Raw genomic sequence first — 60,948 nt, forward strand, 5'->3', positions numbered from 1 at the left:
GAATTTTTTAGGTGAGTAACCGGTCCTTATATTGCAATTTGACTCCAAGTATCAATATGCATTTGCTTTATTATACTTTTTTAAAATGTAGTTTCTTCTTATCATTCCCTTGGAGGAAAAGAGGAAACATACCATATTTCATAAAATTTGACAGTGAGGCAGTCCATATAATTTCTTACAGGTCGTTATATGGGCCAATAGATATAGCGGAAAATGTATGCTTATATAATTGTGCTCTAAAATCCTAAATTATTCAAATATTGTACGCATTATATCATTGAGTTTCCCTGACAAACGACGTAACGACCTAGTGATTAACAAAGACATTTTTTATTTTGTCAGGAAATTGCACTTCAATACCTAATCCTCGAGACCTAATCACGAATCATTCATATCAAATGAATTCATGTCGTAGTTATTTTTAAATTCTAAACAAAGACTAAATGGTCCTTATTGTATCGAAAACGAAGTTCCTAAAATTTCGATGCACTTTATAATCACTCATCATTTTTGTAGGGGGGAAATTTCGACGCTTTACTTGTAATTTCTGCAACAACGTTGGTTTTGAACTGATGAAATACTTCTTAAGCATTAACAATTGTTTTGAGTCTTGCTTATGGCATAAGCTTTGCATTGATTGCAATTATGTACAAATTATATAACCTCTTGTGTAAAGCAAATGACTAGTTCCCATCTAAATTATTTTATAAATTGGAATTTACAGAATGAACACATTAAACTGGTTAGCATATTTTAAGGTTTTTGTTAAAGAAAAAGGAAATCCTTTTAAAAATATGTTAAAGAGTTTGGATTATGTATTTTGTATGGAATATGTAAAGGATAAATTACAATAAAAAGACATATGATGAATTGTAGTAATCAATTAAGTACTAAAATTTGTCTAAATAAAATAGCGACATTGTTACCAATGAGTCCATTTCATTTGTATCTTGGACGAGTGTTGGCAAAATTTAAGTTTAGAAACTAAAGGTACTTAGATGTGGACATATGAATAAATGTCTATTTCTTTGTTTCCTCAATGCTAAACAGATATATTATTAAATGTATTATTAAACTGGAGTCATGAACGGATTTTTTCTTGGTGTAAAGAGTGAAAAACTCGTGTCAATTCCATAATTAGAATTTATTGCTTGTAAAGTTAGTTTCTTTTTTATTTCTAACGAAATTTTGGTAGAAGATCGTATACAAATTGTGAATAATAATGCCACATTCTGTTTATCATTTGGGCATTAAGTATCAGTCCCTGTAAGAATCAGGCAATAGGTGAAACATGGTATTAAAAAAAACCATCATTTTAATAGTGTAATTTGAAAATTTGCACCATCCGAAAAAAGTAAATATTTTCCATATCATGTTCGACCATTGATTTACAATTTCATTAAAATGCACTGACAATGGACATTTCAAGGACAGATAACTGTCGAAAACCTCATTTTTCTCATATTTTATCGGAAAATTCCTGAGCAAATGTAATGATGCAAAGATCAAATATTGGTCTTTTCAAATAGCACCCTAGAGTGACATTTTATTGTCAGATCGGTGGTGTTTTGACATGCATTTTTCTGCTTTTTCCTGATTCTTACAAACACGTTAATATCATCATATCAATTTACAAGATATTTTAATGGAAAACTCTGACTCCTTGTCTTTGCAGTACATTACCTGCGAATACTAAAAAAAAACTGTCTTCGACAGCAGAAATAAATATACAACATTTGATTACGGTGAAAAACTCACTACTTCGGTTGACAAAAATCAGAGAAATTATAATTTTTAAAAACAGTTAAACGTACATATATATGTGTTTGATCGAACATATACCATGTTAATACCTAAATAATGCTTCTGTCTAAAGAGTGACAACAGAGAGTACATGTATATACTGATAATCTGCATCGATCAAATAAGTGATTATATATTCGTTCGATAATATTTGTAGTATCTAATTTGCTTGTACAATTAATTAATTAATGAAAGACACACCAACTTCTACATACAATTAATTATTCCCTGGCCACATAACTAGTCATATATTTGATACTGCCGTAGAGATGTCTGTTAAATGCATGAATCTTTTCTTTTCTTTTCTACGGTTTAATCAAATATTTAACCTAATTTTGTTTTTATAACGAATCAAAACGTACAACAGGTATACAAAATGTTATATGATATAAAAATATGGCTTTGAATGTAAATAAATAAGACAACTTACCTGTAGCTTGTTCAAATGTTAGTATCATTGATGCAACCAAAATAATAACTATGTTCTCGCAGATCTGTAGAGTGTTCATTTTTGTTTTCTGTTTAATGTCCAAATATTTAATTTTAAGCTACACAACTCTCTCTGTATTATTTATTATGCAAAATTAACAATGGAATGTAAGAATTTATAGGAAAATCAAGAATTTCACAAATGTACAGTAACCACGGCTCCTTCCTTGATTCTGACTGGTTGTTCCAAATATGGTCATGTAGAAACTTCCATTCATAAAGCAGCTTACGCCGAGCCTTGTAAATTCCTATTGTTGATGTGATCTATGTAAATTTACACAATTTCATCACTATTGAGCGATCATGTTCATTATTCCAGGTCGTTTTAAAAGATTTTCTGTCCCAGCAACTGCGGTCAATGTGTAAAATCGATGTCCATTCCAAATATACGAGCTCCACATGAATTATCTTGGTAATTGAAATAACAAGGGAAATAATAATATAATCTAGACTTATTATCAGCAAAGCTTTTGGGAATGTGTAGTAAGATTTGAAATAACAAGACCTACTAAGTTAACAAAATACAGTTCTCAGCATCTGTACCAAGGTCAGTGTTCTGGTTTTTCTTAGTGATAACCACATCTGTAAGCTATATTCCAGACATTGACAATCAACAAAATCTAAAAATAATAGTTAATAGTTTTTTTGTTTTTTGTTTTTTTTTTTTTTGTTTGTTTTGTTTTTTGTTTTTTGTTTTTTTGTTTTTTGTTTTTTTTGTCGTTATGATGTCGTTTACATTCCATAACAAATAAAAAATCTCTTTCTAGTTGACTGAATATATATGTTAACAACTCTTCATTTAAATAATAATTTCGTATTGCTTTGAATCTGAGAAAACATTTCCTGTAAATGTACTACATGTAATATTACCAATCTTATAAAATAAAAAAATTCAAAAGGAAACATTTGTTGTTTTTTTTTTCAAAAAATAATTCTCTTTAGCTTTACGTTCTAAGGAAAATGAGATTAAACAGATATTGGCAACTTCCATTTCTAACAAAACCCTTGAAATAATCCAATGAGCATGCAAACTTAATCGGCTTACATTGCAGCTTCCGTGATGTCATTACATGTTCGTCAAGTGCTGTCCCAAAAAATGTGTAAAAAGTGAAAAGGGAATGTCGACAAATGTCGATCTCAAATTTAAAGTTTAATTGTTAAAAAGGAACATAGTTTACAAAATAAACATCCTGTTTCCGAGTCCGAGTTGTTACTTTACTTGTGTTTCCTTATATGTACTATTTTGGTTATTTTGTGTTCTTTGCTGTGTATGTCTGTTTTCCACGTCCTGGCTTTGCCCCTGGATTACATTTCTTTGATATCTTTTAGAATCTTGGTTCCCTTGATTACTCTTTTAAACTAAACATTAACTTCGTCTTTACCATCTGAACTTCCGGCTGGTAATAGTTGATACTGTAGTATGCCTTTAATTCAGACCAGTATATTACAAATTACAAAATAAAACTCACAAAACAAAACAAAAAAACAAAAACAGATGAACAAGACCTATATCATTTCATTATTTGTTTATATAATTATTTAAACTAAACCTGGATAATATTGAGGTAATGTGCTCATTTCCTGCATAAGTATTACTACAGAGTTGATGTTATGTTAGATTTGACTGAATGTAATACATGTATTTCTTTGAAATAAGATATTAATGATTGTGATTGTTAACGTATCATTTTATGAAAATCATTTCACACACCCACAGTAACATCTCAATTACCCGTGTCTCATTAGTTTAGAGATATATGATATCACCTTAATTATAGATTAGAGTAAATGGATACATTTATCACATCACGAAAGACACAGATCGCAAAGATTCAACGAATTCGCGTTTTCGTAACATTTCATTCGTTCGCATAATATTTCTCGATATTTTTAACTGCTTACAATTATCTATTTTTTTTATTAAATCGGTTTTGTAACGGTGTGTGCGTGCTTATGGAATAGTAATAAATGTTTGTTTTAATTTAAGATATTAAAATAACCTTCAATTTGAAAGTTATATATTCATGTAACTTGTTTAAATGGTGTTCTCCGGATACCTTTCACATATCTCCTGTTTTAAACATCACCAATGATTAAATATGTTAAAAATTTTCATGTATTGCCTCTATACAGTTTTTAATTGTTTTCAATAAAACGTCTGTTCAATGTAACAAAAAATCGATCAATATATTCACAACTGTCCAGAAGTGTGCAGCCATTGTTTTTTCAATAAAAAGAAAAACAAACAAAAAACTGTAGTGAACTCCTAACTTGTATGTAGTTTCTTAATCTATTCCCTTTTATAATTACTACTTTGTTATATATTCAGATGCGCCCTTTTGCGTTGTATCATTTCACCCTTTTGTTTGTAAACTGCTTAAACAATTTACCTTGCATTTTTTTTTATGATAAGTAGACATAAAAATACAAATTTGCTGCACTTTTTTACAAACATTATCTAACAAATAACGTGGTCGAAGGTTCTGACCAAGGTAAATATGCACTTATAATACGTTTCTGAAAGAGTAATCAAGGGAACCAAAGTTATAGCGGTAATCAAAAGAATGTAATCCATGGACAAAGACTAGACATGGAAAACAGATATACACAACAAAGAATAAAATCATACATACAAAGTAACAAAAACTAAAACCTGCGAGCATGGACCAGGCGCACCGGCAGGGTAAGCGTCTTCTTCCCTTCTAGAAATACCCGCCGTGTTGCTCACAAAATGTCAAGTCAGGAGCAGTCGAAAGAGGAAACGAAAACTATGACTAAAGTTTTATCATCTATATTTCTACACAACATAAATAAGTAAGACACTTACTGTTATGGACAATAATCTCACTAAAACCTCTTCATACTTGTCCCAAAATCATCGGGATCAATTTGCTAAAAAAACATAGATGCACATATTATCGTTCATAATATGTAACCAAGATATTTCAAAAACGATGTCACTCGACGCACAATACTCACACGTTCAAGTTGAACCAAGTATATGGAGACATTCTGCATAACATTTGGTTGCCTTTATGGTTTTTATTACAAAAACAAAACCAACACAAAACAACTCCGTATATTTATTAAATACACAGTAAGTCATATTAATAAAGATCAAAGATAGTGAATTGTTAGATGATTTATATCTTGGATCGTTTAAGTCGCTAAATGACTGCATTTATTACTTGTTTTAATCATTTAGACATTCTGTTTTATCTGATTTGTTTTCATTCAAAAGCTTAATATGAAAATTAAAAATTAATTTGTATTTGTATGACACAAGTTCTTACGATATACAGTGATTGACGCAATGAATGTTAAGATCATACAATGTTATTCTGGTGACTTGGTTAATTTCCCTGAAAGCTACGAGGAACAAACAGACACATATTTTAATTTCAAACGTCATTATACAATCTGCTACAACAGTGAACCTGTCTAAACCAACCTCTTTTAGTCTTCAAATTTGGTTCAGTTTAGGCAGACGTCGAGTTTACAAAGTATCAATGTAAATTTAAAATGATACAAAAAGTTTGGGAAGTGCCTGGTTTGACGCTTACCCTACCGGTGCATCTGGTCCATGCTCCCAGTTTTTAGTGGAGTCCGAGTTGCTCATTTGCTTTTCTTACTTTGTATGTATGATTTTAGTTATTATATGTTCTTTGTTGTGTATATCTGTTTCCCATGTCTGGTCTTTGTCCCTGGATTACATTCTTTTGATTACCGCTATAACATTGGTTCCCTTGATTACTCTTTGATAGATGTACGGTGAAGACAGGTTTTTTTCTCTACTACTACATGTACTATTAGGAAGTTACCGACCTTGACTACCTTTCACGTTTCGCATCGGCGGCCCTGGAACAAATTACATTTGTAGCATTTTTAATATTGTTGGTGATGTTGACTGATATACATGTACAAAACAAAGTAAAGAAACCTCAAACCCAACCTGTCTCAGGCGTTTGTGGTAAATTGCTATTTTGTGTAGAATATGATATCAATAATCATATTTCTAATATTGAACAGAATACATATTGCTTCCTCTTAAGTGAAGTGACGATATGTTTAATTGAAATCTCAATTTTTACGTCTGCAAAAAGGAATATTTTTACCTGAAAGATAAATTTATGAACAAGCATTAAAGAAAAATAACAATGCATATACTGTAAAAAAAAGAGCATTTCTTAATCATTCTTCATTGGAGATCGCTATTACGCAGCTGATGCTTTTTATAACATTTCATACTATCATCGACACATCATGTTAAAAATAAAAATTCTTTGGAGCTGTAGCAATTATTAACTAACATTATAAAAAGAACATTAAGTGTAGGACATGTTAGCCCGTAAAGGGACACTTTGTTACATTAAAATTATGTTTATTCCTTCACATAACACTGCGGACATCGCATATATATTTTACATCTTATAAGAAAATAAAATTGTCATAATAATAAAACATGATATGAAACGTTCTACCAGAAAAAACATAAATATAGTGAAGTGTCAGTCCTTGTAAGAATCAGGCAGTAGACGAAACATCGTATGAAAAACTTCATCATTGTAATAGTGTAATTGACTATTTGCACCATCAGAATCAAGGAAAACAAACAAGATTTTCCATTTCATGCCGGACGATTGAGTTACAATTTCATTCATATTGATAACTCTGTCAAAAACCTTATTTTCAAAGATTCTATCGAAATATTCCTAAGTAAATCCAATGATACAGAGATCAAATAATGGTCTTTTTAAATAGAGGAAACATCCTTGTGCGATATTTTATTGTCAGGTCAGTTGGATTTTGACATGCATGTTTCTTATTTTCCCATTTAGCCTGAGTCTTACAAACACTTGTTTGATTAGGTGGTCATATTACTGACTCTTTCGAGCTGAAAAACACAAAACAAAAGGTATCACAAAAACACTCAATTACGCCTCCACAGTTTACTTTGTACTAGTGTATACAGTTTACTAAAATTTATTTTATTATTGCTTTTCTGTATGCTTTGTTTTGTAAGCGTTTGTAATTTCTAAAATGATTGTACAGATGATAGCTCCTTTCAAAATTCTGCTACATGTATGAGTATTTGTTAAACAAATTATCGTGATGAAGTCGTTAAATATACTAAATAGTAAAATAAACAATACTTATTTCAATTTGTTTAACCTAATTGAGATGAGCGTTTTAGAATCCTTGTTTTTTCATTTCATTTTTTCCCAGTGACGCTTTCACAATCATGAAAGATGAAATATTATTGTATTACAAAAGTCATGTACATAGACAGTAGAATTGCGCATTTATAGATCCTAGGTGCAGTGGTGAGTAAGTGGAACAGTAATTCCTATTTTAGTTAGTTAGGTAGTATATATATATATCATATCGAAACTGTTCATTTTCTCCAGTAACTCTATTTGAATTTAATTTTTAAAAATACATTCTAGTGCATTACGATATAAATATATTTTTTTACAAATGACAGTCCAGACATTCTACGAATTCTATGAGAGTGGAATGCAATATTAGCTGATTTTAGAAGTATTTATATTTATTGGTGAACGATTTCATGAATTCTAAAGACTACTTCCTGAGAGACCGAACCGTTCTTGATCACCTTGGTTTGTTGAGTATACATTGATTGAATTTCAGCTATCTGTGTGTTGCTTGTTATTTGTTTTTTATTCTCATTGTTTCATAAGTTTATTCCTTTGCTTTTAAATTCGGATTTCACTATTTACGTTAGTCACAATTGATTTCATGACTATCAATTATTAATTTCAATTTAAAACAGTACTTATGTCTGTATACACACAATTTAAAACGGGAGGACGACCTTCTAGTATTTGTAATTTAGATCTTTTGAAGCCTGAGTTAATTTCTGTATAGCATCATTAAGGGACACTGCTAGAAAATTGAAGCTCTTGTTTTGTTCGGTTGTTCATGGATAACGAATCTAAAAATGTTTAGTCATGTTCTATCATTGAAGACTTTAGGAGAGAAAAATAACTTTAAATTATATAACGTTAGACGTGTGTTTTATTATAAATTCCATTATTCCAAGTAGCATTGCAAATTTATTGCTGAACGTAAAGAAGCTTTTTTGTTATACAAGAAAATTTAACAATGTTAATCTGCTAACCACAATTGTTTTTTTTTTTCTTTTTATCAATTCATATCAGCAATAGATTATTTCAGAAAAAAAAGGAGGATATCCTTGACCAATTCGTATAAACCTATTTTTTTTCAGCGATAGAAAACCAACCACAAGGAAGTTTTTATCTGAAATGTGTAATTAATTTCGTAGAGAGGAAGAAATTATGACATAATTAGGATTATAACCTTGATCTTAATCCATAAGATAAAGGTTATAACCTTAATTGTGCCAATAATCAACGACCGACAACATGTAACGTCAAATGTAATTGATCGAACCTTCGACAAAACATATTTTTTCTTCCGCATCATATTTATTAGGACCACATTACCGCGGGTGTCTCATTGTGATAACAAAATCTATGTGTAGCACAGACTAATTTGACATGATCCTCCAATAGTTTAAGCAATTTCTAGTAGAGTTTTTTTTACTAATATGAACGTCCAGAACTATTACGAATTTAATTGTATGTGAAACTTCAATTCACGTATCTTAAGAGCAGCTCTGCCTTAAAACCAGATACTTATGATTAATGATTCGTGCTTTTCTTAATCCCTAATTTGTTTTGATTGGAAATCCATCAATAGACCTCATAGAAACTGTATTCAAAAATAAAAGTGCAAATGAAAGCTTCCCATTGGAGATATTAAGACAAAATTTTGAAAAGTACAGGAAAATTTTAACACAATAACTAAACAAAACATATTTCACAATGTTTAACAGATCCCATGAATATGCAAAGTTGTTTTGAGGATGTAATAAATATTTTGAACAGTTTCATAGATTATTTTGGGATATGATGAATCACCCCTCTGCTTGTTTTTAAGACAAAATCATACTTCATTGGTGTCTTATTTTTTTCAGTTGTTGAGTCTGAGAAGATCACGGCTATTCTAATGGTATTTCAAGTTAAAGACCAGTGAGTGACTAACACTTTTGGAGACAGGACTATTTTCTTTAAAAAAAAACATCTTGACGCTTACTTTCCCTGTATGGTTAATTAGTTACCCAAGTTTTTCTCTTACATACATCACACAATTTAAAAGGCATTTTGTACATGTAAAGCATGAAGACGGGTTCTTCCACAAGCATCATTATTTATGGAGGTAGACCTAAGGTATGGGACACAACTAAAATCATTAGCCATGGAATGTTTGTATTCAGACTCTTTATATCAATCTCATGTAAGCATCAAAGAACGTGGATTGATTTCATTCTGTTTAAAATGGAAGCTTGAAAGGCTTTGGTGAAATTGAATATGATACAAATATATCACTGATTTCAAGAGTTACAGTCCTTGAATCGATCCGCGCAACGATTTGATGTATCGATGACAGTTGACTGATCTGATCGCAGTTTTGTTATTTAAAATGACGTAAGATCTGTTTGAAATAAAAGAAATGTAAAATAAAAGTTTAAATTGATGTTTAAATCTATTACATTATGTACATATTTGTAAAATTGACAAAGAGAACAACAAAAACCGGAAAATACAGTGACCGTTCTGTGCGATCACCGGTATAATGGATTGGTTTGACGGATCGATGACTGACTGGTAACTGATCGGTGATCGATGACCGATCGCAATTTTTGATGCACTGATCGGCTCAGGGACTGTTTGTCCCTTACCCTAGGTCTACCTCCTTACGGAGTGTAATACATAACTTAATGTATTATCTTTATACACGATAATTTATTCCGACATTAGTTACTTTCCTTATAATTTAATATTTTGGCAAAACCCATGATAAATTCATACTAATTTATTCAAATACACACATTTTTCGTCAGACAGGATAATTTCATTGGTAAAAGTAGTCCGGTTAAAAGGGGGCATGGTTTAAAGTTCATGACCTTGTTTATTGATCATGTAATAGGAAAATTTTGATAAAATGAAAACAACGACATCTATTTTTAACAATACAATTAGTAGTATTAAATTATGTGATGCAATGGTTATGTGGTATTTAAGTATTGTCTTTGTTTCATTGTATAAGTTAATTCTTAAAAATAGCTTTCTAATTATTATAAAGGAGTGATTAATGGAACCAAGATTCTATCGGAAATAAAAAAAAATGCAATCCAAGACAAAGACCAGACATGGAAAACAGGCACACACAACAAAAAAACACGAGATAACAAACACGTACGTACAAAGAGATAAAAGTAAATGAGCAACTCGGTCTCCACTAAAAACTAGGAACATGGACCAGATCCGTCCGAAGTGTACCTACCGTTGTGTTGAATTGAGCCCTAGTGTAAAAATCTAAGATGCATTTTATTTCGAATGAAATATTAATGACAACCAACATTTAATTCACCGCAATACCTAATTTACTTATAAAAGATGTACCATTTTTAATTTAAGCTAAAATGTCAAGTCTTAACAAACATAAAATTTGATAAACTGTTTTCTATTTTCGTTGTCAAAAATGAAATTATTTTTTCCATGTGTATGAAGGGATTATTTCTTTTTTTTTACAGTTTTGAATAAATGACACAAGCTATTTTCGTGTGATTCATTTAATACATAATTGGCGAATTAGATTCATTCATGAAAAAGCATGATTTTGATAGAGAAACTAGAGAAGCGATATATTTAATGAAAGAACCTTATAGTAATTCCATAATATGTGCTCAATGTTACTTTACTCTAGGCAATGAAGTTATCAAGTTTGAAACCTTACTGCAGTGCTTTGCTTATTCATTACAGCTATCTAACATAAACGTAGTTGAAACTACTAATAGGCATAGAACGGTGATTTAAATTTCATCATCATGACGGTTTGCGCTCTCTTTGCCATTATCGTTTTATTTTGTTGGAGAACATTAACTGGGTATACAATATGTGTAAGGTTAAAACTTCCGATTATATCATGTATTTGGGGGTGGGAATAGCGTATGTGAGATGAAGATTAGAAGGGGAGAATTGGGGAAATTGTTAAAAAAAATTGTATGTACAAATAAATTATATTCAATTTCATTTAAAATGACAGTTTGAATGTTAAATATTTTGTTCGATATAAAATTTAAGCTGGTAATGTAAGAATATAATAAAGAGAAAGGGGGTTCTATGATGAACGAGGAATACTCTAGGAAATTGGGATGAAAAAATGCGAAATGGGGAATGCGTGTATGATATATAGTGTATATAGGAAGTTTATACCATTGAAGGGTTGTATTTTTACTGCTGTAAAAATAAATTTGTTCCAGCTTTTAAGAATGTTATTTGCAAATTTGAATAACGAACTTCACATATCCTTGATCTGTTTATAGCTTATTGCTGATTGGCATTAGATAAAGTAGCTTCTAAAATTATTATGATCTGATCAGCATATCTAATACTAAAATAGATCGATCAAAGAATCGACCACTTCACTAAAAATAAATAAGGGTTGGGTCCTCTTGTAATGTGGTTAAATTCCCCTTGAGGTTATGCTGTCTTATTTCTTAATTGGTAGTTTTATCAATCAATAATCTATTAAATACCACAAAATATTTTACAATCCATAAAAATCATATTAGTCACCCATTATATATTTATTGAGATGCTCTAAAAATAAGAAATATTTTCCATGCAAATAATTTATATAATGATTTAAAGCAAAACAGGTGTCAAAAATGTGTGGTTATTAGCTGTATGCTTTACTTGTGCATTCTTCATTATGACCTTTTCTTATTTTTCTATCAAGAATGATTAAGTTAAAAAGGTAATACAAGTACAAAAAGTTCAGTGCTATTCTGTCACAAAATATGTATTTATATATGTTGTTGATTTACATATTTCAAATGAAATATACATTGACTTTAATAATAAAAAAACACATCCATGCATACATAGTTTTTTTTTTTAAATCATTTAAACATTTAAAATGGGCTTTTCGTTTGTTTCTTTTTTTTTTCTGTAGTTCTGTACCAGACTTTGCCTTCATGAGATCAAATAGATGCTTCCTAATTTATACAAGAATATTGTGAGCATTGTGCTGCCCCTATATGGTAATTAGTCGATTAAGAAATACATTAGCTTATTTTTTTAATATAAAGTAAAGCTACACCGCATTTTAATTTACAATATAAGAAGTAAAGCTATAAGTCCATTTTTTTTTTGGTATTATTTTTGTTCTTTTGGTTAAGGCAACAAACCACTAATTCAGATTCCCATTACTCTCTATGTTAATTTGTGTTCATTTTCGGAGGATACTCAGATGCGATGTATGAAATCCCCGAAACTACCCCAAAGAGCTTGAGATAAAGGATACTACAGACATTGTGAAGTCAGCCTCATAACTTGACCTATACTTAATGTAGCTCGGTGGTAAAAGAAAACAATTGACCAAACTATACGACAAACTTTTTTTACGATGACTTTTCATTCCGTATTGTCAATTTTCCTTTTATCTGTGGCAACTTCCCTTTAGCACCTGCGTATGGAGTTGATATATCACAACTCATAAGCTGTAGCAGAGCTTGCCGTAACTATGCTGACTTTTTGTATCGTGCTAGACTCCTTACAATTTGGCTTCTGGAACAGGGTTATGTAGCTACAAGATTGAAATCATCACTACAAAAGTTTTATGAAGTCGTCATGCATCGTAATGGTGTATCCATCTACACCATGAAATCTAATTTGTTCAACATGTCAATTTTTTCTTTTCCTTTTTAACTACTTTAATAGATTGTATTCTTTGTTGTGTTTGTCTGTTTTCATGTCTGGTCTTTGTCTTTTTGATTTCCGCCAGAATCTTAGGTCCTTTGATTACTCTTGTTATTGTAGGTTTAGTTATAATAATAATATCTTTATTACTTGAATAAAATGTTCTTAAATTATTCTTCAGGGGTTGTTTAACAGAAAATTGTTCTGAATTACATTGATGATGTCTTTCATAAACGAAGTCATGCTTTCATATCTTATAACGAATTCGATGTTACAGTTGTATAAAGAACACTTGATTTCGAACATCCAAGCTAGGTAAACCACGATTTCTCACCGTTAGTTCTATAGGACTTGCTTCGTCATTAAATATACTAAAGTGGCAACATAAAACTTATTAGTTCTCGCTAATGAAAAACCTGTAAAACCGTCAAAAAAAAATAAGACAATGTGTCAAAATTAATCAAACGAAATCGAAAACTACTCCAAACATGCAATAAATAGCTCGGGTTACTCTGAACTAGTTTATGGAAACGGACATATGTGTTGGGGTTTTTTTATTTGTTCTTGACGCTGGGTCGTACAATTCAGATATTGTTACCTAAATATAAGAAATAGTATAATGTAAAGATTAAATGTTGATTAAGTAAGACGGCTGAAAGAGGGCTTCAGAAATAATGATATATTCACATCGTGAATATAATCGATCGAACTTATAAGTAAAACTAGAATACATATTGGATTTTTAAGTGTCAGTTTCTGTAAGAATCAGGCAGTGGGTAAAACATGTTATAAAAAAATCCACCATGTTGAAAGTTTAATTTGGCTATATGCATCATCAGAATCAAAGAAAAAAGACAAGGCATTCCATATTTCTTTGGTAAATTGGATTATATTCTCATTGAAATGCACTGAAAATGAACATTTCAAGGACATATAATAAAAAAAATCTCATTTTTCTAACATTCCGTTGAAAAATTTCTTAGCAAATCCAATGATGCAGAGATCGAATAATGGTCATTTCAAATGCAGAAAGCATCTTTTGGAAAAATTATAACGTCAGATTGCTTGGTTTTTGACATGCATATATGTTTCTGATTTTCCCATGGACTTTTCACATAGTATTCGAAATAACAGATAGCCAACAGATGTGAACGACACTTTTCATAATTCTCAGAATCGTACATCTTTGATGTCACCTTGATTATAGATGATTTACAGACATTGTTGTTGCCATGAAGCATGAAATATTGAATATACTGAAAAGTTGATTAAAACACTGAAGAGTTCGAACGAGAAGTGATGAAAGGAGATTGATAATTGTGTCATATACGACAATCCCTATTTGTCTAGACAAAAATCTTTTGATGGTCAACAACCTGAAAACTAAATAGAATGTACGAGAACATTTTAATATACACCTCTCAAAAGCAGGAGCATTGTCCGATACTTTTTTCACGTATAGAACCAAATAAAACAGGCAATGAGATTTGGACATTTCGTGATATCACACTACCAAAACGGCGTAAACAGCAATACTGGTTGTTAACTTTTAAAGTTTCTACATTTTGTATTTTTCATAATACATTGTAAATAATTGTAGCTTTATTAATGTTTATTTGTACAATTGAATAGATCAACACGTGCGTAATAGCATTCAGGGGGGTATATGAAAAAAAGTTGAAGTTTGGAAAAAACGAAAGTTCACTAAACTACTAGTATAAAAAAATTGGATGTACCTGTACTTTTACAAATAAAGAACGATATGTAAAATGAATAGGAACATTCTCACATTATAATTAATTTCAGAAATATTATGATTCTAACACAAAATTTATTTTTGTGCTTAGATGGATGCCAATACCAGTTTATTTTTTTAGGTTTTTTAGTTTATAAAGTTTTTTACATTTTTTTCTTTTTCTTTTTCTTTCTTTTTTTTTAGTTTATAAAGCACTTCACAATTTAACACCTACATATAAGAATATATTTAAAGAGTAATCAAGGGAACCAAGGTTATAGCGGTAGTCAAAAGAATGTAATCCAGGGACAAAGACCAGACATGGAAAACAGACATACACAACAAAGAACATAAAGTAACTAAAATCATACATACAAAGTAACAAAAGTAAATGAGCAACTCGGACTCCACTAAAAACTGGGAGCATGGACCAGGTGCAACGGTAGGGTAAGCGTCCTCTGCTTTTCTAGAAACACCCGCCGAGTTGCTCATAAAAAGTCAAGTCCGGGGTAGACAAGCAAGTATATGAAATAAACTCTAGAAGAAGTAGACAGGGTGTTAATAACTTGTTATATACTCCACGATCTCGTATTGAATATTATAAACGTTCGCTAACATCGTCTGGTATCAGTCGATGGAACAATTTACCTGAAAAGTCAGACATTGTAATACATTAGCGTCTTTTAAAAAATCTTACTTATTGATGTCTGTTTATATGATTATATGAAAACCAATGATATTGTTGTTTTATTGTATTTGTATGATGTATATATATGTTTTACAATACAGAACCACTGTATGAAATTGTATAAGGTACAATGTACTGTGTTTATCCTTTTTAAACAAAGTCTATTATTAATATTTTTATTAAGTATCCACCTCTTACGTGTATTCTTGTATCATTTACCGACATTTAAACATGCAATATTTTTAAAAAAAACTTTCTCATGTGAGCATCTAACTATTCGACTCTACGACTTTACATTATTTAATCAAAAGTTAAAAAAAAATCATATGAAATACAACTTCGCTAAATAAAATGTCACGGTTTATGTCGGCTCTCTGATAAGACATAATTTAAAATTATAATTAAACATTTATAAATGGATTTTTATAATTTGAATATGCATTTTATATGACATCCATAATAGTCACGTATAAATCAAAAGCAAAAGTTTAAGTCTTTTCCTCTCGACGAAAGTTACCCACGAGGAAATTAAATGACTTTGTATAATATTCTATTTGCCAACTTTTTGTCCAGTGTTCCCTGTACCTAGTAATGCAGACAATTCGTGTAAATACAAAGTTGCTTGAAGCGATTCACACGTTCATTATAGTGCAGTACAAAACAAATCACGTGATTAAAATTGCACAACCCAAAAATGTTACTCTGATATAAAGATATTTAAGTACAGAATGTATTAAGAATCAAGCAGGGTGTACAGTAACATTGAAACCTTGTACAAATTTAAACGTGTATTTCTAAAGTACAATTATATTTCTTATCGATCTCCTTTACGCACGGCGGGTGTTTCTAGAAAAGCAGATGACACTTAACATACCAGTGCATCTGATCTATGCGCCCAGTATTTAGTGGATTCCGAGCAGCTCACTTACTTTTGTTGCTTTGTACGTATATATCATTGTGGTTATTTTATGTTCTTTGTTGTGTGTGTCTGTTTTACATGTCTGGTCTATGTCCCTGTATTAAATTCTTTTCATTTCCGCTAGAATCTTAGTTCCCTTGATTATTTTTATACCCGCTTCTTGGTTCACTTCGCTAGCTTATAGGCTCTGCTGCACAGGATGTGATAGGTTTCTGAAGGCATGAGCACTAATCACTTATAATCCGAGAAGTCATTTACTATTTAATGTAATACTAATTTGCAAAAAGAAGCCTGGCCCAAGTACTGAGGGTAGCAGAGAAGCACAAACTATTGCATACATCCGCTTTCAATCGCAAGATATTTTTCCTACACAACAAATCATAAACTGCATTTTTAACACACTCTCTCAGCACTATGCCAACATTATTCAGTTTTTAATGTTTTGACATCAGTTTTCATGTAAAAATTTTAAAAATCTACTTAAAATATTTTGCATGTAGGTGAATTATCACCTGCAAGATTCTTACATAGACATACCGTAACCGAGCCGGTATAATTTTTTGCTTTATAACTTACATTGTATTACGTTACTTAAATGTTTTAGTTACTGCTTGTATCTGCCATGCAAAAGCATGATGCCCACCATGGAAACTTTAAATAAAGCATATTGTGGTTTGATATGTATCATTTTTTTTGAAAATGTATTTTATGTAACTTGATTAACAATGGCAATAATTTTATAAAACATTTGTTTTATAAGATGAATTTATATCACTAAAGAAAACGATGCATTCAAGTATAAGTTCAGTTGTAGTTCACGCAGGAAGCGATAAGTCCTTTTTGTCAACATTTTGATTGAGTTCTGAAAATGATTCAAAAGATTCAAAACTCATAAAAAAAAAATAAAGTAAGCTGGGAAGGTGAAAAAAAAGTATTGACAATTCATCCTTTCTACAATACAAATAAAGGGTTTCGAATAACGTAAAGCTTTAGTCCTCCACTTCATAATATCGTCTCCTGGTTATCCTTTCAGTTATGAGCAACGTCAAAAACAGGAAGCAGGTAACTAGTTTAAAGGTGTCCTCGCCGACCCCGCTCTCAAAAGATTGCTGAAAAAGTGACTATTTTGGACAAATTTCAAATGTTTTATTTAGAAAATGTGGTTGCAGAATAAAACAATACATGAATATTACCGGAAATGTCAATATATTTATTTGTACTCGGCTCGAAAGAGTCAGATTAGCACGGGGATCCGACTGCTCCAAAAGCTCTTCAAATTTTGATATACATGTATTATATATTTACACGGCGAACTATAGTAAAAAAATTCAGATTTTATATTTGAATTTCCAGTAGAATTTAGTTGATCTGTTATGCGTAACTCCAGCACTTTCCTTTCCTTAAATAATAAAAATAGTGTCTATCGAGATATGAATGTGAGGTTGTGGGGAATGTTGACGAAATTTCTCTACTGATAACCACTTGTTTTCTTTATTTGCATGATTTTTATATTAGTCTGTACTTAAATATTATGTAACCAGATTAACAATTCATAAATTTACAAATTGTTTGTTTTATAAGCAGATTTCAAAATCACTAAACGAAAGCCATATTTAATCGAAAGATCAAAAGTAGATTTGTCTTATGGATTCATATTTGGACAACTATAAAACTAGTATCTATATTGTTCATTATAACAGTAAGACATTTTCGCTTGAATTTTATGATTATTTTATATTTGTAACATAATTGACGCTCGCATTCTGATTTTGTTCTAATTATTTTATCTAGACGAAGTGTAAAAGTCTAAATCTGACATTTTATTATCTTAAACGATTATTTGACAAGATAAATTGTCTTCCTTGAAATGCAAGTCTGTATTTTACTCAGTATTTGTAGGGGTTTCTCGTTTGTCTTTCCGTGTATACATTAATGTTCTTTTGGGTGGTTGGATTAGTTCTTCGTCTGAGGTAATTTTGATGTTCCTAGCGGCATAGATTTTCCTTGACTGTACCTCCGATTGACATTAATTTCAACATGATATTAAGTAGAAGCTGTCTAACTTTAAAGTAACATTACTACATTGGAAAAAAGAACGTCATTGATATTAAAAGGGTACCAATCATTGGATCAATTAAGTTCCTTTCAACTCGGTCTTTTTATACATCACATTGAGACTACTCATAGTTGATTGACAAGCGGAGTTCCTTTCACTTTTTAAAAATAATGCAGTACTCAAATTAAGTTATTTTTTATTACCGATCATTCAAATACATCAATCATAAGATTCATATCATAAAAAGCATTCAAAAGAGGTTTTTGATAAATAATTTTGATGGATAAAGATATCATTGATATGTTCTTCTTGAAAGGTACACGTTTTAGGTAAAATAAAGTTTTATTATCAATTTTCACTGACAAAATGTTAATTCAATAAGCATACAAATAAGAGATGGACTTATTGATAAATTAAAACTAATTAAATACAAAGACTAATCATACATTTGGTGACAATGTTTACATTTGTCGATTAAATTCCTCCAAAATACTCGACTCCCCGACAAGACTTTATACACCTACTCCTATGTATATTTGTACTGACAATAGTAAACACATTAGCCAAGCTTAGACCATGTTTCGCTAGATTAAGCCTCTATTTATTGGTGTAAACAGATGTGCTTGCTCATAATTTTGTGGTAAATTAAGCTCTTTCCATTTTGCTGTATTAAAACTAAAGTTGTGTCTCCCACTTGTCAGATTCTGTTCGTCGGTACACCTGAAAAGGTAAGGTCATATATGTAAGTTTTTTTTTCATTTCATCTACATGGTCTATCGTGAGCTAGAAGAAGAGCTATATGGTATATGCAGCAGTATGTGTATGATTATATACCTAACCGGTTATGTTTGCTTTGTAGCAATCTACTGCTGAAATTTGTTTCAGAGATTTTTATACTCTCTTGGGACAAAATAACTATTTTTAAAAGAACTCTTCAGAAATATGTTGCAAAAAGAGGCACACTGCATGTAAACTGTTGGCACTGTTTCAAATACTCTTGTTGAGCTGAATTATCAAAAAAAAAATGTTGCGGAGAACATGAATAAGATTTTAGTAAGTACACCAAGGGAAAGATTTTGAATCACAAAATTTATGGAAAAGTTTACTATACTGTATTTATAAAGACTCTTCGCCGATTTATTTTTTTTATTGCTCTGGTTTTTAAATCAATATGAACATATTTCGAAGCTACCTTTTAAAACAACCCGTTAGCGTAATCCAGTGCCTTTCTATCACTTATCTTATCAAAAAACGTTACAATGTAAACTGTGATTGTCCAAAAAAAGGTACTAACACATGTAGGTCTTACATTTTCCCGTTTTAAATTTAATTGAAACTGTTCCAGAAAATATGAATAAATATAACAGGCAAACGCATAGAAATTCTTTAAAAACAAATACAGATAACACATGCGTAGGAAAAATACCTTTGGAAGACACGGAACCGAAATAAGTATGCCGGATAAAAACTTTCTACACCGTGACCCATTCGTACTGAAAGTGTTGTGAGGTTTGTGCTGTGTTCTTTATAAACAAGAGACGGAAGAAAACTAACTTTCCACTTTCAATATATTTTAACTTTGACTATTTGACAAGCTTTAATTTCTCCATACTCTGATACTTTTAAGAGTTAACGAAGTCGTCTATAATAGATCATACACAATGCACCCACATTGTCAAATTCGCGTATTTTCATTCGGAGCATGATTTTTGTTTGTTTAAATTTGCCTGATGCTTACAGATGCTACATATTTAGCACTTAACTCAAAGTGCATTTAAATGTGGTTTTATAGACTTCCGAGTCTTCTGGATGAGGCAGGTTTTTTTTGTTTATTAACGGTCAGTTTAAACCGGGCTCGTTATATTTGTAAAAACTTTGACGTACCGGCCGCGACACTCTTAGAACAGAAAGGCAGTATTCGCCCTTTGATTTTCTGAAAATATTGCAATAATGCACGATGTCAATATCGATTTAAAAACGATTACGATGAAAACAACTGAAACCAAATACGTTGTAACCACATAGTGAGGACAAAGATACCAGCAGTTCATTAGCATTAATGTAAAAAATGACCAGAAAATGAAAAAAAAATATTTTCACAGTTTGGACGCAGCTACCATAATTATTATTATACAGTCACTTAAAACGAAATTGCAATATACTTATCATTCTATTTTCATTTCCTTGGTGCGTTCACTCAAAACGAATAATATTTTGAGAAATTTCAATACCGTTCCCATAAAGTTAATATCAATAATAAGAGAATCTATTATGTATGCAATATATGTGTGATATATATATTTTCTGCCTGCTTTACCCTATTGTGTGATAATTCAAAACTAAATGAAGTGAAAGTTTGTTCTTTCATGACCATTCCTAGTGCATTATATAAAGAAGAAGTAACTATGAGTGGTGATTGAATTCCCATTTTACCCTTTCTTACGGATAAATAATCAAAGGATTTGGATTTTTAGCACTTACACAGTGAATCATGGGGCGGCTATGAAACTTCGGGTTATTTTTATTTTAGGTTAAAATATAACATTTCTTTTCAATTTTGAAGGTAAAATATTGAACAATACTTTACTATAATCAATGTAATACGAATCCGTGATTATCAAAATGTGTATTTTTCCGATTTAACAATTTATTCAGAGGCCCCTAAGGGTGGGGGAGTTTAAATTTTTGACTTTTAAATCAATTCTTACCTATTTATTAATACAAAATTATAGTCAATTATTTCTTATCTTGAAACCCTATCAGTTCTGTTATAATATTGACATTTAAGACCTATATGAACATCCTTCAGCGCTGACAGACACTTATTGAACCCCAACTTTCCTTAATTAAACAACACATTTCTTTAAATTTTTGTTACAATTTAAACTCAAGTGCTAGTTACTTAGATTGACATAGACAGTTGAAACCAAACATTTAAAATTAAACAAAATGAGCTGAAAAGTTTAAATCAGTCGTAAAATGACTACTGGAATGCCGGATAATTTTACGGTTGCTGTGGCAGCTTCGAAATTTAGAAGACTGTCGAGCACAAGTGTAAGGGATTCACACTGGCGCACCTCTTTAATATCAAAAACTTTTAATTGTAATAGAAAAAGTGCCGGGGATGCTACGGATATCGTACGAAATTCTAAACAAGTTGTTCTGGAAAATGAAGGTGTCGTTGGATTTAAACGGTTTCGAGCTGCGGTTCAGGCAACAATGTTACTTTCTAACCGGCGTATTTCAGATCCTTCGGTTCCATCCGGTCACTCCATGGCCGATGTTTTGAAGAGAAGAGGGACTATCCAGGCAGTCAATATGCTCCAAGGGAAACGGAGGAGTGGTGGGGACTTCGTTGTCAAAGATCAACGTTTGGTAAATGCAATTCACCGAGCTGCGGACGAAAGGAAGGTAAGACTTTCCTATACAGATTATTGGTTTAGTAATTTACATTCTCCCAAGCCAGGGTTGTGAGTCAACTCAAAGATGGGGGTATTTGAAGAGTTTTTATTTTACTCTTTGGTTTATTTCACATCATGAATAAAAATAACTGAAGTCCCTTGATGTGGCGATTTGTTAGAAGTTTTTTTTTTTTTTTTTTTTTTGAATTTGTGGATCCAAAATTGCTAGACATTTCTGTTAAAATTGAATGAATTTCTACAATGAATACAAGCAGAAAAATTCAAAGCATATTCAAATTAAAGTGTATCTAAGTTTTTATCAGTGTAATACTCAAAGGGAATGTGGATAAAATTGATTCATTTGATTGGTTAATTAAGGTTGACTTAATTGTCTCACTTTTCCTCCATTTTAGTACTAACATTTTCAAACATATCAAGTTTTGTTAAGGAGGAAGACCTAGGGTAAGGGAAACAACTCTTAAAAATCACTGGAACGTTTGTATTCAACATTTTACATCAATCTTATGTAAGCATCTAATTAACTTGGATTCATTTTATTCTGCTTCAAATGAAAGCTTTTGAGGCTTAGGTGAAATTGTGTATGATGCAAACATATCATTGATTTTATGAGATGTCTACATCCTTAAGCAAAATCAAAACATTATTGTGTCTTAATTTTGAAAAATTGTCATCGTTCTATTACCGTGGTTTTTTTATTACTTTTGTGTCGGGGCCCTTCAGAGCAAACATAAAGATGCGTTTACATTTGTTAAAGACCTTTTGGTCATCTCTGAAAGTATTTAAGTGTAAGTGTTTGTAAGAATCGGAAAAAATCGGAAAAAATCAGAAACATGCATGTCAAAAACCCTCCGACCTGACAATGTAATATCACTCAAGGATACTTTCTCTATTTGAAAAGACCATTATTTGATGTCTCCATCACTGGCTTTGCGCAGAAACTGTTCAATAGAATTTTAGTAAAAATGAGGTTCATTTTCAGTGCATTTCAATGAAGTTGTAACTCAAATGATATGGAAAATCTTGTCTGTTTCCCTTGATTCTGATGCAAATAGTCAAATTACACTATCAAAATGATGTTTTTTTTTTTCAAACCATGTATCACCTACTGCCTGATTCTTACAGGGACTGACACTTAATATTTTGTGATAAGGTAATTCGCATTCGCTGATGTATTTGTTGCGTTTCGTCATATCCGTAAACCCGGTGATTTTTTTCTGAAACAAGCACATCGCATTATCCTTTTTATAATGTGTCTTATATATGCCACGTGTAGGCGCTTAGGTGAGTACTATCTAGTTATTACTACGAATATTCAATTTGACTAACAATAGGATATCAGCTTAAATAGAATGAACAATTACAATACAATACAACAAGTAAAAGTATGCCGATATAACAAATACCCGTCTAATATCGGTGAAGTATGCCGATATAACAAATACCCGTCTAATATCGGTGAAGTATGCCGATATAACAAATACCCGTCTAATATCGGTGCTGGTACTGTTCTGACCAGTCGTATAATGGAAATCCGTATTGAGACTATTTACTTTGATAAAACGAACTAGGCAAAGTTGGAAATTGGACTGGTAGCCAATAAAGGTATATAAGCATAAATTAGTATATTCTTTATACTGACCGAGTAACTGGTCCCTGGTTCGCAAAGATACTACAGTTGTAAAGTCCCTTTGTAATGCTTCTGTCGGATGTTGAACCCTGGGCCCTCTGAACATCTTTTGTATCAAAAAATAAATCTCTTTTATCTGTCACTAATGTGTAAATAAGCATGGTCTAAAAAATAATAATTTTTAATAATTTGAAGAAATATTATTTTGGTTAGGTAAATGTGTTCTAGATTTTTTACAAATCACGCACGTATATAGGTTGCTGCTTTTTAAAGTTTATTTTACACCAGCTGAAAATGTGGTTTGAATAAACAAACATTACCGATCATCCACAAGACCGGTACACGACCATTTTAATTTTTTGAAGGGATTTAAGTAATTAACTTGTCAACGGTCAACACATTACAAGCAAGTGCTTTTACAGTTAACAAAATGATAAATCCAAATGAAAATATTTATTGAATTCTGTGTTTTGTCGTTGCCAAATGTAAAAATCACAGTTACGCGGATTAAATTTAAATCTAGGCTAATTGTTAACTACTTATCTCAAGCAATAGCCTGTCAGAACAGACCTTTGAAAACAGACTATAACCGTTGGCGGGTCCAGTGGGTTCCATAAGCTGGATTTCTCCTTTATATGTAAAACAAATTCTATTCATATTATTCGAGCAATATTGATAAAAAATTAGCATGGATCCCCCTCTTTTAATAAATTTTTGGATTCGTCCCGGATAGCCCCAGAGGAACGAGTTTTTCATTGTATTTTTTCCTGGTAATTCAAATGTAACTGAAAAAGTGGTCAGTGTGGCACCAAAACTAAGCTGTGCATATATCTACAGAAACCTAGCGTGTCGTACGCTTGCACCTCATCATTACATGTGTATACAAACATTGCCTTGGTGTTGAATCCTTCCCCTTGAGTGCGGATTTAGTGTCTTCCTTCCCCGAACGGAATTCGAATTAGAAGTGATTGTTTAACTCCGCAAAGCATACATGAGATAGCTGATTTCTACGCTTTGGTGACATAATTGTCAAGATTGGTGACATGACTTGCTCTGGGGTATTTGTATTGTCAGCTAGCACAAACCCGGGTGTTGGTGTTCGTTTTAATGGTCAGCTCGTTCTCTTTTTTTAAATACATACATACCCAAAATGGACATTAACCTAAAATCAATCAATCAATTAATCAGATATCAAGTCCCTTCGATCTTTGTTGTATTTCGTTGACTGTTTGTATTAAGTATCACTCCAGCTAAGGATCATGCAAAATGTGATTCATGGGTAAAAAGCCGACATATTTTTATTTTTTATATTTTGTTTGAATTGCAGAGTAAAAAGAAAATAACATTCTGTTTTTCATATAACCTGTGTTCTTAGGAGATAAACATTATATAGAATGCAGTGTAGATTTTATAATTAAAGGAGATAACTGTAAATGGCACTCAAATTCAATAGAATCTACTGGATTTTCAATGTTGATTATCTCCTACGAGCAGGCAGATTTGAATGAATAATTACACATTTCATAGTATAGACCCATAAAACAACTTAATAACAAAAATAAAAATATGTAGCCTTTTTGGGGTGTATCACATTTTTCAGATTTTGCATGATTCTTACAAAGACAGCTACTTAAATATACTTAGAGCGAAGTTAGAAAATCTCCTGAATACTCTTGTTGATATATCAATATTTTGATAAGTAGAGAAGTTTGTTCAATCGTGTTAATAATAAAAGAAAACAGCGAGAGGATTATACACTTTGCTTTACCTACAAAAATAGTGGTTGGAGTTAACTTATTTTAATTTCAAAATGTTTGGCTGATTTAATTAATTATGTCCGATTTGGGAAAATTTGTTCACTAAGTAAACATCTTTCGCAGGTTTCTTTTGGAAGATTTAAACTTTAGATTAAGTTATTAAGTTACGTCAATGGTAAGTGGAATCTTCAAGAGTATAGGAGCGATAATAAAGGGAAGGTAGTACAGGGTGACAGTTGGAAAACTTAGAACGTGTATGGTGACAAATAAACATACGGATTTCGTATAGAAAATATTAAACGATTTTCAAGTGTTGTTATTATTCTTCGTGCTTTCACTAATAGCCTGTTGAACTAATACATGTTTGCTGTCGAGATATGATAGTCCTGTAACCTAAGAGTTTGTAGTTATGTGAAGTTTTGAGCATCTTAACGAAATCCAAATAAAAAACGTCGACCAACTACGAAGCATTTTTGTTATAAATAGGTTTCATTGATCAAAATATCTACTTGAGGTTTCATAACTTTTTTCGGACTAAGCACCCCCATCCCTTTTTGCCTTTTGATTCTAGTGTATCACTTTGTGTCTTTATCTGGTCCTCTTATGTTGGGTTCAACTTCAGCTTTTGTGCTACATGTACATTTTATATTGTAGTTTAGTAAGTGTCTTTTGGGTGTTTGGTATATAAACTTTAAGCTAGAGGGCTTAGTGTTCTTATATTTTATTTCTACTAGATTCGGTGTATATGAAGAATGTAAAAGTCGTCTATACGTTACCGTTCTGGAGTGTTTGTTTTTAAATATAATAATTTGCAGCTCGGTCGTTGCCCTTTGAACATTTCTGGATTTTTATCAAAATTTTTTTTCTAATATTTCATTCATTAAGCGTTAAAAAATGTGATTTTCTTTTTTTCAGAAAAGGCTACTTAGGAAATTTCGGGTCATCGCAAAGTCGATTGGATACATGATACATCTATCTCAGAGAGTGAGAATGGACAAGTAAGTTGAAAATCTATATGCATCTACAACTCCAGAAATGAATCGGGTAAAATCAATGAAAAGACTGAGATATACAAAAGTTTACCACATGATTGCACAGACTGATGCGGTGAACGGACAATAACTTTATGGATTAAGGTGAATTGTGCACGAAAATGTCGAAGTTTTCAGCCATTTCGTTTACATTTATTATAGTTTAGACAGTCAAATATTTTCTCTAAAATACACGTACTTGTAAAACAGATGTATCGTTTTAATATCATATATCAGTGGAGGATCCGAGAAGGGACCCAATATTTGTCAGACAATTTTGTTAATTTTGTACCAAATTTACGCATAAATGAGGAAATTGTCGTCCACAAACCCCCCTTTTATAAATTTCCTAATCAGGCCCAGCCATACATGTATACCTGAATCTTATAATGGTGTATAAAAGTTACGTACACAGAAATCGTGATTTTCGGATTGTAGATTTGTCTCGCTTTTCCTATTTGATTGACAGTAACATAAGAATGATTCCATAATCGTCAATTCCAACTCAGTATTACAATTATAGTTGTCAAATAATTGAAGATATTTATCAACTTAAATAAACGAAGTCAATTCGTATATGGAACAATTAAAGTACTATCGGTCGAGGTGAAAGTTGAAACGAGGCCAATTCGTATAAGGAACAAGTAGAGTATGGATTGAGGGCAAAGTTTGGAGTTGGCATAGAGTACATGATGAATCACTCAGATTATATATACGCTGTATTGGGGATGAAAAGTTTAAGTATAGTTATACAACGCAAACATTTTGCTGAATTATGAGGATGTTGTACCATAAATTCATTTTTATAAAACAAAAACAAAACAAAAACAACACAAAAACAAAAACGCACACACACACACATATACACAAAACAGATTAATTGATCAACACTCAATCTTTTTGTTTTTTACTTTTAGATTAGACAAACTATCTCACTTTTCTTAGGTTTGCAAGTTATTTACGTCTAATTAACTTTGATTTAAATTCCAGTGAAGATTCAAATGTGGCCTTCCGAGCTGAGATGAACAGATTGAGTGAAATCCTATCTTTGAATGACAGTGGGCAGGTTCCCCTAATTAATAGAATAGATACCTCATACTACAAAGCAAACACACAGGTATACTGACTGAATATGTTTTCTTACATGTATAGTGTAAATGTAAAAAAAAATGTAACTGGTATGGTGAATGATTACAGATGTTGTAACATAATCCAGGGATAACAAGTAAACGAAGAAAATGGACACGCATAACGAATATAATGAAACAAACACATACATGCAGAAAACCAAAACACCTGAAAACATCCTCTGCTTTCTAGATACACCAGCGAGTTGCTCATAAAATGTCACACCCGGTGTTTCCAGTTGTAACACAAATTACCTAGTATTCTAATTTGTCATCACGTAATATTGTACATGACAATATTTCAAAAAAAAATTAATTGCTTTATATTAAAGTTTTCTTGTATAATTTATCAAAAATTGAGAGCAAATATTACGTTACTATAACTCTTTCCTGCAACATAAATTTTTGGACTTAAATATTCTTTAAGTGGTTCTTCGAAAGTAAATCACTGTGTTAAAATAATAATGAAGTGCTTGTTATACCCATTAAATACAATTTGAGCGCACTTAGTTGTTAATAAATTGAGTGCTTAGAGCTCCTTTTGTGATGATGTTTTAATGCGCAGCAATTTGCTTCCGTCGTTAGAAATAATATGAGAAGAATTGATTGAAAGTTTAAAAATAACAAATCGATTGGAAGTTGAATAAAAATACAGCTTAGGCATCCATGTTATCCCAGGTTGTTAAAGGAACTATTGTAAGCAATTAATTCTAGAGACATCATTGGAACGTTCGTTTTCACCATTTTACATTAATCACATGTAAGCATCAGATTAACTTGGACTGATTTCATTCTGATTCAAACGAAAGCTTGAAAGGCTTTGGTGAAATTGACTATGATACAAATATATCACTGATTTCAAAAGTTATGTCCCTTACTCTGGGTCTACCTCCTTAAGATATTGTTTTCCTAGACACGTCACATTGACATATTTATCTTTGTATCTATAACGAATCCCTTTAGTCAGACGAACTTTGTTATTTGTTTATGCAAGTCTTGTTCTTTGCTTTATTTCTAAACCTTTCAATCTACCAAAGTATGGGGTAAAAAGAACCACTTTGCCCGTCCGTGCGTTCGTCTATCTTTGTGTTTGCCTGCTCCAACATTCAGTGGTACAATGTATCTCAAGAAACTGCATGTATAAAGATATGCATGAATCTCAAGATAGTTATTGTAACGTGCTTAAGATTGGATATATTCAAACTTCATTGAGGTTCTTCATGCTTTAAAGCTTGTATGCTCAACTCCTCCTAAACAGTTTAACGGAATTTCATGAAATTTATATGGCTGGACATCAAATGTAGAGAGATAATTTTTAGCATACTAATATGCATTTAATAGGGGGAATATTACCCAGCGAACTGGGCCGATATTTTTCAATGCTTACCATTAACTTATTACTTTAGATGAGAATGTCGCATGAAGGAAAACGGATACTTTCGAAGCAATCGCGTGACAGAACAGAGAAGGAGATTCAATACGTAAGTTTTATATACAGTAAAGCCTCAACTGAACCCTTATTAACCCGAATACCTTTAGTAGTTGTCCAAGAGCTCTACTAAATACCAGCCTTGACAGACGAATATCTAGTTCTACAGAAGTTCGCGTCAGACAAGTTTCATTTTACAGATAATTTACCCTCTTTATTTTGACGTACTATGTGATATGGATACCACGATTGAATTAAGGGGAAATCTAGAGAAATGGAAAAATAAATTATCAATCAACTTATTTGTCATCGTCTTTGATGTCTGGTCACCTAGAAGTGTTCTAAATAATGAGACGCTACTCAAATTTTAAGTGCATACTTTATTTCGAACAAAAGTACATGGTATTTCACAATTTTACAATTTCACAATATCAATATGAATAATGTATCAAAATAGTTTACAAATATGTATCGATGATTAATTACTTTAATATCTGACAAAAGTCATTGCTTATCAGTAATATAAATTTTGAAAATTACGAACAACGCTGTTGATTTCATGACGTTCCCATGACGTTGGCGGTGCAAAAACACGGCGTCTTATCGCACTAATTATTTTGTATTCAAGCGGTCAGTTATACCCACCGGTAAAATTTGTAAATTGATAGTGATAGAAATTATGAATATGTTTGCAAAACATAACAATGAACATATGATAGACTTGTTTTGTCAATGACCGCAAAATGGATTTTTAATAACCAAAGTTGATAGTTGATTAGACGATAAATCAACACATTTGCATAAAATTTCAAGATTACAAAAAGAGCATCATTTTAGAAATCCGTAACCATTCATCAACCGCACGCCCTAAAACAATCAATCATGATTAAAATCAATTGAATTTTCTGTCAGTTTTTTTTCTTTGTAGGCCACCATTGCTCTGCGCAATGTGAAGACCATCGCTGATTATCCTCTACATATTCAACAGCAATTAGCCAAATATGGTTTCTTTGAAAGGTTGGATTATAAATAGAATTTAATTTCTTTGTTGTTTATACATACATGTATTTTAAAACGCCTACCGCATAAGCAATTAATTTGATAGAGATTTGTTTTATCTTGGTATTATTAATGAAGAACGAATTGAGAGAAGTACATGCATGACACTGTTAAACATATAGTGGAACTGTTGTGATTGAATGTACTGTAAAAATGCAGTAGTTGACCTGGCGCGACATCACCGTGAAAAAAAAATCATGACGCGCATAACACAACCTCATAATGACCTATAAAACTGTGAGATCGTGGTGAGTTCCTCTTGATTGTTGTGTGAGGAGGCCTTATCAAGTTTGGTGAATTTAAAAGTACCTCATCACAAATGACGTACTGGTCGTCAGTTAAACTGGATAATAGGAATTCTATTTGATATTATGCAGATATTTTGCAGAATTATTATAATCACATTCTCTTGTTCCCTTTGATGTAATATGTATATTTTTTTGTCGACACTTTGTTTTGAATTACAGCCATTGTTTAAATAAAAAAAACTTTTAAAACTAAAATCGAACGTTTAAACATACACAAAACATGGAACCCTTGAAAATCCAACATACTGTTGGTTGTCCAAAAATGTATTCATTTGCTTTGCTTCAATACTTGCCAATCTCAATGACTTCATCATATTTGAACAAAGGAATAAAAAAGGGACAGATTCGGTGAACCGCAACAATCGTAAAAATCGTAAAACCTCTATAAAATAAATACTTACAGGGATCATCAAAAGGTGTTCAATAAGTGTAAAAACACACAAGTAAGCTCTGAAAGGCCCAGAAAACAAAAGTAATACAATCCATGGTAACAGAACGGTGACACTCCTTCAAAATAAACTAAAACGTCAAATAACGACACGAAGACACATTAATGACCACCATTGACATTAGGGCCGACGGTAGCATTTTGTCACATATGCTTTTTTTTTCATTTCAGTTATGAACCAAAGCGAATAGTTGTGAAGGAGGGGCGACCATCTGAGAATTACTACATACTCATATATGGTCAAGGTAACTCAAATAGAAATATGTCTTTCTAAAGAGTTTGCTTCTTAACTAGTACCATTGATTTGTTTATTAATTTTTATTGCAAAATTAATCATAGCAATTCTTTAAGGATAGAAATCAATAACAGAGTTACATGTACTTCTTTATGTGAATGGTTATATATTTTCATGGATAATCTGTTTAATCAGAATAGATACCATGAAGCTGTGTTAACGTTTTTATGTAACACCAGACTAATTTACTGTATTCAGCCATGGATTATTCCAGTTCAGATCATCTCTAACTTTCGATAAATCTGTCTCCTGAACCTTAGACTAAATTTTGTATCTTCTGACAGTTAAAAAAAGCGTGTGGTCAGATTCCATTTCCTACTTAGCTAACTCATTAAATATTACTTTAAGTTGTATATTTTAGAATTGTTTGAAAATCTGCTTTTATTTCCTAGAAAAAAATGATTTGATAGTGTTTTAGTACATTGTAGTACCTCACCCCTGATTAGAGCAGATCTGTTGCTGATAAATTCATCTAAAAGCAATAATTCGAAATAAAGAAAGTATGGCTATTTAGAAATGATACTGTGCCAAGTAAAATGGAACGTTTTAGAGTAAAAAAAAACGATGTACGAGTCATAATATTTCTTTTCATATTTATCATATTGTATAAATGAATCCTGGTTTTGTTTTTATTAGTCATTTCCAAATGACATCACCCTCGAACAATCCTATTTTTACTATTTCAACATGAGAAGTCAATGCACTCACACAGTTCAGTAATATACAGCACTCCAACAGTTTTTATTGTCTTTTTCTGCAAATATGGTTTAATTATCTATTTCATATATTATAAAATTCTTTTTTAAGTAATGTTTGCCAAAATGGATGCTGGGAACATGGCAAAACGTTTAGGATCACTTTATAGAGGGTACTACTTTGGAGTAAGTATGTAAGTCAGTTTCTTTAATTCCCCTTAACGAGTAAGTCTCATTTATAAACTTTACGTAAATGTATGTACTGCAGAACATTTTCATATGAGAAAAGGTTCAATAGTAGCCAGAAAAACGAAAAAATATATTTCAATCCTCAAAGGATAATCAATTGCACGGAAATGTCAGATCGACATACAGACAAATTAACTGACTTCAATAAGTTAAAGAAAAGACGCTCGTAAATCGGTTCTTCGCAAATTAGAGCATCGACATAAACACGCATTTTATCTACATGAATACAGTGAAACATGACTAAACCGAACCTTGTTTGCATTGAAACATGTGTTCAGTTAGACAGGTGTTCGATCGGATTACACAGGTCATAAATGCATTAGAACTGAAATAAAGGGGACTTCAAAGGATGTCTGGTTTAGACAGGTTTCTTGTCAATTATGGATTCGGTTTGAACATTTTTCTCTGTACTGTGAATATTCTGTTTACCTATGAACAAACGGGGTCAACTCTTTAGTTGTACTGTTTCACTTTTAGGACAGGTATATGTAAGAGTCCTATTATATGTTTATTCACATGTATTTACTCTACGTTTCCAAAATATTTCAATTTACTAAGCAACAACTTACTAGTTACTGAATTGTATTTTGCCCTTTATACAATCTACAAACTGCACTGACTTATTTTTAAAATTTAAATAAAGGTTTGGTTCAATTGAAGTAACACATATTTGTTCCATCTCAAACATTCTGATGAGTATGAAGGAATGTCAATATGAGCAAATGTCTTTACTTTGAACTTGAGTTATGAATCACGTACAACTTCATCATTGTCAATAAATTGTTATTGTCATTAAGTATTTACTTAATCGATTCAGCAATTCAATTACAGGAATTAGGCATCTACAACGGAACTCCTCGACAGTCTTCAATCATAACCGAGGAATATACGGAACTTTTACGTGTCTCTGACGTGGTAGGTTTGGCTCTTTCAATAAGTAGTTTTAATTACACTGTTGCGCATGTTTCCATTTGGGTCAATGATTGACAGGAAGTTGCATCATCAAGGGTATCAGAATACTAAACGGAAAGGGTGGTTTATTTATTTTATCTTTTTCTTCTAAATTTATACATTTTCCTTTGATATAGAGAGTATTAGTTCGAGAACATTAAAATATCGTTTTTCATCGTCGATGTTGTTGAGTCAATCCTTCTCAGAAATTTATCTTATAGTACGTTTGAAATGAATGAAATAATGAAATTGATTGTAAAGTTCTTACTTAAACTGTTTCTAAGACATTATGACAAGTATTGTACTTCGAGTTGATTGTCTGACTGTGTGTACCTTTAATTGCCTAAGTCGCTTTGTCTGGTTGGTATTTACCAATTCTTCACGTTGCATTACATACTTTCACCTTGAAAATCGTTATAATCTTACTAGATATAAGATATCAACAGTATGATGAGTATATTGTTTCAAGACTTAATCATTAAAGTTTATAATTCTAGGATTTCAAACGAATATTTATGGGAGGCGACATTTCCAGGGATCCTGAAAACGATGGCTTCCTTACGTAAGGCTAAAGCTTAAAGCGATATATATTACTTAATCTTTTAAATCTTTTAAGATGATTTGGTTAAATACAACATTGGCTTACAATACGACAAACGTTATGTAAAACTTCAAAAATCAAGTATCAATCTTTAAAGGAAAGAAGAAAAAAAGAACTGCACATTCTACTGAATAAACTGCAAGTGCTACGGCTTCTGCAAGAGTAAACAAGGGAACCAATGTTATAGCGGTAATCAAAGAGTAATGAAAAGAACCAAGGTTACAGCAGTAATCAAAAGAGTAATCAAGGGAACCAAGGTTATAGCGGTAATCAAAAGAATGTTATCCAGGAACAAAGACCAGACATGGAAAACAGACACAACAAAGAACATAAAGTAACGAAAATAATACATACATGGTAACAAAAGCAAATGAGCAACTTAGACTTCAATAAAAACTGGGAGCATGTAACACATGCGTCAAACAAGCACATTTACACGGTTATCGTTGAATGTCCTTTGGTTGATTTAAGTTTGATTTTAGTATTCATGCTTTTTAATAATTCAGAGCAAATGTTGAGATTTTACTGCTATTTTAACCTTCGTATCCATCAGAGAAAGCAATGTTGTCAATAGTTTTTTTTACTTATAAAATGATTATTATCATAATGATATTTAATTCTAAGACACTATGCCCCATATGAACCCATATCTACTCATCTGATTTAAAGTTACTCTCCCTGTTTAAACGGAAGGCATTAATTTTATCAAATAAAAGTTTTCTGTTTAACAGGAATGTAATATACCTCAAAGGTTGGCCACTGAAAGTTCTTACAGGGAACAGAAAAGCAATTATGACAAGCTATTACCAGTAAGTTAAACTTTATTGTTTCGTTTATTTTCTTTCGATTACTAACATTTCCGTATCTGGACCAATTTCTTCCGCAGGCTTAATAACCACTTCTTTTACTTATTGACTGATTTTAAGTCCACAAAAGAGTAAGATCTGTTATCTTTGCTCTTAACTCACAGAGCAGTATTCGTTAATTCATAGCAGTGCACTATAAAAGTATGGTTCTGTTAAACTTATAAACCAAGATTTTCCCTCAAAACCTCCCTCAGTTCAAACTTAGATATATCAGACAATTTAAAAAAAAAGGAATTTAAAGAAATATCCAATTTAGAAATATTTTATGACTGACATCCAGACTTTAGCTAGCTAATAATCAAGCGGAGCGAGACGTAGAAAATTAGGAAATGGTTACTTGTTACTGATTGGTTGGTTCTCTTTGAGTAAATCAGATTATGTTGTATAATCTGGCTTGGTACTATGAAGTCAGTAACATTGACTGATCCGCACTCCACGATTCAAATAATCCCCACACAAAATGACGTTTTGAATACGAATCAATTATTTAAAATATTTGGAGTGTCATTCATTACAAATTAAATTATAAGAAATGTAATATATATTTTAACACCATATAGACAAAAATTGATATAAGGTTATAGATTTGTGGGTATATTTGTATCGAATCAAAAAGTATATTGATATTAGATTTAGCTTTGGAGAGTTATTTTATGAGGCTTTTACAAGAAATGTCATACCGGGTAGTCGCTATATTGTGGCAATAGCTAACAATACTACATGGATAAAACCCTCCGTACCATAATATTTGTAATTTACAGTATATCTTTTTTTTTTGTGTGTTTGTTTGTTTGTTTGTTTGTTTTTTGTTTCAAATTCCCTTTGTTTTATTGTTTACTTCTTATTTTGAAGTGTTTTGCACAAAGTCAATATGGGAATATACTGCAAACTTACATTAGGCTGCTTGTTTAGTAAATATCAATGATTCGTCCGTAATTGTGGTACTTATAGATTTTGCTATCATTTTTTTTACAGAAGAAAGTCAATTCTAACCAGGGATAGTAATTTGTCAGAGTGGATTTATATTGTTAAATCAGTAAGTTTTTAGTGCAATTAAAGAAAACCGTCATTGCAATCATCACTGGAAATTATTCAATGCGAAAGTAGAAAGTTAGGGAGCTTTAAAATTATAACCAAAATTCTTTACATTCACATTATTATACATTGTAATTGATTTCAAGGAACTCTGATTTCAAAAGCTGCATATTATAGAACATAACTAGCTTGTTGAATGAATTTAAAAACAGAGAGGTCATCAATATTCAGAATAATTTAAAGTTGTTCATTTGATTCCAATTTACATACTGTACTTTGATAAGCTATATGTATTTTGTTTCTTGAATCTGTCTCGGATATATCGCCATTTTGCCATACATATTTTAGTATATCACTGATATATCGCCATTTTGCCATACGCCTTTGAGTATACCACTGATATATCGCCATTTTGCCATACGCCTTTGAGTATACCACTGATATATCGTTTTAAGGTTTATTAATTCTATGAGTCTTGTTTTTCATAAGGGTTCAATACGTGTTATGAAGAAATTGGTAAAGACAAAAGCAAATACAAGCAAACGGAATGGTCTATACAAGAAACTTGCTAATTGTGATGGCTATAAAGCTTTCCAATCTGCCGAGGAGGAATACCAGAGATTTATACTTTACAATAATATCGAAACACCTCCACCTTTGACAAGATATGGTGACGATGAAAGCATCATAAGTTTAAACAGAGAAGAATCATCTCTTACTTTACCTCTGATGCTGAAGTTGCAACGTGCTTGTCGTCCTAGGACTGCTTTTACTGACGTCACTGATGTGTCATCGAATAGGTCATGGCGTCGAATGTCTATGTCATGGTCCAGCGGTTATGAGCGAACTAATAGAAAACAGGTAAAAATACCCTAATGATTTGGACTTTTTTATTTTCAACGAAATCATTTGTTCCTAATGTGTTAATAGAAGTCCAAGCTTTTACTTTGTGTATCGATAAACAATAATTCTGTTAATAAACGATTTCAACAGTTTGTCACTAAAAGAAGACCGTAAAAATTCCCTAATGTTTGGCAAAGGTACATCATGTAATTAATATTTACACATTATATGTTAGCAACTGATATCAACAATCTACTTAAGGAATATAACTAATATCTGAATATATCATCTTGTATAAAGAACTTTGGTTCGACTTACACAGTATAAACCACTTCGCAGTGTATGTAATGGGTAAATCGAACCCAGTTCTTTATACAAGATAATATTTTCAGATATTAGTTGCATCATTATGATTTAATATTATGGCAAAAACTATGACAAAGTCATATTAATAAATTCCAATATAAACGCCTTTTTTCAGACAGGATTAATTCATTGGTAAAAGTAACCCAGTTCAAAAGGGGCGTGGTTTAAAGTTTAAAGCGGTCTTATTGATCAAGTAATAGGAAAAATGTGTATCTAAGATAAAATAAAAAGGACGGTATCTTTTCTAACAGTAAAAAATGGTCATATTGAATTATATAGAAAAAAAGATACCTAACAGACCTATATTGGTAATATACTTTTTTACGCCTTAATTCTTTCTACAATATGCGATGACTATTGTGACCATCATGGCACTACAATGGCGGGGTTATGATAGAAGACACTAAACGCTAAAGCTAATTATGAAATAAACATTATACAATATATAACCTTAATGTTTTTTTTTTAGATTTCGAGTTTCTGTCCGTCATCTATACAATCCCCACGAACACAAGTCTCGTCATCACTGTCTTCACACGAAAACCAGGAAAATCGACAATCAGGTAGAGATAGATGTTTCGAACTTTATGTTTGAATCCTTAATAATTGTGCTTTAATGCAGTTAGACATTTTAAACTTATCATTGCTTTTCTAAGACTTTATAAATACATTAATAACGCTTTGTCGTCTACGAAACCGTTGTATAGAAGTTTGTTTACATTTGTTTAAAGGTCAAGTTGAGATAACCCGTCTTCTTTTGTGCTCCTGAAACAACTAAACTGTACTTTTAAAGATAATTTCGATCCCAAACAGTTTATCGTTCGTATTGGTAGATTACAAAAAAATGTAAAGAAAAAAAATGTGTGTGTGTTTGTGTGTGTTAAATTTTAACACCACAAAACTGTATAGTTATGTACATGCTACTTTCAGTTTGCTATCATGGGGAGGGTCTTTTTTTTTAGAAAAAAAAATATGATAACTTACATGTAATCGAGAATTTAGCATTAAAATTAAGACACAAAAGTAGCATTAGGTTATTTTTACTTCTCCTTATTTTCATGAAATATGCTGTAGTATAGAAAGAAACTTTATACTATTGACTTATTTTCATGAAATATACTGTTGCATAGACACTTTTTTTAATGAATTAAAAACATGATAGGGAGACATTTTCCCAAATAATATGAAATGAAATGGGCTCTACTTATATATTATCAAGTTAATGGTGACCAGATTTTTTTAAAAGTCTGAAAAATCATTTGATTGATTTGATATATTAAGTAGTACTCCATCTAAGAATCATGCAAATGTAATTCACGGTTGGAAAGCCTACATGTTTTTATTTTTGATATTTTGTTTAAATTGTTATGATAAACAGAAATTGACATGTGGTTTTTCATATAACCCGTGCTCTTAGAAGATAAAAATTATATAGAATGTACTGTGGAATTCATACCTAAGCGAGATAACTCTGTAAATGACAGTAAAATGCAATAGAAACTGTTGTATTTTCAATGTGAATTAAAAGAGCAGACAGATTGGAATGAATAATTATATATTTCATCATATATATATATCTATAAAGCAACTTACTTACAAAATAAAAATATGTAGCCTTTTTTGAGGTGTATCACATTTTGCAGAATTTGCATGATTCTTACAAAGACTGCTACTTAAGTACAACCTTTGAACAAATTTTCGTCTGAGAATTTCAGAAAAAGTCAAATCGAAGACGTCTGTTTTTTAAAGAGTATATGTTTGAGTTCTGCAAGTACGAGAGTTTTCAAATATGAAAATCCTGAGCAGGATTGTTACAGAAATTTGCATTCATCTTCAATATAATCTTATAATTATATTTGTATCACGTTTACGAAAATGCAATCCTCAAGAAAAAAAACCAGCAGTGATCTTAGATATGCTTTCTTTGATTGACACAACAGAAAAATGCCAATGAGAATTATTTTAGATCCATTAAAATCTTGTAATTTTAAAATTACCTTAATTTGCGCACCTGTAAGTCTTAGACGGTTAGTTCCAGGTGTTATAATATATATATATTTATATGACAATCCCATTCTTTAAATTCCTGGGTTTTCCTTAGAAAATTTGCTATAGTGTTCTAATAACGTTTGACGCCAATCATATATAAATATTGTAGGAGTGATTAGGCTAATTAAAAAATGATATATACTTATTTTGATTGTAGGTTGGCATCTGATATGAGTATTTTAAGATTTGTCAGATAAAACTTTTAATGATGAGGTGATACGTATATGATACGTTTTTAAGTAACAAGAATTTAAAGTAATTTGGCAATAATTTTAGCTATTTTGACCATCTTGTTTTTGTTTCGTATATATTTCACCTACAGCTGCTCCGAAAAAAGATGAAGGACGCAGAACTATATTTGACGATTGGGATGCGGCTACAAAGTTCAAGGTATTTCATTCATAATGAGTATTCAAGAATGTGTGCTTTCGTTTAAGTAACAGTCCACATAAAATTCAGACACAACCAATGGTAAATTGATTCATGGTCAAGAAAAATCACCAAACTTTTTAGAAAATCATACATTTATCTCCCACTAAAATCAACCATATCAAGCCAAATAAAGGACGATAACTCAAAGTGCAAATTCCGTGTACTTTTATCTAAGCGCAACACCCAAATGAAAAATCAAGACTGATTAATATGTGATCTGTAACTGATTCTGAGTAACAAATAAAATAAATTTAGTGGGTTCTTAACATGCATGAATCACCTCCTATCTGATCTTTAGAAAGACTGATACTTAAGTTGAAAAATGTCCCAGCAAAACGTTTCTTAAAATGTTGTAGTATGAACTGGAATCAGCAAAAATGAATTAAATAAAGGGAAATAACAAAAATAATGAACTGATAAAAGAATAATTAAAGGAACCAAGGTTATAGTGGTAATCAAAAGAATGTAATCCAGGGACAAAGACCAGACATGGACAACAGACATACACAACAAAGAACATGAAGTAAATAAAATCATACATACAAAGTAACAAAAGTAAATAAGCAACTCGGACTCCATTAAAAAAACTGGGAGCATAGACCAGGAGCACTGGTAGGGTAAGCGTCCTCTGCTTTTCTAGAAATACCCGCCGAGTTGCTCATAAAAAGTCAATCTAGGCAATAGACAAAAGGAATAGTCTAAAAGGAAAGTCAATAGAATAAGTGGCATTATCAGGGTAAAAAGACGGAAAGTTGGAAAGAGTAATCAAGTGAACCAAGGTTATAGCGGTAATCAAAAGAATGTAATCCAGGGACAAAGACCAGACATGGAAAACAGACATACACAACAAAGAACATAAAGTAACTAAAATCATACATACAAAGTAACAAAAGCAAATGAGCAACTCGGACTCCACTAAAAACTGGGAACATGAACCAGGTGCACCGGTAGGGTAAGCGTCCTCTGCTTTTCTAGAAACACCCGCCGAGTTGCTTATAAAAAGTCGAGTCCGCGGTAGACAAACGAGGAGAGGAAAACTATGACCCGTTGAATAAATCAGTTTTCATGGTGCTGATGGATACACCATAACGATCCACGAGTTCATGATGGCGACCATAAAACTTTTGCAGTGATGACTTCAATCTTGTAACAACATAACCCTGTTCCAGAAGCTTATTTGTTAGAGTTAAAAAGTCTGCGTAGTTTCGGCAAGCTTTGGCATAACGTATGAGTTGTGATATGAACACTCCATACGCAGGATCCGAAGGGATGTTGCCACAGATGAAAGGAAAGTTGACAATTCTGAATGAAAAGTCAACCATTGCAATGGTCCTGACTTGGTAGAGTAATTTTAAAATGACAGGTGATTTAAACCAGGTTTATCGCGCACTTAACCTCCCGCTTCCATTACGGTTCACCATTTTCTGTATTTTGACACAAATGTGCGGCATCAAATTGCCACCAGTCAAAATCGACAAAACAGTACCAACTATGAAACTTTGAAATTGGTAACATACTTTAAAACGTATATTATTCTGATGCTTAAACAACGACGAAATTAAAAAGCAAACGAGAAAAAGGTTTCATTGCTTTGAAAGTAGATGAAACATAATTTCATAGTTGCTTTTGTTTCCTTCTTATATTTTGTAATTACTTTCACGATCACCAAAGATGATATTTCTGCATCCAGCGGTAGTTCATTTTTACTTTTTTATAAATCGGTGCATTTCAAAAAAAAATTCGATGCCAAACAAGTAACTGTAAACAAATCAGTAAAGGATTTTCTACCTAATGTCGTTAAAGGAAAATGGTGACTTGATTGTTTCTCAGTCGAAACGTTGTCAGTTTCATACACTTTAGATATTATACGAAATTGGACAGACATTATTCCTGGCTTCGTATAACAATTAAGAATTGGCAATAATAAAATTTTTGTCTATTGAAAAATAACATAAATTTTCCATGTGCATATTATTTATTGTGCGAATTGCAATAAACAAAATATGTACATGAAAAATTTATGTTATTTTTCAATAGACAAAATTTTTATCTTGGCCAATGCTATAAATTAATTTTAAAACACATTTTTATCTTTAAACATGAGAAAAGTAGCTCTGAATTTAACTGAATAGGGGCGTGTCAATATTTTTTATCCATTGAGATATAACAAAATTATGTTAACCAATCAGATTACAGTATTTATCTCAAATTAATTTGTTGTGTAATCAGTGTAAGCTTTTATAATAGAACCTTTTTGTGCCAATCTCCGAAACAGAGGTTCTTGTATCTCCCACGTCAAACAAACACTTTAGTAACTACCAACGTCTGTTTCGGAAATTGAATTTCTGCTAACTGTAGGATTGTCGATGAGCATACGTGGGGCATGCTCGAGATATCTATACTACTGCGAGGAAATTGTTTTGTTCTACCCAAGCCCTACCTTGCGGAAGTGTATATTGAGCATTCTCATCAACTTAACATAAAAGGGTCAATTGATTTACTTCTAGAACTATTCACTATTCACACTATTTATTCTATTGAAATACATAATTTCCTTTTTTCCTTACTGGGTGTCGTTCACTTACCATAAGAAACTGTCAGGAGTAGAAATGATGTTTTCACGATGTAACATCTTATTTTTTATATGTTTTTTTTTGTGTGTTATTTTCAATTATTCACTATTAATTTGTGTACATATTTTTGTAAATCATTGAAGGACAAGGAGTTAACAGAAGCTGATTTAAATCCACAATTTGTTGAGGTTCAAACGTTAACGAAGGGTCAAGTGTTCGTAAGTATTACATGTGCATATCCATTCAGAGTGTGTAGAAAATAGTACCGGTTTTATTGAACATCATTAAACAAATGTATTTTTGCAATGATAAAATTGTCGATCAAGTTTGAAAATAGATTGCCAAGAATAATTGCATCATCCCCCCTTTTCAATACAAAACATTTACCCATATTTAACTGTTTATCGGTAACATAACTTAATGTGAACTTCTTCAATATACTCTAAACTATCACAAAAAAATTAAGATTCGCATATTTTAAATATGATTCAACATTACGCATATACTCGACATTGTAAGGCAAGCGAGATAACTCAATTCAGTATTACATTAAAGTGACAATTTCATTTTTAGGGATTGCAATACACCTTGTACAAAGATCAACCACAGCCAAGCTTTATTGTTATCAGCAATGGTGCAGAGTGTGTGAAAATCAATCGTAAAGTATTTGAGGACAATTTGACATACCGTGTTAAAACAGAACTTCTTAAATTGGTAAGGATGTTTAAACAGAATTTCCTAAATTTGATAGTATGCGGGACCCAATTTTATAATTTGCTGGATCCGACCCCTTTTATATATTATGGATCCACTCCCAAACGTTAATTCTTATATTTTAGGAAAATGAATGAATACACAAAAGTTTGACAAAATTAGTATAAGCATTAACTAAGTTTACTTATCAACCATGTGGTCACCATGATGTTCTATTTGTTACAGGTGCCACCTTACCCTACAGATAACTATTTACAAGACAGATTAGTGACACAACTTAATTGGGAATCTTACAAGCATATTTTGATAGAAAATATGGTGAAACAGCATGAAAGTGGAAATTCAGGCAGATATAGTTACAAGGCACCAAGCATAAGACTCAAATGATTGTTTTGTAATGGACAAAATGTAATAAGGGTGCGATGGAGACGCTGTAATCGATTTTCATTTTATTCACTTACTAGGAATCAGCGCTATATAGTCTTAAAAATGATTACGACTGTGCTATACCATGATGGAATTAACATAATAAAGACATTCGTTTAATATAATATCGATTGTATTATCGAACGAAAAAAATCCAACAATTATTTTACTTATTAAACAGTTGTGTATTAAAGAGAAAGGTGAAAGGATGAATCCAAATATATATGTTCGAGTTAAGTGCTATATGACTCTTATTATTGAAAAAATAATTTCCAGTATCAATCTGATACATTGCATCAAGCAAAAACATCTTCGAACAATGTGAATGTCGGACTTTATCTTCAATACAACCATAGGAACATAGATATAAAAGACAACAATGCAAATCGTATAGTATTGCAAATTTCGATATATGCTGTTCACGTATTTCACGGATTAACCTCTCATCAGCAGCATAACAATCCGATACAAATACTGTTATAAACGACACAATCGGTTTTATGACGAAAATAAACCAAAAAAAACATAGTGCTCAAATCAGTTATTTTCAAAAATGAAAACAAAAGAATAAAACGCTACGAGCTTAATTAATACCACTGAATCATACATGTATATGAACAGCATCACTACAAAAGTTTTATGGCCGTCATCATGCGACTTGAAGACTGATTTGTTCAACGTGTCATAGTTTTCCTGTCCTCTTTTGTCTACCCCGGACTTGACTTTTTATGAGCAATTCGGCGGGTGTTTCTAGAAAAGCAGAGGACACTTACCCTACCGGTGCATCTGGTCCATGCTTCCAGTTTTAAGTGGAGTCCGAATTGCTCCTTTGCTTTTGTTACTTTGTTTGTACGATTTTAGTTAGTCTATGTTCTTTGTTGTGTATGTCTGGTCTTTGTCCCTGGATTTCATTCTTTTGATTACCGCTATAACCTTGGTTCCCTTGATTACTTTTTCATTAGTTTAACTCTACCCTTAATTACCTTATGAAATCAAAATTAAAGTCGTCCCAACAGAATGGTAAAACGAGTTGTTTCAATATAATCAACCAAATCTCAAATTGAAGAAATTAGGTTATTCGCATTTTCCCTACAGAGAAATATCTCTAAATTTCATGCACTTTAATAAATATAAGGTTTATACAACACTTAGTCACGTCACGTGTTTTGTATTATATTTGACTTTTTTTTACATAGACATACAAGATAGCACCCTTGTGAAAAAAAGTACATATAGATATCATATAAACGTTAAAATTTGATTGGGATAATGCCATTGCTATGAAAAGATTGTTACATGTGGTTATCCAGTCCGACATTAACACAGTTTTTCAACTGTTTTAATGCCATTTAAAGGTGGTAGATCTAGGGTAAAGGACACAACACTTACAAATCATTGGAACGCTTGTATTCAACATTTTTCATTGATGGCATGTAAGCATCAAAGATAATTAGATTGATTTCATTCTATGCCAAATGAAAGCTTGATAACCTTTGGTGAAATTGAATATGGTACAAACATATCACAGATTTCAAGTCATAGAGTTGTGTCCCTTACCCTAGGTCTACCTCCTTAATGGCAATTATTTTTAAATATACATGTGAAATCATAAGTATGACATTACAATGATTGATGCTTAATTGAAATTTCGCTTATACTGCTATAATTGTTTAAGCTTTCTCCGTACGAAACTCCTCCGGTGTTATGTAGCAAAACAATCAAGAAAATGCCGTTTGCCTTAAGTAGCCAAAAATAAAAACACCGAAATAAATACCCTATGCATATTTCAGTTACGTACACATGCAAAACATATAAAATAACAAAGTAATAAATACAATAATAGAAAGCGGATTAACGATTAAAATAATAACATTAATTTTAGATTAAGCGATAAAAATTGGAAAAATGAAATTAAAAAGTTTGATTTATTATTTTCCTGCTGTCAGAGGACACAAATGAATACAATATGGAATGCTTTGATAATTATCTGTATTTAAACAAGGCGTGCAAGAAAACAAAAAATCACCGGTGTATTTCCTTAATAAACTCTTTTAAATATCGCTGACTGCCAACAAAAGGAAAAGTAGTTACATTTAAATTGCAATGGTCTCTGACCCTTACATTCTCTTTATTATATTTTTAAAACTCTTTGTTTTAATTACAAAAGTCCCTAACTACCCAAACGTATATAATATTAGTGGAATATGACCTTGCAATGAGACTAGATTGGATAAAAAAATAATCTTAAAATCACTTAAGGAAATTAAATTAATGTATTGAGTTAATGAATTATTCAATGCATTCATCTCGTTAAAATAAAATGGAGATAAAAGAAACACTCATAACGTTCCCTAAGCCCGGATCAAGTTCAGAATCTAAACGGGTATCGTTTTCCCGAGCTCGGACAGATATTGCCAACGATTCTAGACATCAAGGTAGGAACGTAATATATACCTCAGTATTTATTGTCTTTGTCATTTATTTGATTTGCGGAATGAAGTAAATCACCGGATCGTATATCTTATTTTTCATTACTTTAATCACAAATTCGTGAATTTGGCAATCTCATCATAAATAATATAGTTGTTATAGGTTATCCTAACATCTAGAGTTTTTAAACTGACATTCTATCTCATAATAATTCATATTAATTCATTGAACATTTATCATACAAACAACAAATAAAAACACACAAACTAATGCTTTTAGAATAACGATCCTGTTCAACCTTATATGCGAAACTAAATTAATTTTTTTCCAGTAGTACTAAAGACGGAGACCATGTCTGCACACTGATCATTTCTTTAGTTGCTTTATCATATACCACCCCTTTTTCTTCAAAATGTCTTAAAATTGTGTCACAATAAACATATTGATTTTCGCGGATTCTTTCATGTGAACATACATGCAGTCATAATTTATCGCAGTAAATTAAATAAAAAGCGTTATATGGTTAAAAATAGTTTTCGTCGGTAAATTGTTTCACGCTTTTTTTTTTCACCGCAAAAATTAAAACGTTCACATTATGTGAACAATGACTACGATTTCAATGCATCATGCATTTAAAGACTCATTGTCAATATAACAATAATTGTTAAACAGCTTAATATGTGCAATCTTGAACAAGTCAGATCTATAAATAGAAAGATCGCTACACCAGATCTAAACAAAAAGTATGAAACCAGTTGTCTGAAATTTTGAATGAGTGACAACACAAAGATGAAATATTGATAGTCTACATCTCTGAAACCCGAAACTTGGTATTAAAAGACTTACGCCCTGGACTTAGTGCAGGCGGTGTTGCCATAGATGTCACAGCGGTACGAGTTCGAGTCCCGCGGAGGGAACGACAGAAATTTGCTTTGCAAATTTGACAGTTCTACCATCGTTGGGAATTTTTCAGACCCTTCTTTAAGTTTACGTTATATTCCCTGTATCAATTTGATCCGATGGAGCATTGTAGTGAATAGAGTCGTCACATTCTGAGGCGTTATATATATATATATACGTTTCATTTACAAATGTACTGTTTTTGGTGTTTTTTTCTGTTAGTTTGTAAAACAAATTTTAGTCTTACTAACTGATCTTCACTATGAAAATAAATTTGTCGTTATTAGATTAAGACGTTATTTTGAAGAATGGAGGATATTAATATTAGTTTTATCAACAATATATTTGATATTTCCCTTAGATTAGTTCTTAGATTGATTATATATGAACATATATTCGTTATAAATTTTAGATGACACTCGTCGAACTAAATCTGCAACTAGACTATCATCCAGGCGTTCAAATAGATTGTTGTCTCAAGGAAAAATTACATCAACCACACCAGAGACCGGGACGTCTCCCCGTAATCAGATGTTGGTCAGGCGTGCAATGAGATCACGAGAGAGTAGACGATCGTCTGGAAAAATTGATAACGAAAACATGTTCCTTTCGCCTGGTGGTGACTACAGACGTTTCGGGAGTCTAAGGTCTTTTGATAGTTGCATCAGTACAGCCAGGAAAGAAAGAGCCGCGGTATATATCTTGAAATTAATAAAATTTCATAAGATAGATTTATGGAACTATAAAATCTGAATTTACTTTAAACACTAGAACGACAAAAAAAAAGATACCACTTTGAAATAGCCAGTAATGATAAAAATACTGCAATTTCTGTCGTCTTCGGTGGAACGTTAACCAGTTTCAGAAAATTCTAAATATAGATGAAGTTAAAGAGATTCAAAGTTGTGCAAAAATAAGCTTGTTTATTTGTGACGGGTGAACGAGGCCACTCTTTAAAAAAACTATTGTTTGTAAGAGTAAAACCTTGTTTTGTAAATTGTGGTTTAAAAAAAAACAATTCAAATCTCCGACAGTATGTTCACTCTACAAAAGACAATTTGTATTATGAAGTATCGCAGTTCTTACTTAATAAGTCTTGTAGTATAATTAAAACGTTACGCCAAATTCCCTTTTATTTTCTTTACAGAAACTTCAATTTAAGCTGAAACTATGGACACATACGTTAATACTTTTTCAAAAGTTGCACCAGAAAATAGTCAAAGAAAAGTAAGATTATTCTATCTGATTAATAAAAGATAGTGCAAGGAATAGGTTTACTCTTTTATTTCAAGACCGAGTTACGTGTTCCTGGAAATTAAATCTTTTTGTGCTAATCATTTTACTACACTCTGAATTTACTCAGTGTTGAATTTACAGCATTTACAGACGTTTTAACCTGGGCGAAAAATATTAAATTTTAATTTTCTTTTTTGTTGGGATTAAAAACGTAAATTGAATTAAGCTTACCACTGTAGTGGTAATGTAAATGTGTCTTTAATCTTGAATTTTCGATCATTTTTTTATTTCAGTCAGGAGCTGGAAGCATTTAAGAAACAGATGGACTATACCGATGGAAAATTTGTAGCATTAGAAGGTAATGCACAGAAGGGTCTAGATGTTGATCACTACAAAGCAGTCACAAAGGTTAGTAAATAATTTGCTTCTGTACGAGAAATTAAATGTTTCATATAATTTTCAAATGAATGCTTGACATGCTTTAACGAAGTCGAATATGATGCAAACATATCATTGATTTCAGGAGTTAAGTCGCGTAGCCTAGGTCTATCCCTTAAGTCTGCTGTTCTAGTCTATCTTTTTTTGTTATCTTAAAAAAGACTGACACCACCAGTGTTATATCCATTAAAACAACTATTATGCAGACACATACTAGTATTGTTTATTTGACGCCTCCCTTAAAAGTACATGTACCAAAATTTAACACACGAAATTTCACGTTTCTGAAAATTTAGGCAGTGTATCGGTGTATTGATAGGTTCTGAAGATTAATATCGTATACAAAATAAAACTGCGGCAAAATTTTCCGAATTAACGATAAACTGAAACTTAGCATCATTTCTTTAATCGTTTTTATTACGCAGATCCGCATGTCGAGAGAAGCTAAGAGGATTTTACAGAAGGACCCGGATGAAAGAACAGAAGAGGAAATAAAACATGTAAGGAGTTTTGCTTTTGTTCTGTGTACTACGTTAATTGCTAATCTTCCTGCTTTATTTTCATTCGAAACACAACACGGTAAATACCAGAAAATGCAAAACTCATGAAGTTGTCTTCATTCATTAATATATACAACGATGTGGGGACAAAATAGCGGATTTGTTAGTTTTATTTCACAAACTAAAAAATGTTGTAGGTGACTTATCACTATTAATATAACTTGTCCTATGCTATAATATTTTGTATAACCGTTTTGGTCTGAATGAGGTTTTTATCAATTACAATAAAGATGGAGATGTTCCAATGTATTCGTTGTATGTTTAAGGTACGAACTGATCTCATGGTAACAAAAACAGAGAGTATACAAACCTTGCCAGAAGACTGTCAACTTAGACTAGCAAGAAACGTTGGACTAGAAAGGTATGTATTGTATTATCTGTCCGCCTAAGATTCATGCAAGGATCGGACGAAATACATTTATTCTTATGTGCTATTATTAAAATTTATTCGAAGTATTGCATTGAAAGAATGGTAACGGCAAAAGTTTGTTACTATCGTATGACGTGTTTCATGTCAGTTTGTTTGCAGACTGTTGTGTACTTCATAAATTTGCTGAATCAAATCAGGATGCAATACTTTTGATGTTTTCTCTGTACTGGATACGCAAAGTCATCGTTACATCAATTATATCAGACATGTTTAGGGATTTTCCAAAATATTTGTTAATTTGAATTGTGTATTTCTAGGAAAGCAAAGGACGCTTACTCTACCGGTGCACCTGGTCCATGGTCCAAGGTTTAGTGGAGTCTGAGTTGCTCATTGCTTTGTGCATATCATTTTGATTATTTTATGTTTTTTTTTTGTTGTCAGTGTCTGTTTTCCTGTCTGGTGTTTGTCCCTTGATTGCATTCTTTTGTTTGTTTGTTGGGGTTTAACGCCCGAGCAGCAATATTTCAGCTATATTCAGGCGATGAACATGATAAAATGAACATGAAACATTGAATGAAAAAAAGGATGGGACACAATGATAATGGGGTCGACAAATTTTGATTGCCACAAGATAAAGGGGGGGGGGGTGGGCAGGGTTCGGCAATTTAGCCTCCTGTGGCGGAGCACAAAGGTTGCTACTCCTATCGAATACCACAGCAGGGTTCCTTAACGTGCGAGGAACGTGGCATCTTTCCCAACACGGTGCATCACTATGGTTTGCGGTAAGGTTTCCCGTATTATAGCCTGACAACCCCAGCATGTAACACGCCAGGGGTACCCCATTCCATCACATGGGGCCCACATCCCAGTTGCTCTGTGGGCAGAGCGCCTAGCCCCGGATAGGTTTCTGAACACTATTTAGTCGCCTTTTACTACGAGCTTAGCGCTGCCGCAGGCTTATTCTTTTGACACTCAGACTTGCACGGGGCGATTGCATTCTTTTGATTTCCGCTAGAATTTTGATTCCTTTGATTACTGTTTCAGTCTTGGTGCTAAACGCTTTATTATCAAAGAAGGTTACGCCGCTGAATACTGCTATTTGATTATAGTCGGCTCAGGTGAGTATAACTTTACATGAAAAAGGAACAATGTCTTCTCAAACATTAGTAGCATTCTATGTAATAATTATGCAATTGGTGGCACATCATAATTCTCAATTTGGTTTTTTTGCCTCAAAAATATTCAAATACATCTCGAAAACAACCAGTAAGCTATTTAAAATTTATCCTGAAACATTTTTGACTGTTTATATAAGGAAAAACTTCGGGAAAATCGTCCCGCCATTTTTCCATAGTGTTTTTTAACTGAATTTGACCTATCAATACTTTAAAAAGGCAAACTTTACAAACACTTTGGTAGTAATTTCTTGAGGATATAAGGTATACTTGGATAATGCTATAAATAATCTGTGTATATTTTATTCATGTGCCACACCATATACACATTTTGCATGATTCTTAGATGGAAGAGTACATAAAGGATTAAGGTTTTAATCAATTTAATCACCACAATAAGCATACGTAGGTCATCTTAACTTACATTTTGAAAAAAAAAATATGACATTTAAATAATAGCAAACACAAATAATCAAACCAAAATAAAATGAACATAAAAGTATACAAAAAAACCCACTTTATACTTCTTGCATTTAGATTTAGATACACGTATACTTTTTGCATTTGATTCCAATGATGCTGTTGAGGTGTTACTCATTGAAACACGTGTACAGCATATCGAAATTTGCAATACATTTTTGTATTAGTATAATTAGTGTTTTGGTATTTGTGAGTCAAAATTTTATTTATTTTTCCACTATTTATCATACAGTAATAAGAGCGTGGTTGGACGAGGGTGCCGTCAAAGCTACGAGTGACGAAAAGCCTTTAAAAGAAGGACAGATGTTTGGTGTAGGTATAGTTAGTAAAACTCTAGAAACTAGCCACTGCAAGAATTTGTAAAACTTTAAAATTGCATTCTTCACATAAAATTTTTTACATATTTCCATTGCACATCTTAAATCTATTTAAGATTTTTATCGGAATTAATTTGGGGGTTTCTCATAGCAAAATATGGACTTCGTCATTTTTGAATATGGGGAACATGGGAACCCATCTCTTATCCGTTACTCTTCCTAAACCAATGCAAATGGAATTGAAAATAACTTTCACAGAATCTCCATTGTATATATTCCCATTGTGCAGGTCTTTTTTCGCTCCAACTCAATATGGAGTTTAACAGGTGCATGTTGTTAAACTGGGTGGTGGCGTATCAAATAGGGAGCATTGCTCATAGAATTTCTAGCTTAAATTGTGAACATGTCTTTTGAAGAGAGGACATGTATATTAGTTTGATATTACATTATTTATCTAGGAATCTGAAATGAGGAATTCTAGTCGACGAAAAGCATCATACATATCAGCCTCTTATACAGAAATATTAAGAGTATCGGCGGAGGTAATTATATAAAACGACAGATTAATATTTGTCATCCTAACATTTAACAAATAATAAAATGCAAGGTAGATAATAAACGATTTAATGTATTGCCTTACATACATGTACATGTACCCAATAATGCTGCTGACGTGGTCGATCAAATCATTACAGCGAGTAGTATAGTTAATATCAGCAAACAGAGGTGATCTTCCCTTGAATGAATGACTTTCACCAGATAACATTTCCATGGTAGTTAGTTGTACTATAGACAAAAAAGTTCTAAACTTGTTTTTATACTTAGATCAAACACCTAGGAAATGATAGCAAATTTAACTTAAGACGACGACCAACTCTACTCCCTGGCGTGAACTATGCTTTTTGCTGTAATGCTATGATAGTTAGTACATGAAGATAACAAAAAGAGAAGAACATTTTTGTGCATTGCTTTCTTTTTTTTTCTAAAGTTTACTGTACGAATATGTTTTAATTTTAATGAAGATGCCCAAACGTAATAATAGGACACGACGAGCTCCTATTCCAGTACATTCACACACCACATAAGTGTACTTATATATTAATTCAAAAGAACAACTTTTATTGCATGCTTCAGGACTATTATGACATATTTATGGCGGGTGAAAATGTCCGTCAAGATGATGTTTTAATGCTGAAGTAAGTATTTAGCTATCACTGTTCCGCTTTAACACTCAGTGCATAATATGACTGAAAAAGTTACAAGTCTACAAAATACAGGTCAACATCCTTCTGTCCCAGCAATTTTGGCATTTGAATATTTCTATATAAGTAAACCGTCCAAAATGTCGGTTTACATACACGGGTAATCATGCAAACAAACGATGAAATTATTATTATTATTTTTTTTTTATAGTAATTCAAATTGGGTCAGTTTATCAGTTTATACGTAAAAAATACAGAATTCATTGAAGTAGGTCTAGCGTGCGTTTTTACCGGACAGTTGCAAGAAGCATTTTAGAAGTTAATCACATCGGCATCGCAAAAAAAAACATCAATTTTTTTTATTGACAAATCGATCCATCACCAGACAAACACAACAATACCAGATATGTTACAGGTTTAAAGAAATGCACTACATTTCATTGTGATATTTATTATAGGCCCTATCACTTTGAAGATAGTAATATATACGTCGATTTTGTTTTGGAATTAAACTTTCGTGTTGTGTTGTAAATCACAGTTACATAATTTCAGGCAAATAGACATATTTAGAGGCTGGAATATAGAAAGTATAATGGGGAAAAGAGATAAAATTAAAAGAAAATATTTTCCGTAAGTACGAAAGAGGGAAAGAAAGAAAAATACTGTTTTTAGCCACCGAATGCAGTATACGTAATTTAAAAAGCTGAACTGTTACTAGTCAGGAAAACTTCATTTGTACACTGTACATAAATATTGCATTCGTAGTTACCTTTTGTTTTGTATACTTATTCACTATTATCTATCGTTCTTAATATTACTCCATGCTACTCGATGTCTTACTTCGAATACTCTGCTACAAGAAGTGTCTACAAACTATATGTTACCTGATGTTTTATTTTACTCTCTGTAACATGGTGTTAACCACAATCTCTGCCATAACATTAAATGTTCAATCTTTTTTTTTTATCTGATTTTTATATTATTTAGTCCATGTTGCTAATGTAAGTATGATGTAATCATACTTACTCCCTGTGACAAAATATTTTTGTTTTTTTACGCAGTCGGTATTGAGTTCGCTTTGACATCACGGGACACCCATAATGCATAGTAACCGATGGAGCTTACAACCTTGCATTTCATTGGACAAAAGTGATAGCAACCGTGAAATTCAAGGCTCAATTAGGAGTATTGGTGTTCGGAATATTTGAATTATGAATAAACTTTTATATATTGAATAACTGGAAATAGCTTACTTGTTGGACCAATTATATAATTGAAATGTGAAACTAAGCACCGTGATCACACATTTTAGCAAAAATCTAAATCGGATATGGAATAAACAATGTGATAAGATGCGTTGGCTATCTTCTTGTTAAAGATAGTACATGTTTTATTATTATTATTATTATTATTTAATTCTCGTTACATCAGTTTTGTCATTGGTTTATTGCCATCGTACGAACATGATTCATTAATGCCTAAAACCAGGAAAAATCCAACCCTCTTTAAAATTTAATTCCACTTAAAAAGAATTCATCCGAACTATTTGTTGCACTGATGTATCTTCAAGTAAATCAGGAAACATGCTATTGTATTGCATGCAATTTTGCAGAAACAATTGGCTTGTAAAAGAAAACAAAAACCAACATGACGATACAGAGGAGAATGCAGTTGCTCTAGATAGCAGATGTTTTGAATGGATCTACATCATAAAATCTGTAAGTATAAACATTACATTCATATTTTGTTGTTTTGTTTGTTTTGTTGTCTTCGTTTTTTATGGATAGTTTTGAAAATAGATTTATTATCTTATAACCTACTTTTTGTTATTTCAAAATTAAAGAAAAAATTATCTATTAATATAGATTCAAAAACAAGTACAGACTTCCAAATTGTCGATTTCCTGTCAAAATTAAAGTTATGTTAGTTTGGGTACAGTTGTTTAATAAATGTATGTCGCTAAGTATGAAGAAGAAAATGAATACAGGGATTGAACGGAAGAGGAACCCCACTGTAATGTGAATAAGGCAGTATCATTTTCTATATATTGTTCACGTCCATTGACTTTAAAAATTATTTATTAATGCAGTCTTTAGATTAATCTCAAAAGACCTATAACAATGTAAACTATAAAGACTTCTATAACCATTCATGAGAAAGATTTAAAAAACTGTATAGCGGGCAATGTTCGCGGGTGCTTATTTTGACATATTTTTGTGGTATGTCTAAAAACGCAAAGATGAATTCTGCAAAATATTTACTCTGGGCTTAAGTACTTGGTGAAACCCTTAGTATCCGTCAAAATTAAAACGCCAAATATTATCTTATACCTATTTGCTTAAAAATTCCAAAATTTTACATCCGTAAAAACAAAGTGCAATAAGGTATTACAATCGATGATGAGCGACTCTGTTGTCTTTTTAGGGTTCCATTCAAGTTATGAAACAGTTTCAGAAAGTAAAACCTACCATCAATACAAAGACAGGATATTACACGTCAACGATACACGCTGATGGCTTTCTAGAGTTTCTGACAAAGGGAGCAGATTATGAGCGTAGTTCAATATACCAATCACCTAAAGCCCCATCTCGACCTCTGACGGCTTCAACATTACGTACAGATCCGGACCCTCCTTTATTGAAAAAATTAAATCGTCTACTGCGTCCGCAAACGACAGGCAACCAAAACAGATTTATCAGCACTCCAGATTCTCTGAAAGATAAAAGATTACCAACATCAGCCATTAGCTCAAAACTCGTATCAATTCCCAGAAGGGTTAGTTATAGTCACAATTTAGAGATATGACCTTTTTTTTCAAGTATATTTTTTGTCTATATGAAAGACACAAAGACACTTTTGACATACATGTAAGAGGGATGGCGGCCAAACAAGTGGTACAAAATGACGGCATTGTTATTCTATTCTTATTTTCTGGTCGTTTTTTCTATATATGTTAACAAAACAATCGCTTGTTGATAATTATATCTCAAATATTGCTATTTGTTGAGTAAATTTCTGTTCATTATTTTAGCGACGACAATCGTTAATTGAGAGGAAAGACTACACGTCGACACCAACAGATACACCAGAAACACAGCAAGATGTCCTCTCGCCGTTTGATGGCGCTCTAACTGGTAAGAAGCATAACATTTTGTGTCAACATTGTCTCATCTCCAAAAAACTATCTTTTTTATATAACAAATAACATGCTGTCTTTACTTTGTTTCCTTTTTTATGTTATTTGTTTTTGCAAAATAAACTCCTTGATATAGCGGTTGTGCATTTGCATCGGCTTTAAGGGTTCATTGGTTTGAACTCTTCAAAAAAATTTCAAAACAATAAATAGCTACCATTCTCTCTGGCAAACTACAAATTGAAAATTGTGGCAATGGGATAACTAGACTTAAATTAAGGTGAAATGCCATCAGTTGAAATGCTCTTTATGTGAAGTAGGACTAAATGTAAGCTAATGGTCTTAATATTGTCTGAATAAAATGTCAATGGACGTTAAACTACAACCAAATGGTATATATACATATATCTCTGGTGACCTTGAAAGACCACTCGGTTAAGTCGAATATATGTGAATGATTGCTATTATTCGTTGACTTGATACTTTGGCATGAAAACCGAAACCATAAGTACTTTCGATCGGATTCAGTTAAAAGTTTAAAATGCCTGCCAATCAATTTTGAACCAAATTTCAGACAGAATATGAGAGAGTGATTTTAAATGATTTTTGAACCCTTTAACAATAGAAGCTTATACATATTACAAAGCGTTATAACGTTAACCCTGCAATACGATCTATAAATGAAAAAAGCTGAAAATGCCGTGTTATAAAATTAGCGCTTTATGACATCTGAGTTGTCTATCTTTGGTCGAACAAGTCGTGTGTCGTTCCTCCTGGTACAATTTGCCTTGAATCGTGGTCAATTTTTTACAGTATTAGTCTAATTGGTGTAAAAATTGATGCTATGTCCTATGTAGCTTAGATATTTGTATGTATGTTTGTTCAATTGTTTGTGTTCGTCACATTGCATCCACTTCCGCCTTAACATTATCACAAATTATCTTTAAGACAGGAACGACAGTTGTCAAAAAGATCCTTTGGATTCTAGAATGGACAAGGCTTCCAGTACATTAGTAAGAAATTAATATTTCAAACGAAGGTCTACTGTGATTTTTTAAACAGATTGATTTGTGTTATTGCTTTAAAGTAATTTATAAGACTCGTTTGGTTCCAAAAGAGAAGATTCGATAAGGGCCATATTTTGCATCCACAAAAAACAGTTTTGAAGCAAATGACAAACTGCAATATGCATATTTAAATCATTTCATCAATTTTCAAGACCTGCAAAAATCTTTTAAATTTTGGGTCAAATTGGCGGAGACTCTCAAAAAATTTACAAAAAAAGGTTTCAAAAAGTGTCAAATGTTGATATATTTGATGCAAAATTCGCAGATTTCCCAAATTTTGACATCATCTTTTCAATCATTGAAACATGATATGTCGGTAAATGTAGTTGAACATGCTAGCTAAATCACCCATTTAACATTCTAAATAGCAATTAAAAAAATTTGAATTTCATGTCATGTAGGGGTCAAATATGGGAATTATCGTACCATGTACTTAAATATGAGTTTCATGGTATTCCAGAGAAAAATATGCCTTTTGATAATACAAGAAGCACTACGATTGTTACCCTAAATCACAAAATGAACAATTGTTCTCTTTTTTTCTCACTGTTTAGAATATTATACTTAAAAACATTGAACGATTAAACCATTAATATTCCAGACAGATTATGAGATTCAAGGTCGATTGTCTCCAACTAGAAAGAAGCAAGTCACTATCGGCCATCCGGTATACCGTTTGATGTTTTTTTTAAAAATAAATTATGATGGCTTCTGTATATGTGTTTTGAAGTAGTTTAGATTAAGTTTAGATTACACAATAATCCCTGAATATATTTCACGTGGACTTTTTTAACTTGTTCTGTGAAAATTTTGTGTGTGATTTGATTTTATTGCATGGCTGAAGGATGCACTTAACATTGTACTCAATTAGTCTTTATACGGAATTTTATAAAACAATATTCGAAATTTTGAATTTTGTAATGGATTAGTAGAAGTCAAGCAAATTCCTACTTAAATTTTCTGTTTCATTGTTGTAAATAAAAGCCAAATGACAGACAAACGGTATCAGTGTTCTTTACAAATATAATAGTTTAATGAGGTAGACCTAGGGTAAGGAACACAACTCTCACTGATCATTGAAATTCAGCATTTTGCATTAATCTCGTATAAGCATCAAAGTAACTTGGATAAGTTTCATTCTGTTTCAATTTAAAGCTTGATAGACATTGATAAAATAGGATACAAAAAACTCGGGTGATTGACAGCTCTTGAGTATATTGTTTTTAAACCAATTATTTTTTTAATTATAGTTTTCTATTACTGCTTATGTACTTATTTTGTCAGTTTTATCTTTTGATAAAAATGCTATTGAAATGATTTTTGTGATGTATTACATAAGTCTTTCAATGTGATTTACATTTTCCTCAAAACATTTGAATTGTTATGAATGTATCATAAACATATATTGTTTTCCGATAGGAATGTTGGACAAACCTCGCAGCTGATGACAGTACTGTACTTTGCAAGATCAAAACGTTGACAAAAGGCGATGTGTTTGTAAGTTATGATCTGTATGATATAAACTCTACTGCTGTATGTCGCCTATTTTTTGTTTAGCATAAAAAACGTTAAGGGCAAATATTGAGTCCTACATCGAATTAAACAAATATATAGAGCAATAACAAAATTGATAGAAATTGTAATTGTACATTATTCTGATGCGCTAAAGAGAAAGTATTCAAAATTTTAAAAATCTAAAGAAAAAATAACTGAAAACGTAACTACAGTCACAACAAATTTATATGTTGTAAGCTATTTCAAAATACTAATTGTAAAGGTACTTTGCTACTGCGACCCAAAACATTGTAGGTTGTATTAGCTTATGTGAAGTGTTGGGGAAAAGCTTTTTCCCTGCAGTATTGATCGGATGAAACAAATCAAATTTAATATAAAGAAATTGTAACCGTTTCATTACCATGCCATTTAAATTTATCAGCATACACTGAATCCTCTCCAGTCCCAAACCATTTTGAACTTCGAAAACCGTTTGATCTAGAATAATGTTTGATTTTCCCAGGTTCACAAAGCGTTAAATCTTATGTGAATGGACTTTAAAAAGTGTCCAGCTTACACTGGGTTTCGAATTATTCAGGTTTAGGTTAAGATAAGGTTTTAAACAATTGTTTCTTGTTTTCTTTCAGCAATACTTTATTCAAAAGAGTATCCTCTTCAACATGTATACTCTTCTACATTAAGTTTGGGCAGTTATATACTTCAGATTGAATCATTAATTTTTTCACTGTATAAAAGACTTTGTTTTCCAGGGACTTGAATATATAGTTTTTGATGAAATGGACGGAAAAGATCAGCCTGGATTTGTACTAAAAAGTAATGGGAGTGAGTGTATAATGATACACAAAAAAGTTTATTGGGATCTCATTAAGGATAACTTCGATCTTAAAGAGAAATTGAGAAGTGATGTAAGTAAATAAAAATATAGTTATACAGCGTATTCCGTCTAAGCCGAACCTCCTGTTGACTTTAGAGTTGGTTTGGTTTAGACTGGTGTCCAGTTTAGGCAGGTGTTCAGTTTAGACAGGTGTGCAGTTGACCAAGGTTCAAAATACATCTAAATTTATATCAAGGAACTTTACAAGGTGCTTGGTTTAGACATTTTGGGGGAGGGGGAGTTAAGAGTGAGGTTTAGATAGGGTTTACTGTATTATTTATCGGATCTCATTTATGTTGATTTCAACACAATTCATCAACTGTTAAAAAAATGGCTTATCTCTGCAGTGTCAGAACACAATTGTGCTTTCGGCTGATTGATAATTACTTTTTAATCTGATTTATATTATAACTGAGTTACATATTCGAATTAAAACGCCTTTAGTGTATCTGATTCACTATTTAGTGCAGAAATGTCAGTAATTAAAGAAATCGGTACCTCGTCTTTTGAGTTAACGAAGGCTTTTTTATATCGTGATTGTTTTAAACAGCTAAAATCTTGTTGTATTATTGTACAATTGCATGGAAACCTTATTGTCACTGTATACTCTTTACAACTTAAAAGTCCAGCTCACTTGATCAATATTTATATAGGTTTCTCCATATCCTGATGAGGAAGACCTCAAAGAGAATTTATTGCTCAGGACAAATTGGGAACTTCATAAGGAAATTGTTGTACAGGATATCATGTCTGAAAAAGCAAGAATCAGACCCCACAAGCACGGTAGAAAATATAACCCAGCATGGAAATAATTAATGTTCAAAGGGATGTGCCATATTTTTAAATTAATTGAAATTAGCATTTGAACTAGCTTGGGATCAGTTAGTGACAGAAAAATGGTATCTGGTTCGAGTGAAGTTTGTAAATCGGCATTTTAAAAAAAAACTTGTCTTTAGATTAAGAACTTTGAGACTTTAAGACTGTTACTCAACACTTTTTGAATATTTTTTTTATTAACGTATTAAAATAAATGAACGCATAAATTTGTAGTCAGTTATACTATGATGACATTGAACTGTGGATAATGAAAATACGTGTACTGTCATGCAACTCAGGTTCAGACATGATAGTAGTCTTAGCAATGCATGAAAATAGAAAAAAATGCCTATGTACTTGTAATAAAAGGAAAATTAAAAATGCGTATAAATAATTTAATTTGATTTAAAATAAACCTCCTTGGGTGGATCTCTTATCGCAACATAGATTATTTTGAATAAACTAACTGTACTGTGCTGTCGCTAACGTAGATTGGTCCGCATTATGTTTCAATTAATACAAAACTAAATTACGTTTTCAATAAGGATCATATCTTAATTTGTATGGACTGTTATAAGAAATTAAATTATAAAGATTATTTTCTTTTGTTTCTTTTTTGAGCAAGTTATGTTGCTGGCAATTCAACCTTGTGATTATATACATATGTTATATTATGTAATAAACTGCTTCTTTAAAATTAGAATTATCCTTAAATGTTTAGAATGAAAATAATCTTCTTTTTTTTATTTTTGACAAATATTAATTATTTCCTATAAATCACTTCATCGAAACTCCACATAAATGAAGAAAATAGTTCGGAACTACTACACATAATTGTAAGTACGGTCAAAGACGTGCTGACAAAAAGTAACATGTTTTCAATACGGTACAACATATTATTAAAATATACAACATTATGAGTTTTTTTCCCGTTTTGACATAACGATTTCATTAAGTTCTTTTTTTTTGTGTGATCAGCATTGAATGCATACATTGTTAGCAAGAATAAACAAAAACAAAAGAAAACTTAAGTTTTTCAGAGACGTGTTTCTATCCACCATCCACTTGTTATTATAAAAAGTGAATGAGAAAAATATATCTATCCAATAAGCTGAAAGATATATAGTTTTTGTTGTATATCTGTGATCTAATATGCACATGACTTATTGATAGGTATGCTGTACATCAATTCTATATACACCTTCTGGAAAGATAAATTAATAACTGAAAAAAATTCAGAAGGTTTATACACATCTTTGAGAAAGAGATATTATTCTAAGATATTTGGAGACAGAAACATTTCATGAGGATATTATTTATAAATGATGTATTAACAGTAATAAAAGATATGACTTTACATTTGATGTTATTTTGCATTGCTTGATATTTCCTGATTGCTTCCTTATCGTTGTCTGTCTTTCTAGGTAGGAGTAGTGTTTATTACTGGAGGCAATATATAAATCTTTTGATGCCAAGTTTGTGCATTTCTAAAATGAATGATTAATTAGTCGCCGCTTTATTTTTCCTTTTCCTTTTGAAAGCTTATTAGTATACAGAAAAATAATTTATACTAGATCCTGAGTATTTTCGACTTCAGGAACTCAACATCAGCTGTAATTAAAATAATTAAA

At 31.7% G+C, this 60,948-nt stretch overlaps 3 protein-coding genes across 7 annotated transcripts in view; 2 read left to right on the top strand and 1 right to left on the bottom strand.

The window, feature by feature from the left end:
* Nucleotides 1-2,475, bottom strand: part of LOC148628025 (chymotrypsinogen A-like) — a 17,947-nt gene extending 15,472 nt beyond the window's left edge. The window contains exon 1 of one of the 2 annotated variants that reach the window (XM_088583498.1): nt 2,234-2,475. In XM_088583498.1, the coding sequence (XP_088439624.1) occupies nt 2,234-2,312 (79 nt within the window). In that variant the 5' untranslated portion in view covers nt 2,313-2,475. The remainder of the gene's footprint in view (nt 1-2,233) is intronic. The other variant, XM_088583490.1, reaches the window with a different exon arrangement.
* A 15,541-nt stretch (nt 2,476-18,016) lies between these two features.
* LOC148628026 (cyclic nucleotide-binding domain-containing protein 2-like) lies at nt 18,017-42,929 on the top strand. Of its 3 annotated transcripts, none has more exons than XM_088583520.1 (18): nt 18,017-18,144; nt 21,749-21,912; nt 26,223-26,305; nt 27,329-27,455; nt 28,872-28,946; nt 29,823-29,911; nt 30,881-30,954; nt 31,812-31,885; nt 32,780-32,863; nt 33,397-33,461; nt 34,232-34,309; nt 35,342-35,402; nt 35,891-36,262; nt 37,080-37,173; nt 38,982-39,049; nt 41,808-41,882; nt 42,238-42,378; nt 42,604-42,929. In XM_088583520.1, the coding sequence occupies exons 1-18, from the start codon at nt 18,090-18,092 to the stop codon at nt 42,763-42,765; spliced, it is 1,941 nt and encodes a 646-aa protein (XP_088439646.1). In that variant the 5' UTR covers nt 18,017-18,089; the 3' UTR covers nt 42,766-42,929. The 3 variants fall into 3 exon arrangements, with proteins under 3 accessions (XP_088439646.1, XP_088439654.1, XP_088439636.1); XM_088583528.1 differs by lacking the exon at nt 18,017-18,144 and adding an exon at nt 19,132-19,229; XM_088583510.1 differs by lacking the exon at nt 18,017-18,144 and having other exon boundaries at nt 21,388-21,912.
* Nucleotides 42,930-44,997: 2,068 nt separating this feature from the next.
* Nucleotides 44,998-60,674, top strand: LOC148628027 (cyclic nucleotide-binding domain-containing protein 2-like). 2 transcript variants are annotated; one of them, XM_088583541.1, is made up of 19 exons: nt 44,998-45,239; nt 46,547-46,827; nt 47,282-47,361; nt 47,664-47,778; nt 48,234-48,308; nt 48,635-48,729; nt 49,783-49,856; nt 50,626-50,705; nt 51,169-51,252; nt 51,845-51,906; nt 52,465-52,542; nt 53,525-53,630; nt 54,337-54,687; nt 54,944-55,046; nt 55,994-56,058; nt 56,714-56,779; nt 57,532-57,609; nt 58,377-58,532; nt 59,155-60,674. In XM_088583541.1, the coding sequence occupies exons 1-19, from the start codon at nt 45,125-45,127 to the stop codon at nt 59,311-59,313; spliced, it is 2,223 nt and encodes a 740-aa protein (XP_088439667.1). In that variant the 5' UTR covers nt 44,998-45,124; the 3' UTR covers nt 59,314-60,674. The 2 variants fall into 2 exon arrangements, with proteins under 2 accessions (XP_088439667.1, XP_088439675.1); XM_088583549.1 differs by lacking the exon at nt 56,714-56,779.
* The last annotated feature ends 274 nt before the right edge of the window (nt 60,675-60,948 follow it).

Source organism: Perna viridis, chromosome 1 (assembly GCF_037379345.1).
Source record: "Perna viridis isolate PV_CMFRI_1.1 ecotype Kerala chromosome 1, ASM3737934v1, whole genome shotgun sequence".
In the NCBI taxonomy this organism is placed as follows: Eukaryota; Metazoa; Mollusca; class Bivalvia; order Mytilida; family Mytilidae; genus Perna; species Perna viridis.

Bases quoted from the DNA above. Each gene is read 5' to 3' on its own strand.
- LOC148628026 (XM_088583510.1), top strand. From the start codon at position 21,481: ATGACTACTGGAATGCCGGATAATTTTACGGTTGCTGTGGCAGCTTCG. The intron at 27,456-28,871 runs GTATACTGACTG...TTATTACTTTAG, and splicing joins ACTACAAAGCAAACACACAG to ATGAGAATGTCGCATGAAGG. The intron at 32,864-33,396 runs GTAGGTTTGGCT...TTATAATTCTAG, and splicing joins TTTTACGTGTCTCTGACGTG to GATTTCAAACGAATATTTAT.
- LOC148628027 (XM_088583541.1), top strand. From the start codon at position 45,125: ATGGAGATAAAAGAAACACTCATAACGTTCCCTAAGCCCGGATCAAGT. The intron at 47,779-48,233 runs GTTAGTAAATAA...TTTATTACGCAG, and splicing joins ACTACAAAGCAGTCACAAAG to ATCCGCATGTCGAGAGAAGC. The intron at 56,780-57,531 runs GTATACCGTTTG...GTTTTCCGATAG, and splicing joins AAGTCACTATCGGCCATCCG to GAATGTTGGACAAACCTCGC.